Source organism: Budorcas taxicolor, chromosome X (genome assembly GCF_023091745.1).
Source record: "Budorcas taxicolor isolate Tak-1 chromosome X, Takin1.1, whole genome shotgun sequence".
Lineage (NCBI taxonomy): Eukaryota > Metazoa > Chordata > Mammalia > Artiodactyla > Bovidae > Budorcas > Budorcas taxicolor.
The window spans coordinates 77,469,921-77,542,009 of NC_068935.1; the positions used below are offsets into that span (position 1 = coordinate 77,469,921).

The window sequence follows — 72,089 nt, forward strand, 5'->3', positions numbered from 1 at the left end:
CCAGGGGGTGTAGGCTAAGCTCCCTGGAATGAGGTAGGAGAGAAGATGGAATCATAAAAAGGGAGAAGATGGAGAACTTCTGGATGGGAGCTTGTGCCCCAAGGGAAGGATGGAGTCCTGAAACAGGAAGGGTTCCCATGCACTGGGAAGCTCCCTCACAGCTGGGCCCAAAGGGGAGCTGTGGAATCTTGCAAAACCAGGCAAAGCAGGGACTTTGAGGGTAGAAAACAGAGAAAGCTGCACTTCTCAGCCTGTAAAGAGCTCATGGACTGTGGCCCCGATGAAATGGCAGGCTTGGGGAACTGAGAGAAACCCACAGAAGCCCTGCAGTTGATTGGAGGGCCCGGGGTGCCAGGAGTGGCACAGCATACAAACCTCTCCAGCACACACAGCCCTTGTGGCACAGAGGGTGGGCCCAAGACAGCCGTGGCATACAAACCTCTGCAGTGCACACAAACCTTAGGGTGCAGAGGGCAAGCCCAGGGAGATGAAAGAAGAACACACCAGCCCTCCCTTCCCCTCCCCATCCCGACAACATACAGGGTAGGCTGGCAAGCTAATATAACAAGCACACAAGCCCTGTGACATAGACCCTGGGTCTGGTGATCTGAGACAAGTGCATACAAGCCCCATGATGCAGAGGGAGGGCACGGGGAGCTGAGACAAATGCACAGAAGCCCCGTGACTCAGAGGGAGGGCCTGGGGGCCAAGACAAGTGTAAACAGGCCCCATGACCCAGAGGGAGAGTTCAGAGGGCTGAGGGAAGCCCACACAAGTCCCTGTGATGCAGAGGGCATGGTCGGGGGAGCCAAGAAAAGGTCCACACAAGCCCCTGCCTAGCAAGCTTTGGCGTGCAGTGCAGGGCAGGACCGGTGAGCAGAAGCACTGGCAAAGATTCCAGGGACAAGTAGGGGACTGGCAGCAGTGAAGATATTCTAAAAGGACCACTTTGAAGTGGCTGTGGAAATAATGTGTCTGACACTGCCAAAGCCAGAAGGACTGCCCAAAGACATACTGAAACCATAGACACCCCCAAAGCTACTACTGGACACTGCATTGCCCTTCAGAGAGATGAGATCCAGTTCCATCAACCAGAATACAGGAACAAGCTCTCCCAACCAGGAAAACATCACAGGACACTAATCCAACCCCATCCATGGGGGCAGACTCCACAACCAAGAAGAACTACGACTTTGAAGACTTTTTTTCTTATAAATCACACTTTATTCCCCCTACATATTTCTACCTTCACATTAGCCTTTTGCAGTGCAGTGGAGTTCTCCTCTTTGTTTTCCCTGTTTAAAAAAAAAAATCATTTAAGATTTTTCTTTTTTTTCATCTTTTTTTGTGATTTTTTGATTTTGTTTTTTATATATTCGACTTATTTTCTTATATTTCTTTACCAGCTGTAGCTATTCCTGAATATATAAAAATCTTTTTCACATAGGTCTTTAGCTTTACTTTTCTATTTTTTATTTTATTTCTTTTTTTGGCCTCTTTCCACCCCTTCCTTTTCTCTTTTCTCTCCCTTCTTCTTCTCCCTTGTTTCCTTCACTCTTTCTTTTCCCATCAAGTAAGTTAAATTGTTGACCTCTCTTTGCTATATCCCCCAGCTGGCACTCTGCTCAGACTCAGTTTTCCAAACTGAGCATTAGTTAGTTCTGCTTTTAATTGGTTAATATCACTGTTGATTTCCCTTGTTCACCAAGTCAATTTCCCATACTCTTTTCTTTAGAATACTTTGGTTATAACTGTGTGTGTTTAAGTGTGTGTATATGTCCCATTATTTCAGTGATTACCTGCTTGATCTGCTTGACCACCTCCCACTAGAACAAAGGCACAAGTCACCCCTAACAAGCAGTTAACACAAACCACTCAACCAACCTCTCCATCCAAAAGCAAAAACCAAAAAGGAGAAATACAACCCTAAAGCCTGAGAAAAGGAGACCTGAAGTTGAGTAAGTTAGAAAAAAAGAAAAGACAGAGAAATACAACACAAATGAAAGGAAAAGGTAGAAACTCACAAGACCAAATAAACAAACAGGAAATAAGCAATATACCTAAAAGAGAATTCAGATTAATGATAGTAAAGGTGCTCCAAAGACTTGAAAATAAAATGGAGAAAATGAAGGAAACAATTGACAATGTTAATACAATCACCAAGGACATAGAAGAAACAAAGAATAAACAAACAAAGGTGAATAACACAATTACTGAAATTAAGGATACTCCAGAAGGAACTAACAGTAGAATAACTAAGGCAGAAAACTGGATGAGTGAGCTGGAAGATAGAATGGTATAAATAATCGGTGAAGAGCAGAAAAAAGGAAAAAGAATGAAAAGAATTGAGGATAGCTTCAGAGACCTTTGGGATAATATTAAATGTACCAACATTCGAGTCATAAGGGTCCCAGAGGAAGAAGAAAAAAAGAAATGAATGGAGAAAATTTTTGAAAAAATTGTGGTTGAAAACTTACCCAACATGGAAAAGGAAATAGTCAATCAAGCCGAAGAAGCACAGAGAGTCCCTTACAGGATAAACCCAAGGAGAAACATGTTGAGACACATATTAATCAAGCTAACAGAGATTAAGCACAAAGAAAGAATACCAAAAGCAGTAAGGAAAAAGCAACAAGTAAAATACAAGGGAAAACCCATATGATTATCAGTGGATCTTTCAGCAGAAACTCTGCAGGCCAGAAGGGAATGGCAGGATATATTTAAAATATAAAAAAAATATTATATATTTAGTATAAAAATATTTTAAAAAGAAGAATATCTGCAATTAAGATCACTATACCCAACAAAGATCTCATTCAAAATTGATGGAGAAATCAAAAGCTTTACAGACAAGCAAAAGTTAAGAGAATTTAGCACCACCAAACCAGCCTTACAACAAATATTAAAGGAACTTTACATAGTAAACACAACAGAAAGGAAAGACCTACAAAAACAAACCGAAAACAATTAAGAAAATGCCAATAGGAGCATATATATATCAATGTGTGTTGTGTTAGTCACTTAGTCATGTCTGACTCTTTGTGACCCCATGGACTGTAGCCCACCAGGCCTCTCCATCCTTGGGATTTTCCAGGCAAGAATACTGGAGTGGGTTGCCATGTAAATGGATTAAATGCACCAATCAAAAGATACAGACTGAATGAATGGATACAAAAACAAGTCCCATATCTTTGCTGCCTACAAGAGACCCACTTCAGACCTAGAGACACATACAAACTGCAAGTAAAAGGATGGGAAAAGATATGCCATGTGAATGGAAACCAAAAGAAAGCTGTAGTGGCAATCCTTATTTCATACAAAATAGATTTTAAAATAAAGAATATTGTAAGAGACAAATAAGGCCACTACATAATGATCAAAGGATCAATCCAAAAAGAAGACATAAAAATTGTAACTATTTATGCACCCAACAAAGGAGTACCTTAATACATAAAGCAAACACTAAATGGCATATGAGGGGAAATCAACAGTAAAACAATAGTAGTTGGGGACTTTAACAACCCACTTGCACCAATGGACAGAGAATCAAAACAGAGAATCAATAATGAAACACAAACTTTAAATGAAATACTAAACCAAATGGACCTAATTGATATCTTCAGGACTTTACATCCAAATGCAGAAGAATACACTTTCTTCTCAAGTGCACATGGAATATTCTCCAGGATAGACCACATCTTGGGCCACAAATAAAGCATCAGTAAATTTAAGAAAATTGAAATCATATCAAGTATCTTCTCTGAACCACGATGCTATGAGACTAAATATCAACTACAGGAAAAAAAAACTGCAACAAACACAATCTCATGGAGATTAAATAATGCATTACTAAATAATTAAGAGGTTACTGAAGAAATTGAAGGGAAATGAAAAGATTCCTAGAAACAAATGACAATGAAAGCATGACAACTCACACCTATGAGATGCAGCAAAAGCAGTTCTATGAGGGAAGTTTATAGCAATACAATCCTACCTCAAGAAACAAGAAAAGCATCAAACAGACAACCTAATTCTACATCTAAAGCAGCTGGAAAAGAACAAAAAAAAAAAGTTAGCAGAAGAAAAAAATCATAAAGATCAGAGCAGAAACAAATAAAAAGAAACAAAGGAAGCAATGGCAAAGATTAATAAAACTGAAAGCTGGTTCTTTGAGAAAATAAACAAAACTGACAAACCACTAGCCAGACTCATCAAGAAAAAAAGGGGGGGGGGAGAAAAATCAAATCAACAAAATTAGAAATGAAAAAGGAGAATTTACAACAGACAACACAAAAATACAAAGGATTATAAGATAATATTATGAGCAACTATATGTTAATAAAAGGGACAACCTGCAGGAAATGGACAGATTCTTAGAAAAGTTCAACTTCCCCAGACTTAACCAGGAAGAAATAAAAATTATGAGCAAGCCAGCTACAAACACTGAAATTGAAATTGTGATTTTAAAAAAATCTCCCAAAAAACAAAGGTCCAGGGCCAGATGGCTTCACAGGTGAATTCTATCAAACATTTATAGAAGAGTTAATGGCTATTTTTCTAAAATTCATCCAAAATATTGCAGAGGAAGAAGCACTTCCAAACTCATTCTAAAAGTCCGCAATCATCCTGATACCAGGCAAAGACAACACAAAAAAGAAAATTACAGACCAATATCCCTGATGAACACAGATAAAAAAATCCTCAACAAAATTTTAGCAAACAGAATTCAACAACACATTAAAAAGTTCATACACCATGATCAAGTTGGGTTTATTCCAGGGATGCTAGGATTCTTCTATATATGCAAATCAATCAATGTGATACACCGAATTAACAAACTGAAAGATAAAACCATATGATAATTTCAATAGATGCAGAAAAGGCCTTTGATAAAATTCAGCACCCATTTTTTATTAAAGTCCTTCAAAAATGGGCATAGAAGGAACCTACCTCAACATAAAAAAGGCCATATATGACAAGTACACAGCAGACATTATTCTCAATGGTGAAAAACTAAAAGCATTCCCTCTAAGGCCAGTAACAAGACAAATAACAAGACAAGTAACACTCTCATGACTATTATTCAGCATGGTTTTGGAAGTCCTAGCTATGGCAATTAGAGAAGAAAAAGAAATAAGAGTAATCAAGATCAGAAAAGAAGTAAAACCCTCACTCTTTGTACATGACATGATATTATACACAGAAAACCCAAAAGAAACTATCAGAAAATTACTAGAGCTAATCAGTGAATTCAGCAAAGTTGCAGGATACAAGGTCAATACACAGAAATCACTTGCATTCCTATATACTAACAATGAAAAATCAGAAAGAGAAATTAAGGAATCAATCCCATTCATCATTGCAACAAAAAGAATAAAATATCTAGGAATAAACCTACCTAAGGAGACAAAAGAACTGTACACAGAAAATTATAAGATACTGATGAAAGATATCAAAGATGACATAAACAAATGGAGAGATATTCCATGTTCCTGGGGAGGAAGAATCAATATCATGAAAATCACTATAATATGAAATGCAACCTGCAAATTCAATGTGATCTCTATCAAATTACCAATGGCACTTTTTACAGAACTAGACCAGAAAGTTTCACAATTCATATGGATGCACAAAAGACCCCAAATAGCCAAAGCTGTCTTGAAAAGAAGAATGGAGCTGGAGGAATCAATCTTCCTGACTTCAGATGATACTACAAAGCTACAGTCATCAAGACAGTATGGTACTGGCACAAAAACAGAAATATAGACCAATGAAACAAGATAGGGAGCCCAGAGATAAGTTCATGCAACCATGGTTACCTTACTTTTGACAAAGGAGGCAAGAATATATAATGGGACAAAGCAGCCTCTTCAATAAGTGATGCTGGGAAAACTGGACAGCTACATGCAAAAGAATGAAATTAGAACACTTCCTAACACCATACAAAAAGATATACTCAAGGGGGTGGTCCTAAGATGGTGGCAGAATAGGACGGGGAGACCACTTTCTCCCCAACAAATTCATCAAAAGATCATTTGAACACTGAGTAAATTCCACAAAACAACCTCTGAACGCTGGCAGAGGACACCAGGCTCCCAGAAAGGCAGCCCATTGTCTTCGAAAGGAGGTAGGACAAAATATAAAAGATAAAAAGAGAGACAAAAGAGTTAGGGGCAGAGACCCATCCTGAGGAGGGAGTCCTAAAAGAGGAGAAGTTTCCAAACACCAGGAAACCCTCTCACCGGCGGGTCTGTAGGAAGTTTTGGAATCTCAGAGGGCAACATAACTGGGAGGAAAAATAAATAAATAAATAAATAAAGCTCGCAGATTGCGTGCCTAATGGCAACTCCCAGCAGAGAAGTAGCCCAGACACTCACATCCACCACCAGCAAGTGGGGGGCTGAATAGGGAGGAGCGGGCTGTACTGTTTAGGATAAGGACCAGGCCTGAATGCCCTGAGGGCAATCTGAGGGAGCTAACATGAGACAGCAACCCAAACTGTGGGATAGCCAGAGAGAGAGAAAAAAAGAGAGAGAGAGAGAACTATCCTGCAAAAAGCTCTAACCTAAGGCACTGCTGGGCCCTCTCACAGAATAAAGGACTCAGCGAATACCAGAGGAGAGCTAGCCAGCTGCAGACTGGCTCATCCCCTCGCCAGAGGCAGGGAAACAGGTGGGCAGCAGCCAGAGCCGGGAAGGGGCAAACTTGGCCCCAGAGACGGCATCCTCTACCAAACTTCAAACAGGCTTCCAGTTCCTAACCAAGACTCCCTGGGATTCTGGACAGTTGACATCAGCCAGGAGGGTGGCAGCCAGAGATCAGCTCCCCAGAAGAGACACAGGGTACACCTGAGAGGGCGTGCCTGCTGCTACCCAGGAAATCAAGCGGCTGGGACCGGGGAGGTGATAAGACGCACCATACCTGGGGAGAGTGCACTCGCCAAGCACCTGGTCGCCTGAGCTGCTCAGACCTGGGAAGGACACAAAATGCAGGCCCAATCAAGTCTGCGTCTTTGTGGAGTACCCGAGAACCTGAACCTGAACGGCTTATACCTGGGAAGTGCACGCAATCCAGGGGCCGCTTTAGACAGTTGCACTGCAGAGCAATCTGAAGCCTGAGCAGTGTAGACTGGAAAATCACACACACTGTAAGCAGGCGCAAACCCAGTGTGGCCAAGACACTGCAAGCACTCCCCACACATGCCAGTGATATTTGTTTGCAGTGTTCCTCCCTCCACACAGCACGACTGAACAAGTAAGCCTAAATAAGTGACCACCTTCGCCCCCTTGTGTCAGGGCAGAAATTAGACACTGAAGAGAACTGCAAACAGAAGAAGCCAAAATAAACAGAGGAACTGCCTTGGAAGTGACAGGAGCAACAGATTAAAACCCTGTAGTTAACACTGACTACATTGGAAGGGGGCTATAGATCTTGAAAAGTATAAGCTGAAACAAGGAACTATTTGAAACTGAACTGACACCACACTGCCCACAACAACTCCAGAGAAACTTCTAGATATATTTTTACTATTATCATTAAAAAAAAATTTAAATCCTCTATTACTCCTTTAATTTTCATTTTTACAACCTACTATTACCTTGTTAAAAAAGACCCTATTTTAAACCAAACTTCATATATATTTTTTTATAACTTTTGTGATCTTGTTTTGATTTTTTAATATTGTATTTGTGAGTGTAACCTCTAATTTAGATTTTTAATCTTGGCGTTTTGGTATTTGTTATCAAATTTGTACCTTTAAAAATCCAATCTTCAGTACCCATTTTTACTTAGGAGTGTGATTACCAGCTTGATTGATCTCTCCCCCTTTTTACTCTTTTTTCCTCCCCCAGGTCACCTCTATCTCCTCCCTCCCCTTTATCTTCTCTACCCAACCCTGTGAAACTCTGTGTGTGTTCCGTGCTGTGGAGAACACTTAGGGAACAGATTACTGCCTAGATCTGTCTCTCTCCTTTTGATTCCCTTTTCTCCTCCTGGTCACCTCTATCTCCTTCCACCCTCTTCTCTTCGGAACCCCGTGAATCTCTCCGAGGGTTCCCGACCATAGAGAGCATACAGGGAAGTGATTACTGGCTAGACTGTTCTCTCCCTTTTTGATTTCCCCTCTTCTCCTCCTGGTCACCTCTATCTCCCTCCTCCCTCTTCTCTTCTCCATGTAATTCTGTGAACCTCTCTGGGTGTCCCTCAGTGTGGAGGATCTTTTCACCACTAACCTAGATGTTTTATCATCAGTGCTGTATGGATGGAGAACTCTTGAGGCTACTGTAAGAATAAGATTGCAAGCCAGAGGCAGGAGGCTTAAGTTCAAAACCTGAAAATACCTGCCTCCAGGGAACATTCATTGATAAGAGCACATTCAAAAACTTCCATACCTACACTGAAACCAAGCACCACCCAAGAGCCAAAAAGTTCCAAAGCAAGACATACCATGCAAATTCTCCAGCAAAGCAGGAACATAGCCCTGAGCTTCAATATACAGGCTGCCCAAAGACAAACCAAACCCATAGACATCTCAAAACTCACTGCTGGAACTTTATTGCATGCCTAAGAGAAGAAATCCAGCTCCATCCACCAGAAGACTAACACAAGCTTCCCTAACCAGGAAACCTTGACAAGCCACTCGTCCAACCCCACCCACAGGTAGGAACCTCCACAATAAAGAGGAACGACAAACTGCCAGAATCCAGAAAGTCCACCCCAAACACAGCAATATAAACAAGATGAAAAGGCAGAGAAGTACTCAGCAGGTAAAGGAACAGGATAAATGCCCACCAACCAAATAAAAGAGGGGGAGATAGGGAGTCTACCTGAAAAAGAATTCCAAGTAATGATAGTAAAAATTATCCAAAATCTTGAAAACAAAATGGAGTTACAGATAAATAGCCTGGAGACACAGAATGAGAAAATATAAGAAAGATTTAGCAAGGACCTAGAAGAAATAAAAAAGAGTCAATCAATAATGAATAATGCAAGAAATGAGATAAAAAACACTCTGGAGGGAAACAACAGTGGAATAACGGAGGCAGAAAATAGGATAAGTGAGGTAGAAGATAGAATGGTAGAAATAAATGAAGCAGAGAGGAAAAAAGAAAAAAGATTAAAAGAAATGAGGACTACCTCAGGGACCTCCGAGACAATGTTAAATGCTCCAACATTCAAATCATAGGAGTCCCAGAAGAAGAAAACAAAAAGAAAGGCCATGAGAAAATACATGATAATAGTTGAAAACTTCCCTAAAATGGGGAAGGAAATAATCACCCAAGTCCAAGAAATCCAGAGAGTCCCAAACAAGATAAACCCAAGGCAAAACCCTTCAAGACACATATTAATCAAATTAACAAAGGTTAAGCAAAAAGAACAAATATTAAAAGCAGCAAGGGGAAAACAACAAATAACACACAAGGGGATTCCCATAAGGATAACAGCTGATCTTTCAATAGAAACTCTTCAGGCCAGAAGGGAATGGCAGGACATACTTAACGTGATGAAAGAGAAAAACCTACAACCCAGATTACTGTATCCAGCAAGGATCTCATTCAAATATGAAGGAGAAATCAAAAGCTTTACAGACAAGCAAAAGCTGAGAGAATTCAGCACCACCAAACCAGCTCTCCAACAAATGCTAAAGGAACTTCTTTAGACAGGAAGCACAGAAAGGGTGTATAAACTCGAACTCAAAACAAAAAGTAAATGGCAATGGGATCATACTTATCAATAATAATCTTAAATGTAAATGGGTTGAATGCCCCAACCAAAAGACAAAGACTGGCTGAATGGATACAAAAACAAGACCCTAATATATGTTGTCTACAAGAGACTCACCTTGAAACAAGGGACATGTACAGACTGAAAGTGAACGACTGGAAAAAGATATTTCATGCAAATGGAGACCAAAAAAAAAGCAAGAGTAGCAATACTCATATCAGATAAAATAGACTTTAAAACAAAGGCTGTGAAAAGAGACAAAGAAGGACACTACATAATGATCAAAGGATCAACCCAAAAAGAAGATACAACAATTATAAATATATATGCACCCAACATAGGAGCACCGCAATATGTAAGGCAAATGCTAACAAGTACGAAAGGGGAAAATAACAATAACACAATAATAGTGGGAGACTTTAATACCCCACTCATACCTATGGATAGATCAACTAAACAGAAAATTAACAAGGAAACACAAACTTTAAATGACACAATGGACCACTTAGACCTAATTGATATCTATAGGACATTTCACCACAGAACAATGAATTTCACCTTTTTCTCAAGTGCACATGGAAACTTCTCCAGGATAGATCACATCCTGGGCCATAAATCTAGCCTTGGTAAATTTTTTTTTAAATGAAATCATCCCAGTCATCTTTTCTGACCACAATACAGTAAGATTAGATGTCAATTACAGGAAAAAAAAAACTATTAAAAATTCCAACATATGGAGGCTAAACAGCATGCTCTTGAATAACCAACAAAGCATAGAAAAAATTTTAAAAAGCAAAATATGCATAGAAATGAATGAAAATGAAAAGAGTGCAACCCCAAACCTGTGGGACACTGTAAAAGCAGGGCTAAGGGGAAAGTTCATAGCAATACAGGCTTACCTCAAGAAACAAGAAAAAAGTCAAATAAATAACCTAACTCTACACCTAAAGCAACTAGAAGAGGAAGAAATGGAGAAACCCAGAGTTAGTAGAAGGAAAGAAATCTTAAAAATAGGGCAGAAATAAATGCAAAAGAAACAAAAGAGATCATAGCAAAAATCAACAAAGCTAAAAGCTGGCTCTTTGAGAAGACAAAAAAAAATAGACAAACCATTAGCCAGACTCATCAAGAAACAAAGGGAGAAGAATCAAGTCAACAAAATTAGAAATGAAAATGGAGAAATCAAAACAGACAACACAGAAATACAAAGGATCATAAGAGAATACTATCAGAAACTGTATGTGAATGAAATGGACAATTTGGAAGAAATAGACAAATTCCTAGAAAAGTATATCTTTCCAAAACTGAACCAGGAAGAAATAGAAAATCTTAAGAGACCCATCACAAACACGGAAATTGAAAGTGTAATCAGAAATCTTCCAGCAAACGAAAGCCCAGGACCAGACGGCTTCACAGGTGAATTCTACCAAAAATTTAGAGAAGAGCGAACACCTATACTACTCAAACTCTTCCAGAAAATTACAGAAGATAAACTTTCAAACTCATTCTATGAAGCCACCATCACCCTAACACCAAAACCAGACAAAGATGCCACAAAAAAAGAAAACTAGAGGCCAATATCACTGATGTGTTACATAGGTGCAAAATTCCTTAACAAAATTCTTGCAAACAGAATCCAAGAACATATTAAAAAGATCATACATCCTGACCAAGTGGGCTTTATCCCAGGGATGCAAGGCTTCTTCAATATCTGCAAATCTATCAACTTAATACACCACATTAACAAATTGAAAGATAAAACCCATATGATTATCTCAATAGATGCAGAGAAAGCCTTTGACAAAATTCAACATCCATTTATGATAAAAACCCTCAAGAAAGCAGGAATAGAAGGAACATACCTCAACATATTTCTTTTCCATGGGGATGGTCTTGATCCCTCTCTCCTCTACAATGTCACGAACATCCATCCATAGTTCATCAGGCACTCTATCTATCAGACCTAGATTCTTAAATCTATTTCTCACTTCCATTGTATAATTATAAGGGATTTGATTTAGGTCATAGCTGAATGGTCTAGTGGTTTTCCCTACTTTCTTCAATTTAAGTCTGAATTTGGCAATCAAGAGTTCATGATCTGAGCCACAGTCAGCTCCTGGTCTTCTTTTTGCTGACTGTATAGAGCTTCTCCATCTTTGGCTGCAAAGAATATAATCAGTCTGATTTCGGTGTTGACCATCTGATGATGTCCATGTGTAGAGTCTTCTCTTGTGTTGTTGGAAGAGGCTGTTTGCTATGACCAGTGCATTCCCTTGGCAAAACTCTATTAGCCTTTGCCCTGTTTCATTCCGTATTCCAAGGTCAAATTTGCTTGGAGGCCTTACAAATAGCTGTGAAAAGAAGAGAAGTGAAAAGCAAAGGAGGAAAGGAAAGATATAAGCATCTGAATGCAGAGTTCCAAAGAATAGCAAGAAGAGATAAGAAAGCCTTCCTCAGTGATCAATGCAAAGAAATAGAGGAAAACAACAGAATGGGAAAGACTAGAGATCTCTTCAAGAAAAATAGAGATACCAAGGGAACATTTCATGCAAAGATGGGCTCAATAAAGGACAGAAATGGTATGGACCTAACAGAACCAGAAGCTATTAAGAAGAGGTGGCAAGAATACACAAAAGAACTGTACAAAAAAAGATCTTCATGACCAAGATAATCACGAAGGTGTGATCACTCACCTAAAGCCAGACATCCTGGAATGTGAAGTCACATGGGCCTTAAGAAGCATCACTATAAACAAAGCTAGTGGAGGTGATGGAATTCCAGTGGAGCTGTTTCAAATCCTGAAAGATGATGCTGTGAAAGTGCTGCACTCAATATGCCAGCAGATTTGGAAAATTCAGCAGTGGCCACAGGACTGGAAAAGGTCAGTTTTCATTCCAATCACAAAGTAGGGCAATGCCAAAGAATGCTCAAACTACAGCACAATTGTACTCATCTCACACGCTAGTAAAGTAATGCTCAAAATTCTCCAAGCCAGGCTTCAGCAATATGTGAACTGTGACCTTCCAGATGTTCAACCTGGTTTTAGGAAAGTCAGAGGAAACAGAGATCAAATTGCCAACATCTGCTGGATCATCAAAAACACAAGGGAGTTCCAGAGAAACATCTGTTTCTGCTTTATTGACTATGCCAAAGTCTTTGACTGTGTGGATCACAATAAACTGTGGAAAATTCTGAAACAGATAGGAACACCAGACCACCTGACCTGCCTCTTGAGAAACCTGTATGCAGGTCAGGAAGCAACAGTTAGAACTGGACATGGAACAACAGACTGGTTCCAAATAGGAAAAGGAGTACATCGAGGCTGTATATTGTCACCCTGCTTATTTAGCTTATATGCAGAGTACATCATGAGAATCGCTGGGCTGGAAGAAGCACAAACTGAAATCAAGTTTGCTGGGAGAAATATCAATAACCTCAGATATGCAGATGACACCACCCTTATGGCAGAAAGTGAAGAGGAACTAAAAAGCCTCTTGATGAAAGTGAAAGAGGAGAGCGAAAAAGTTGGGTTAAAGCTCAACATTCAGAAAACGAAGATCATGGCATCTGGTCCCATCACTTCATGGCAAATAGATGGGGAAACAGTGGAAACAGTGTCAGACTTTATTTTGGGGGGCTCCAAAATCACTGCAGATAGTGACTGCAGCCATGAAATTAAAAGACTCTTACTCCTTGGAAGGAAAGTTATGACCAACCTAGATAGCATATTCAAAAGCAGAGACATTACTTTGCCAACAAAGGTCCATTTAGTCAAGGCTATGGTCTTTCCAGTGGTCATGTATGGATGTGAGAGCTGGACTGTGAAGAAAGCTGAGCATCGAAAAATTGATGCTTTTGAACTGTGGTATTGGAGAAGACTCTTGAGAGTCCCTTGGACTGCAAGGAGATCCAACCAGTCCATTCTGAAGGAGATTAGCCCTGGGATTTCTTCACAAGGAATGATGCTAAAGCTGAAACTCCAGTACTTTGCCCACCTCATGCGAAGAGTTGACTCATTGGAAAAGACTCTGAGGCTGGGAGGGATTGGGGGCAGGAGGAGAAGGGGACGACAGAGGATGAGATGGCTGGATGGCATCACAGACTTGAAGGACATCAGTTTGAGTGAACTCCAGGAGTTGGTGATGGACAGGGAGGCCTGGCATGTTGCGATTCATGGGGTAGCAAAGAGTTGGACACGACTGAGTGACTGAACTGAACTGAACTGAATGCATATATATATATATATATATATATATATATATATAATGCATATATATATATATATATACATATATAATGCATATATATATAAGGCATAGGACTGGAAAAGGTCAGTTTTCATTCCAATCCCAAAGAAAGGCAATGCCAAAGAATGTTCAAACTACCACACAGTTGCACTCATCTCACATGTTAGCAAAGTACTACTCAAAATTCTCCTAGCCAGGCTTCAACAGTACATGAACCGTGAACTTCTAGAATTCAACCTGGTTTCAGAAAAGGCAGAGGAACCAGATATCAAATTTCCAACATCAGCTTGATTATCGAAAAAGCAAGAGAGTTCCAGAAAAACATCTATTTCTGCTTTATTGACTATGCCAAAGCCTTTGACTGTGTGAATCAAAACAAACTGGAAAATTCTTGACGAGATGGGAATACCAGACCACCTTACTTGCCTATTGAAAAATCTCTGTGCAGGTCAAGAAGCAACAGTTAAAACTGGTCATGGAACAACAGATCACCCTGCTTATTTAACTTAAATGCAGAGTATATCACGCAAAATGCCAGGCTGGATGAAGCACAAGCTGGAATCAAGATTGCTGGGAGAAATATCAATAACTTCAGATATACAGATGACACAACCCTCATGACAGAAAATGAAGAGAAACTATAGAGTTTCTTGGTGCAAGTGAAAGAGGAGAGTGGAAAAGTTGGCTTAAAACTCAACATTCGGAAAACTAAGATAATGGCATCCGTTCCCATCACTTCATGGCAAATAGATGGGGAAACAACAGAAACAGTGAGAGACTTTATTTACTCTCCAAAATCACTGCAGATGGTGACTGCAGCCATAAAGTTCAATGACACTTGCTCCTTGGAAGAAAAGCTATGAACAACCTAGACAGCGTATTAAAAAGCAGAGACATTACTTTTCTGACAATGGTCCATATAGTTAAAGCTCTGGTTTTTCTAGTAGTTATGTGTGGATGTGAGAGTTGGACCATAAAGAAAGCCAAGCACAGAATAATTGATGCTTTTGAACTGTGGTGTTGGAGAAAACTCTTGAGAATCCCTTGGTCTGCAAGGAAATTAAACCAGTCAATCCTAAAGGAAATCAGTCCTGAATATTCGTTGGAAGGACACGTGCTGAAGCTGAAACTCCAATTGTTTGGCCACCTGAAACGAAGTACTGACTCATTGGAAAAGACCCTGATGCTGGGAAAGATTGAAGGCAGGAGGAGAAGGGGACGACAGAGGATGAGATGGTTGGATGGCATCACCAATGTGATGGACATGAGTTTGAGAAAGCTCCATGAGTTAGTGATGGACAGGGAAGCCTGACGTGCTGCAGTCCATGGGGTCACAAAGAGTCAGACACGACTGAGCAACTGAACTGAATTGAATGCATATATATGGAATCTAGAAAGATGGTACCAAAGAATTTGTTTGCAGGGCATCAGTGGAGAAACAGACACATACAACAGACTTATGGATATGGGGAGAGGGGAGGAGAGGGTGAGATGAAAGGATAGAGTAACATGGAAACTTTTACCATATGTAAAATAGATAGCCAATGGGAATTTGTTATATGTCTCAGGAAACCAAAACAGGGGCTCTGTATCAACCTACGGGGTGGGATAAGAGGAAGATGCGAGGGAGGTTTAAGAGGGAGGGAAGATATGTATACCTATGGCTGATTCATGTTGAGGTTGAAAGAAAAGAAGAAAATTCTGTAAAGTAATTATGCTTCAATTAAAAAATAATTTTTTCAAGATACAAGGACACTACTAGAAAAAAGTGTCAATTGATATGATACATCACATTCACAGAATGAAAAAATAATATATAATCATCTCAATAGACAAAGCATTTAACAAAATTCAACATTCATTTATGATTTAAAAATTCATAAAAATTTAGCATAGGAGGAATGTGTCTCACCATAATAAAGGTTATTTATGAGAAGCCCATGCTAATACCATATACTTGGTGTTAAATGGTTGAAAGCTTTTTCTCTAAGATCAGGAACAAGACAAGAGTGTGCCCACTCTTACCACTCCTATTTGACATAGTACTGGAAATCTTAGCTAGAGCAATCAAGCAAGATAAACATAAAATGTATCAGAATTGGATAGAAAGAAGTAAAAGTGTCTTTATTGGAAGATGACATGATTTTATATATATATATATAAATGCTAAATATTCAACCAAATGAAAAGCACGATACAAAATCAACACACAAAAATTAGCAACATTTATTTACTCTAGAACATTATTTTTTTAAAAATAAAGAACTTGATCCCATTTATAATAGCATCAAAAAAACCCAAGGAATAAATCTAACTAAAGAGATGAAAGATCTCTAAAAACTACAAGAAATTGAAATAAAGTGAAGAAGATACAAATAAATGGAAAGGAATCCCTTGTTAATGAATTAGAAAAATCAATATTGTTAAAATGTCAATACTACAAAAAGCTATCCATATATTCAAGGCAATTTTCATTAAGATTCTGAAGGCATTTTTTAAGATGTAGGAAAAGCACTACTAAAATTTATATGGAACTGCAAAAGACCCTAAATAGCCAAAGAAATCCTTTAGAAATAAGAACAAAGCAAGAGTGTTTCCCTCAGAAGTTTCTCTGTTTTTGGAAGAGGTTGTTCAGTGATTTTATCCAGTGACAAGAGTGTGTCCCAGAATGACGAAGTGCCTTTTAAAAGATCACTGAAATTGGATGGTCTATTAAAAGCAAATGCATTTGATTCTTCAAAAATCACAAGGAAGAAAAGTGCTGCAGCCTATTCTCCAAAAGCTGCTGCTGCTGCTAAGTCGCGTCAGTCATGTCCGACTCTGTGCGACCCCATGGACTATAGCCTACCAGGCTCCTCCATCCATGGGATTCTCCAGGCAAAAGTACTGGAGGGGGTTGCCATTGCCTTCTCCGTCTCCAGCAGCTGGAACCTGCCAAATGAGCCCATTTGCTTCTTGCACAAGCTCTAAAGAGGAAGACAGTAAAAATAATCCATCAAATGGAACGAGGAAAAACTGGAATCATTTCAGTATAACCAATAAAATGAATCTACCACAGAAAACAATGACAAATTCATGGTGTTGCTACCTAAAAAGTTGAGAAATAACGGAAATAATGTAAAATCTAAGTAGTATACAGGTTTTGGAAAGCATTAAAGAGCTTGAAAACCTCATTGGTATCTCCCTTGCATAATGTGTCTAAAAAAATGCATAAAATAAAGGACTAATGACAAAAGTAACAAAACAAAAAACATTTGAAAAGAAAAATTCAGGACTTCACAACAAAGGTATTTAGGAGAAATACACTAACTATGAATGCCAACTTCTGTATCTGGCTAATCATGTTTAAAGAAACAGAAGAGATGCTTGTAAATAATTTTCCCAGTAAATATCAGATCATAGCATGGGCAGGTGCATGTCTATATAAATTTTCTTGCAGCTAATTTAAACTTTCTGTACACACTAATAGATAATCTCAATGTAAATAATATGTTTCTTCTTGACCCTTTAAAGTAAGCCAGCATATAGAAGAGGATCTTGACTTATATGCTGTATCTCATATGCTTCTGTATAGTTTGAGCATTTGTGAATAGACTTAATAAATCATGAATGAAAATGACAAAAAAAAAGAGAATAAAGCAAGAGTCATCACACTTCAAAACAGTATGTACTAACATAAAAGCAGACACATATACCAATCAAACACAATTGAGAGCCCAGAAATAAACTCAAGAATATATGGTCAACTAACATTTAACAAAGGAAGCAATGGAGAAAAGAAAGCTTTTTCAATCAATGGTGCTGGAATAATTGCATTTTCACATGCAAAAAATAAAATCGGACCCATAACTTATACCACTTACAAAAATTAACTCAAAATGGATTAAAGACTTAAATGTAAGAAATGAAATCATGAAACTCTTGGAAGAAAACAGCAATAAAGCTCCTTGATGTAGATTTAGTAATGATATTTGGACACCTAATCAGGGAAGCCCCACTTAACCCCAAGCAACATAATAAAAAATAAAGAAGTGGAAAGTACCTCCAAGATGACAGAAGAATAAGACATGGAGCTCACCTTCTTCCCAGAGATACTAAAAAATTACAGCTACATGTAGCATAACTCCCACAGAACATCTACTGAATGCTGGCAGAAGACCTCAGACTTCCAAAAAGGCAAGAATACTTCAACGTAACTGAGTAGGGCAAAAGAAAAAAGAAAAAATATATATACAAAGGAACTTGAGCCTCTGGGAGGGAGCTGTGAAGGAAGAAAAGTTTCTAATACTATGAAGTCCCCTCACTGGCAGAGACAGGAGGCAGTGAGCTTTGGAGCTTCAGAAGAGAGTGCAGTGTGCAGGGGGCAAAATGGAAAGTCCTGCACAGAGAGTCAGTGCCTATTGGCACTCTCTAGCCTGAGATATTTGTTTGCTTGCCCACCAGGGCAGGTAGGAACTGAGTGCTGAAGCTTGAGCTTTGGAGGTCAGACTCCAGGGAGAGGAGGGAGTTGGCTGAGTGAAGACAGCCTGAGGAGTCCAAAAAAAAAGCCTTGGCCCATCAAAGAGACAAGGGACCATTGTTAGGGGGTGTACAAGGAGAGAGGTTTGCCTGCTCACAGGCAGCAGGGCACTGCCTGCATGAGCTCCAGGTGCAGACTTCAGCCATGTCTACTATCTCAAACCCTAGAGGCAGACATGGACTGCTACTGCTGCTATCACTGCCACAAAGTTCCTGTGAGTAAGTGTAGGTCACTGCCCACACCTTTACAGAAGACTATGAAGCCTGCCACTGCCAAAGGTCCTATGATCCTGGACCAACTTACTCAGGAAAGTGCATGGCATACCCTGTGCTATTGCAAACTTCCTGCTGGTCTCTGCCACTGCAGGCATTACCCACATGTCCCAAATGTGGCTGTCATATCTCTCCCACTCTTTGGCTTGAGTAAGTATGCCCTAATCATCTGCTGCTTTCACCCCCTCTCACCTGGACAGGAAACAGACACCAAAGTGTGGTTACACACAGAGGTGGGGCCAAAACCAAAGCTGGGCTCCAGAAGTGGCACAACCAAAGAAGAGGAATGGAAACCTCTCCTGCAGCTGCAGGAGCTGTGGATTAAATCCCCTCAATCAGATTGGTAAACCTGCATCTGTGGAATATCTGAATAGATAATGAATGTTCTCACAATTGAAGCTGTTCTAGGTTTAACAACTGTGGACACTGGGGACAAATACACACGAGAACTGGGTCTGCTGTTCAGTTCTGAGCCAAAGTCTGAGCCTACTCCACAGTGCCCACAGCAGGTCCAAAGACAGTACTGAAGGACTGGAGGGGAAGGCAGGGATTGGCTCTGACTCACTTAGCAAGGAAGGACACTGACAGCTGAGGTTCTGGGAAATATAATTATTACTACTAATTTTTGTTTTGTTCTATTGTTTTTTTTATTATATCTTATTTTTTCCTAATTTTTTCTTCTCTTTTTTTTACTTTTAATATATTTTTTCTATTTTTACTTCACTTTTTTGTTATAATGCATTACTTCCTTATTTTTTTTCTTTTGCTCTCTTTTAATCTCTGTTTAACTATATTTTTACTCATAGTTTTGTGTTATTTCCTTATACTTTATTTCTTTTTTATAATTTTGTGAGCTTATTTTATTCATTTTTTGCCTTTTTAAATTAGCTTTATGCTTTTGATTTGTTTTGTTTTTGTTAGTTTAGTTTTTATTGTTGGTTTACATTGTGGGTTCATTTATTTCTTTGATTGCTCTCTTCTCTCTTGTTTTCTCTGTTTTTCTCTCTGTGTGTTTATTTGTCTGTTTTTGTCTGGTTTTGTCTTAGGGGTTTAATTTGTTCATTTCCTTTTTTTTTTTCCTCTTCTGCACCATGAAACTTGCAGGATGTTGTTTCTCTGGAAAGGGTGAGGTCTCAGTCTCTGAGGTAGGACAGCCAAGTCCAGGATACTGGACTGTCAGAGAGCTCCCAGCCTCAGGAAATACTAATCAGCAAGAGCTTCCCCAAAGGTCTCCATCTCAATACCAAGACATGGCTCCACTCAATGGCTAGCAAACTCCAGTGTTGCACACCTCATGGCAAACAACTAGCAAGACAGGAACACAGACCACTCATTAGCAGACAGGTTGCCCAAAGTCATAATAATCGCAAAGACACCCCAGAATATACCACCTGATGCAGCCCTGTCATCAGAGGGGCAAGATTCAGATTAGCCCACCAGAATACCAGGAAGCCTACCCAAGCCACTGGACCAAACTCAACCACTAGGGGCAGATACCAGAAGCAAGAAGAAGAATGACTCTGCAGCCCACAGAAAAGAGATTTCAAACATAGCAAATTAAACAAAATGCAAACACAGAGAACTATGTTGCAGATGAAGGAACAAGGTAAAAACCCACAAGAACAAATAAACAAAGAAGCAATAGACCTCTTCGATCTACCTGAAAAAAATTCAGAGTAGTGATAGCAAAGATGACCCAAAATATCAGAAATAGACTGGAAAAAATACAAGGAATGTTTAACAAGGACCTAACCTGATGTGAAGAGCCGACTCATTGGAAAAGAACCTGATACTTGGAAAGATTGAAGGCAAAAGGAGAAGGGGGTGGCAGAGGATGAGATGGTTAGATAGCATCACTGACTAAATGGGCATATGTTTGAACAAACTCCTGGAGATAGTGAAGGTCAAGGAAGGCTGATGTGCTGTAGTCCATGGGGTCACAAAGAATCAGACACAACCTAGGGACTAAACAACAACAAATTAGGACTAAAGAACAAACAGTGACAAACAAAACAATAACTAAAATTAAAAATACTCTAGAAGGAATCAATAGCCGAATAACTGAGGCAGAAGAATGGATAAGTGAGCTGAAATAAATACTGGAAATAACTGCTCCAGAGAGAATAAAGAAAAAAGAACAAAAAGAAATGGAGATTATAGTCCAAAATTTCCCTAACACAGAAAAGGAAATAATTATCCAAGTCCAGGAGGATTGGAGGGTACCATCCAGGATAAATGCAAGGAGAAACATGCTGAGACATATATTAATTGAAGTAACCAAAATTAAATACATAAAATGTTTGAAAGAAACAGTAAGGGAAAACTACCAAATAACATAAAGGGAATTCCCATAAGGTAATCAGCTAATTTTTCAGCAGAAACTGAGAGGGCTGGAAGGGAATGGCATGATTTATTTGAAGTGGTGAAAGGAAAAAACCTATAACCAAGAATAATCTTGATTCATGGCTCTCATTTAGATTTGACAGAGAAAACAGAAGTTTCACTGACAAGTAAAAGATAAGACAACTCAGCATCAGGAAACCAGCTTTACAAAAAATGCTAAAGGAACTTCTCTAGACAGGAAACACAAAAGAAAAAAAAATGACCTACAAAAACAAACCCAAAACAGTTAAGAAAATGGCAATAGGAGCATATATATCAGTAATTGCCTTAAATGTAAACAGTTTAAATGCTCCAACCTAAAGGCTGGCTGAATGGATACAAAAACAAGAACCATATACATGCTGTCTAAAAAAGACCCACTTCAAACCTTGGGGGTACATTCAGGCTTAAAGTGAGGGGATGGAAAAAGATACTCCAGGCAAATGGAAATTAAAAGAAAGCTGGAACACCAATAATCATTTGACAAGATAGACTTTAAAATAAATATTATTACAAGAAACAGGGAAGGACGCTACATAAACATCAAAGGATCAGCCTAAGAAGAAGATATCACAATTATAAACATATACACAACCAACACAGAAGTACATGTGGTCATGTATGGATGTGAGAGTTGGACTGTGACGAAGGCTGAGCACTGAAGAATTGATGCTTTTCAACTGTAGTGTTGGAGAAGACTCTTGAGAGTCCCTTGGACTGCAAACAGATCCAACCAGTCCATTCTGAAGGAGATCAACCCTGGGATTTCTTTGGAAGGAATGATGCTGAGGCTGAAGCTCCAGTACTTTGGCCATCTCATGCGAAGAGTTAACTCTTTGGAAAAGACTCTGATGCTGGGAGGGATTCAGGGCAAGAGGAGAAGGGGACGACAGAGGATGAGATGGCTGGATGGCATCACAGACTCGATGGACGTGAGTCTGAGTGAACTCCGGGAGATGGTGATGGACAGGGAGGCCTGGTGTGCTGCGATTCATGGGGTCGCAAAGAGTCGGACACGATTGAGTGACTGAACTGAACTGAACACCCATGAAAGAGGAAATCAACAGTAACATAATAGTAGTGGGGGATTTAGACACCCTCACTTACACGAATTGATAGGTCATCCAGACAGAAAATTAATAGGGAAACACAAGTCTTAAATTACACACTAGACCAGATGGACTTAATTGAAATTTATAGGACATCCCACACAAAACCCACTCTCTCTAGTGTCTCATATGGTAAAGAATCTTCCAGAAACGCAGGAGACCTGGGTTTAGTCACCTGGGTTGGGAAGATCCCCTGGAGAAGAAAATGGCAACCCACTCCAATATTCTTGCCTGGAGAATCCCATGAACAGAAGAGCCTGGCAAGCTACAGTCCATAGGGCCACAAAAATTCAGACATGACTGAATGACTAAGTTACTACCCTAAAATGGCAGAATACACGTTCTTCTTAAATGGAGGCAGAACATTCTACAGGACAGAGCACATCTTGGGGTACAAATCACGTGTTAGTAAATTTAAGAAAACTGAAATTGTATCAAGCATCTTTTCCAAACACAACACTATGACATTAGAACTCACTTATAGGGAAAAAAAAATTGTAAAAAACAAAACCCACACGGAGGCTTCAGTTCAGTCACTCGGTCTTGTCTCTTTGTGACCCCATGGATTGCAGCATGACAAGCTTCCCCATCCATCACCAACTCCTGGAGCTTAATCAAACTCATGTCCATCGAGTTGGTGATGCCATCCAACCATCTCATCCTCTGTCATCCCCTTCTCCTCCCGCCTTCAATCTTTCCCAGCATGAGGGTCTTAACCAGTGAGTCGGTTCTTTGCATAAGGTGGCCAAAATATTGGAGTTTCAGCTTCAGTACGAGTCCTTCCAATGAATATTTAGGACTGATTTCCTTTAGGATTGACTGGTTTGATCTTGCAGTCCAAGGGACTCTCAAGAGTCTTCTCTAAGACCACAGCTCAAAAGCATCAATTCTTCAGCACTCAGCTTTCTTTATAGTCCAACTCTCACATCCATACATGACTACTGGAAAAGCCATAGCTTTGACTAGATGGACTTTTGTCAGCAAAGTAATGTCTCTGCTTTTTAATATGCTATCTAGGTTGGTCATAGTTTTTCTCCCAAGGAGCAAGTGTCATTTAATTTCATAGCTACAGTCACCATCTGCAGTGATTTTGGAGCCCCCCAAAAAAGAAAGTCTCTCACTGTTTCCATTGTTTCCCCATCTATTTGTCATGAAGTGACGGGACCAGATGTCATGATCTTAGTTTTCTGAATGTTGAGTTTTAAGCCAACTTTTCCACTCTCCTCTTTCACTTTAATCAAGAGCCTCTTTAGTTCTTCTTCTCTTTCTGCCACGAGGGTGGTGTCATCTGAATATCTGAAGTTATTGATATTTCTCCCAGCAATCTTGATTCCAGCTTGTGCTTCATCCAGCCTGGCATTTCACATGATGTACTCTGCATATAAGTTAAATAAGCAGGGTGACAATATACAGCCTTGATGTACTCCTTTCCCAATTTGGAACCAGTCTGTTGTTCCATGTCCAGTTCTAATTGTTGCTTCCTGACCTGCATACAGATTTCTCAGGAGGCAGGTAAGGTGGTCTAGTATCCCCATCTCTTTCAGAATTTCCCACAGTTTATTGTGATCTACACAGTCAAAGGCTTTGGCATAGTCAATAAAGCAGAAATAGATATTTTTCTGGAACTCTCTTGCTTTTTTGATGATCCAGCAGATGTTGGCAAGGTGGTGCTGAATTCTCTCAGCTTTTGCTTGTCTGTAAAGCTTTTGATTTCTCCTTCATATTTGAATGAGATCCTTGCTGGATACAGTAATCTGGGTTGTAGGTTTTTCTCTTTCTTCACGTTAAGTATGTCCTGCCATTCCCTTCTGGCCTGAAGAGTTTCTATTGAAAGATCAGCTGTTATTCTTATGGGAATCCCCTTGTGTGTTATTTGTTGTTTTCCCCTTGCTGCTTTTAATATTTGTTCTTTTTGCTTAACCTTTGTTAATTTGATTATGTGTCTTGGGGTGTTTTGCCTTGGGTTTATCCTGTTTGGGACTCTCTGGATTTCTTGGACTTGGGTGATTATTTCCTTCCCCATTTTAGGGAAGTTTTCAACTATTATCTCAAGTATTTTCTCATGGTCTTTTTTTTTTTTATCTTCTTCTTCTGGGACTCCCATGATTCGAATGTTGGGTGTTTAACATTTTCCCAGAGTTCTCTGAGATTGTCCTCATTTCTTTTAATTCATTTTTCTTTTTTCCTCTCTGTTTCATTTATTTCTACCATTCTATCTTCTACCTCACTTATCCTATCTTCCACTTCCGTTATTCTACTGTCAGTTCCCTCCAGAGTGTTTTTTATCTCATATATTGCATTATTCACTATTGATTGACTCTTTTTTATTTCTTCTAGGTCCTTGTTAAACCTTTCTTGCATCATCTCAATCCTTGTCTCCAGGCTATTTATCCATAACTCCATTTTGTTTTCAAGATTTTGGATCATTTTCACTATCATCATTTGGAATTCTTTATCAGGTAGATTTCCTATCTCTTTCTCTTTTGTTTGGTTTGGTGGACATTTATCCTGTTCCTTTACCTGCTGGGTATTCCTCTGCCTTTCCATCTTGTTTATATGGCTGTGTATGGGGTGGCTTTTCTGTATTCTGACAGTTTGTGGTTCCTCTTTATTGTGGAGGTTCCTCACTGTGGGTGGGGTTGGAAGGGTGGCTTGTCAAGGTTTCCTGGTTAGGGAAGCTTGTATTGGTGTTCTGGTGGGTGGAGCTAGATTTCTTCTCTCTGGAGTGCAATGGAGTGTCCAGTAATGAACTTTGAGATGTCAGTGGGTTTCGTGTGACTTTGGGCAGCCTGTATATTGAAGTTCAGGGCTATGTTCTTGTGTTGCTGGAGAATTTGCATGGTATGTCTTTCTCTGGAACTTGTTGGCCCTTGGGTGGTGCTTGGTTTCAGTATAGGTATGGAGGCGTTTGATGAGCTCCTATTGATGAATGTTCCCTGGAGTCAGGAGTTCTCTGGTGTTCTCAGGATTTGGACTTAAGCCTCATGCCTCTGGTTTTCAGTCTTATTCTTACAGTAGCCTCAAGTCTTCTCCACCGATACAGCACCAATGATAAAACATCTAGGTTAATGATGAAAAGTTTCTCCACAGTGAGGGACACCCAGAGAGGTTCGCAGAGTTACATGGAGAAGAGAAGAGGAAGAGGGAGATAGAGGTGACCAGGAGGAAAAGAGGGGGAATCAAAAGAGGAGAGAGCATCCTAGCCAGTAATCACTTCCCTATGTGCTCGCCACAGTCTGGATCCCTCCGAGATGTTCACGGTGTTACACAGGGAAGAGAAGAGGGAGGAAGGAGAAAGAGGTGGCTAGGAGGATAAAAGAGGGAATCAAAAAGAGAGAGACAGATCCAGCCAGTAATCAGTTCCCTGAATGTTCTCCACAGCCTGGAACACACAAAGAGATTCAGAGTTGGGTAGAGAAGAGAAGGGGGAGGGAGGAGATAGAGGCGACCTGGTGGAGCAAAACAAGAGGCCAAAGGGGGAGAGAGCAGTCAAGCCAGTAATCTTTCTCCCAAGGAAAAATGGGTACTGGAGATTGGGTTCTTACAGGTACAAAATTTATAACAAATACCAAAAAGCAAAGATTAAAAATCTAGAGTAGATGTTGGATTCTCAAAAATACAATATTAAAGAAAGAAGCAAAGTCACAAAAATTATAAAATGTATATATATGAAGTTTGCTTTAAATAATAGGGTCTTTTTTTTGCAAAGTAATAGTAGGTTATAAAAATGAAAATTAAAGGCATAATAGAGGACTTAAAAATAAAAAAGATTTTTTAATTTAAAAAATGATATTAGTAAAAATATATCTAGGACTTTCTCTGGTGTTGTTGTGGACAGTGTGGGGTCCGTTCATTTTCAGATAGTTCCTTGATCTGGCTTATACTTCTCAAGATCTATAGGCCCCTTCCTATGTAGTCGGTGCTAACTACAGGGTTTTAATCTATTGCACCTGTCACTTCCAAGGCACTTCCCTCTGTTTTATCTTCTTCTGTTTGCTCTTCTCTTCAGTGTCTAATTTCCGCCCTGACACGTGGGGGTGGGGGGGATGGTGGTCACTTTTTTAGTCTTACTTGTTCAGTCGTGCTGTGGGGAGGGAGGAACACTGCAAACAAATAACGCTGGCATGTGCTCAGTGTCTCGGCCACACTGGGTTTGCCCCCGCTCACGGCATGTGTGCTTTCCCAGTCTACACTGCTTAGGCTCTAGGTTGCTTTGCCGGGAACTCTCTAAGGTGTGCCCTGAGTTGTATGCACTTCCCAGGTCTAAGCTGCTCAGGTTCAGGTTCTCGGGTACTCCACAGAGGTGCAGACTTGGTTGGGCCTGAGTTTTGTGTCCTTCCCAGATCCGAGCAGCTCAGGTGACCAGGTGCTTGGAGAGCTCGGTCGCCTCCAGGTGGGGGCTGCAACTTATCGCCTCCCCCGTCCCTGCCGTTCAGTTTTCTGGGTGTACAACTGGTGTGCCTTCTCAGGTGTGCTGTGTGTCTCTTCCGGGGAGCTGATCTCTGGCTGCAACCCTCCCGGCAGATGTCGACCGTCCAGAATCCCAAGAAGTCTTGGTTAGCAATGAAGTTTGCTTGCAGTTTGGTAGAGGATGCCTCTCTGGGGCCGCGATTGCCCCTTTCCAGCTCTGGCTGCCCTTGCCTGCCTGTCTCCGGCGGGGGTTGGGCTGGTCCGCAGCCAGCTAGCTCTGCTCAGTCCTTTGTTCTGTGAGCTGGCCTAGCAGTGTCTTGAAGTGAAGTGAAGTGAAGTGAAGTTGCTCAGTCATGTCCGACTCCTTGACCCCATGGACTGTAGTCTACCAGGCTCCTCAGTACATGGAACTCTCCAGGCAAGAATACTGTAGTGGGTTGCCATTTCCTTCTCCAGAGGAACTTCCTGAGCCAGAGATCGAACCCAGGTCTCCTGCATTGAATTCAGACGCTTTAGCATCTGAGCTACCAGAGAAGCCAGTGGTGTCTTAGGTTAGGGCTTTTCGCAGGATAGCTATCCCACAGTCTGGGTTACTATCTCAAGTTAGTTCCCTCAGATTGCCCTTGGGGCATTTGGGCCTGTCCTTACCCTAAGCAATGCAGCCCGCACCTCCCTGTCCAGCCTCTGCTTGCTAGTGGTGGATGTGAATGTCTGCACTGCTTCTCCACTGGGAGTTGCTGTTAGGCACATAATCTGTGGGTTTTAATTATTTATTTATTTTTCCTCCTGGTTATGTTGCCCTCTGAGGTTCCAAGGCTCGCCACAGACTCGCCAGTGAGAGTGTTTCCTGGTGTTTGGAAACTTCTCTCTTTTTTAAGACTCCCTTCCCAGGATGAATCTCCATCCCTACCTCTTTTGTCTCTCTTTTTATCTTTTATATTTTTCCTACCTCCTTTCTAAGACAATGGGCTGCCTTTCTGGGTGCCTGATGTCCTCTGCCAGCATTCAGATGTAGTTTTGTGGAATTTACTCAGAGTTCAAGTGTTCTTTCGATGAATTTGTGGGGGAGAAAGTGGTCTCCCCATCCTATTCCTCTGCCATCTTAGGACCGCCCTTCTGGATGGAAAAGTCTTGAGGCTACTATAAGAGAAGGACCAACACCCAGAGGCAGGAGGCTTAACTCCAGAACTTTAGAACATCAGAGAACTCCTGATTCCAGGGAATATTAGTAGACAAGAGCTCATTCAAAAGTCCCCACACTGAAATGAAACTCCACCCAAGAACCAAGAAATTCCAGTGAAAGACACACCGCACTAATTCTCCAGCAAAACAGGAACACAACACTGAACATTAAGAGACAGACTGCCCAAAGCCATGCCAAACGCATAGACACCCCAAAACCCACTACTGAATAATTAATTGCACTTCAGAAAAAAAACAGATCCAGCTTCACCTACCAGAACACAGACACTAGTTCCTCCAACCAGGAAACCTTGACAAGCCACTGGTCCAACCACACCCACAGGGAGCAGACTCCACAATTAAGAGGAACCATGAAATTCCAGCCTGAAGAAAGGGTACCCCAAACGCAGCAATCTAAACAAAATAGAAATACTCAGCAGGTGAAGGAACATGATTAAAACCCACCAAACCAAACAAAAGAGGAGGACATAGGGAGTCAACCTGAAAAAGAATTCAGAATAATGACATTAATGATCCAAAATCTTGAAAACAAAGTAGAATTACAGATATATAGACTAGGGACAAGGATTGAGAAGATGCAAGAAATGTTTAACAAGGACCTAGAAGAAATAAAGAAGAGTCAATCAATAATGAACAATGTGATGACTGAGATTAAAAGCACTCTGGAGGGAACCAACAGTAGAATAACTGAGGCAGAAGAGAGGATAAGTGAGATGGAAGACAGAATGGTGGAAATAAATGAAGTAGAAAAAGAAAGAAAAAACAATTAAAAGAAATGAGGACAACCTTAGAGAACTCTGGGACAATGCTAAATGCCCCAATATTCGAATCATAGGTTTCCCAGAAGATGAAAAGACAGGGCATGAGAAAATATTTGAGGAGATAATAGTTGAAAACTTCCCTAAAATGGAGAAGGAAATAGCCACCCAAGTCCAAGAAATCCACAGAGTCCCAAACAGGATAAACCCAAGGCAAAACACCCCAAGACACATATTAATAAAACTAACAAAAATTAAACACAAAGAGCAAATATTAAAAACTGCAAGGGAAAAGCAACAAATAACACACAAAATTATCCCCAGAAGGATAAAAGCTGATCTTTCAATGGAAACTCTTCAGGCCAGAAGGGAATGGCAGGACATACTTAAAGTGATGAAAGAGAAAAACCTACAGCCAAGGTTACTCTACCCAGCAAGGATCTCATTCAGATTCAATTAATCAAAAGCTTTATAGACAAGCAAATGCTGAAAGAATTCAGTACCACTAAACCAGCTCTCCAACAAATGCTAAAGGATCTTCTTTAGAGAGGAAAAACAGAAAAGGTTTATAAAAGCAAATCCAAAACAACAAAGTAAGTGGTAACAGAATCATATTTATTAATAATTATCTTAAATATAAATGTGCTAAGTGCTCCAACCAAAAGACAAACACTGGCCAAATGGATATAAAACCAAAACCCATATATATGCTGGCTACAAGAGACCCACCTCAAACCTAGGGACACATACAGACTGAAAGTGAGGGGCTGGAAAAGGTACTTCATGCAAATGGAGACCAAAAAAATGCAGGAGTAGCAATACTCACAACAGATTAAATAGACTTTGAAGTAAAGACCATGATAAGAGACAAAGAAGGACACTACATAATGATCAAAGGATTAATCCAAGAAGAAGATATAACAATTATAGGAACACCTCGATACATAAGACAAATGTTAACAAGTATGAACGGGGAAATAAACAGTAACACAATAATAGTGGGGTACTTTAATACCCCACTCACACCTATGGATAGATAACCAAACAAGGAAACACAAGCTTTGAATGATACAATGGACAAGTTAGACCTAACTGATATTTACAGGGCATTTCACCCAAAAACAATAGATTTCACCTTTTCCTCAAGTGCATGTGGAATGTTCTCCAGGATAGATCACGTACTGGGCCATAAATCTAGCCTTGGTAAATTTTTTAAAAATGGAAATCATTTCAAGCATCTTTTATGATCACAACGTGGTAAGATTAAATGTCAACTACAGGAAAAAAAAATGTAAAAAACACAGACATATGGAGGCTAAACAATGTGCTCCTGAATAGCCAACAGATCACTGCCGCTGCTGCTGCTGCTACTACTAAGTCACTTCAGTCGTGTCTGACTCTGTGCGACCCCATAGACGGCAGCCCACCAGGCTCCCCGATCCCTGGGATTCTCCAGGCAAGAACACTGGAGTGGGTTGCCATTTCCTTCTCCAATGCGTGAAAGTGAAAAGTGAAAGTCAAGTCGCTCAGTCGTGTCCGACTCTTCGCGACCCCATGGACTGCAGCCTACCAGGCTCCTCGGCCCATGGGACTTTCCAGGCAAGAGTACTGGATTTCTCCTCACAGGAAAAATCAAAAAGAAAATCAAAATATGCAGAGAAACAAATAAAAATGAAAACATGACAACCTCAAACCTATGGGATTCAGTAAAAGTAGTGATAAGAGCGAGGTTATCTTTCAACAAACAAAAGCCCAGGACAAGATGACATCACAGGTGTATTCTATCAAACATTTAGAGAAGAGCTATCACCTATCTTACTCAAACTCTTCCAGGAAATTTCAGAGGAAGGGAAACTCCCAAACTCATTCTCTGAGGCCACCATCACCATAATACCAAAACCAGACAAAGTTGCCACAAGAAAAGAAAACTACAGGCCAATTGGTGATGGACAGGGAGGCATGGCGTGCTGCGGTTCGTGGGGTTGCAAAGAGTCAGACATGACTGAGCGACTGAACTGAACTGAACTGAACTGAACAGGCCAGTACCACTGATGGACACAGATGTGAAAATCCTCAACAAAATTCTAGCTAACAGAATCCAACAACATATTAAAAATTTCATACATCATGACCAAGTGGGCTTTATCCCAAGGATGCAAGGATTCTTCAATATTTGCAAATCAATCAATATTAACAAATTGAAAGATTAAAAACCATATGATCATTTCAATGGATGCAGAGAAAGCCTTTGACAAAATTCAACACCCATTTATGATTAAAAAAAAAAACTCTCCAAAAAGCAGGCATAGAAGGAACATACCTCAATATAATAAAAGCCATATACAACAAACCCACAGGAAACATTATCCTCAATGGCAAAAAATTGAAAGAATTTCCTCTAAAATCAGGAACAAGATAAGGGTGCCCACTCTCACCACTATGATTCAACATAGTTTTGAAAGTCTTAGCCACAGCAATCAGAGAAGAAAAAGAAATAAAAGAAATTCAGATTGGTAAAAAAAGAAGTAAAACTCTTACTGTTTGCAATTGACATGATCCTCTACATAGAAAACCCTAAAGATACCACCAGAAAATTACTAGAGCTAATCAATGAATATAGTAAAGTTACAGGACATAAAATGAATAAACAGATATCCTTTTTATTCCTACACACTAATAAAGATGATACAGAAAGAGAAATTAAGAAAACAATCCTTACAATTCAGATTGTAAGGATTTTGTAGAATGTTTTCATACAAAATGTGAAATTATTTATTTCAGTTCTGTGAAAAATACTGTTGGTAGCTTCATAGGGATTGTGTTGAACCTATAGATGACTTGGGGTAGTATACTCATTTTCAATATATTGATTCTTTCAATCCACGAGCATGGTATATTTGTCCATCTATTTGTGTTATTTGATTCACAATTTGTATGGAATCCTAATAATCCTAACACTATTGCAACGAAAAGAATAAAATACTTAAGAACAAATTTAGCTAAAAAAAAAAGACCTATATATAGAAAACAATAAAATGCTGATGAAAGAAATCAAAGATGACACAAATAGATGAAGAATCTATAGTGTTTTTCACAGAACTAGAACAAATAATTTCACAATTTGTATGGAAACATAAAAAACCTCGAATAGCCAAAGCAACCCTGAGAAAGAAGAATGAAACTGGAGGAATCAACCTTCCTGACATCAGACTATACTACAAAGCTACAGTCATCAAGACAGTATGGTACTGACACAAAGACAGACATATAGATCAATGCAATGAAAATGAAAACTCAGAGATAAATCCATGCACCTAAAGATACCTTATCTTTGACAAAGGAGACAAAAATATACAATGAAGAAAAGACAATATCTTTAATAAGTGGTGCTTGGAAAACTGGTCACCTACATGTATAAGAATGAAACTAGAACACTTTGTAACACCATACACAAAAATAAATTCAAAATGGATTAAAGATCTAAATGTAAGACCAGAAACTAAAAAACTCTTAGAGGAAAGCATAGACAAAACACTCTCTGACATAAATCACAGCAGGATCCTCTATGACCCACCTCCCAGAGTAATGGAAATAAAAACAAAATAAACAAATGGGACCTAATTAAGCTTAAAAACTTTTACAAAATGAAGGAAACTATAAGCAAGGTGAAAAGGCAGCCTCTAGAATGAGAGAAAATAATAGCAAATGAAACAACTGATAAAGAATCTCCAAAATATACAAGCAGCTCATGCAGCTCAATACCAGAAAAATAAATGACCCAATTAAAAAGTGGGCCAAAGAACTAAACAGACATTTCTTCAAAGATATACAGATGACTAAGAGACACACGAAAAGATGCTCAACATCACTCATTGTCAGAGAAACGCAAATCAAAACCACAATGATGTACCATCTCACCCTGGTCAGAATGGCTGCCATCAAAGTCTACAAAAAATAAATGTTGGAGAGGGTGTGGAGAAAAGGGAACCCTCCTACACTGTTGGTGGGAATGCAAACTGGTACAGCCACTATGGAGAACAGTGTGCAAATTCCTTAACTGGAAATAGAAATATCATGCAACCCAGCAATCCCACCGCTGGACATACATACTGAGGATACCAGAATTGAAAGAGACACATGTACCTCAATGTTCATTCCATTAGTGTTTATAATAGCTAGAACATGGAAGCAACCTAGATGTCCATTGGCAGACAAATGGATAAGGAAATCATGGTACATATACACAATGAAATATTACTCATCTATAAAAAAGAATGCATTTGAGCCAGTTGTAATGAGGTTGACAAAACTGGAACCTATTATACAGAGTGAAATAAGTCAGAAAGAGAAACACCAATGCAGTATATTAATGCATATATATGGAGTTTAGAAAGATGGTAACAATAACCCTATATGCAAGACAGCAAAAGACACACAGATGCAAAGAACAGACTTGGACTATGTGGGAGAAAGCAAGGGTGGAATGATTTGAGAAAATAGCATTGAAACATGTATATTATCAAATGTAAAAGAGATGACTGTTGCAAGTTCAATGCATGAAGCAGGCACTCAAAGTCAGTGCTCTGGGACAACCCAGAGGGATTGTGGGGAGGCAGGTGGGAGGGGCGTTCAGGATGGGGGGATACATGTGTACCTGTGGATGATTCATGTCGATGTATGGCAAAAACCACCACAATACTGCAAAGTAATTAACCTTCTATTAAAATAAATTAATTAAAAAACAAAGAAGAACAATATTTCATAGGAACCTGGAATGTTTGGTTCATAAATCAAGGTAAATTGGACGTGGTCAAACAGGAGAGAGGATGGTACTGGCAGAAAAACAGAAATATAGATCAATAAAACAGGTTAGACAGCCCAAAGATAAACCCATGCACCTATGGTCACCTTTTCTTTGACAAAGGAGGCAAGAATAGACAATAGAGAAAAGATAGTCTCTTCAATAAGTGGTGTTGGGAAAACTGAACAGCTACATGTAAAGGAATGAAATTAGAACATTCTCTAACAACATACACAGAGAGAAAGTCAAAATGGATTAAAGACCTAAATGTAAAACCAAATTCTTATAATACAATAGTACTTATACTAAGCCTGAGAAGAAAACATAGGAAAAACATTTTCTGAGATAAATGTCAGAATATCTTTTTGGATCGACCTTTTAGAGTAATGAAATTAGAAATGAAAATAAATGGGACTTAATTGAACTTAAAAGTTTTTACATAGCAAAGGAAGCTGTAAACAATTAAAAATTCTGTTTTATAGAAGGTTTATCTGTACTTATATTATTAAAGATAAGCATATTATTAGCTCAAGTATGATCCAATGGTGATTCTATAAGTCAGTAGAAAGTATTTGCTGGGCAGGAATGGAGATACAGATGTAGAGAATGGACATGTGGACTCAGAGGTGAAGGGGACAGTGGGACGAATTGGGAGAGCAGCATTGACATATTTACCATGTGTAAAATAGATAGCTAGTGGGAAGCTGCTGTATAGCACAGGGAGCTCAACTTGGGGCTCTGTGATGACCTAGAGGGTTGGGATTGGGGTGTAGAGTGTAAGGGAGCTTCAAGAGGGAGAGTATATATGTATACTTACAGCTGTTTCACGTTTTGTACAGCAGAAACTAATACAACAGTGTAATGCGATTATTCTCTAATGTAAAAAGAACCTGAGGGCAAAAAATTAAACAAAATAAACAAATGGGACTATATCAAACTAGAAAGATTCTGTACAGCAAAAGAAGCAATCAACATAGTGCAAAGACATCTTACCAAATGGGGAAAATATGTGCAGGTCAAGTATCTTGTAAGAGGTTAATATACAAAGTACTCATACAACTCTACAGCAAAAAATTTCCAATTTAAAAATTGGCAGAAGACCTAAATAGACATTTTTCCAAACTAGTTACAAAAACAGCCAAAAAACATGAAAATATACTTAACATCACTTGTATTTAGTTCAGTTCAGTTCAGTCACTCAGTCGTCTCCGACTCTGCAACCTCATGAACTGCATCACGCCAGGCCTCCCTGTCCATCACCAATTCCCGGAGTTCACCCAAACCCATGTCCATTGAGTCACTGATGCCATCCAACCATCTCATCCTCTGTGATCCACTTCTCCTCCTGCCCTCGATCTTTCCCAGCATCAGGGTCTTTTCAAATGAGTCAGCTCTTTGCATCAGGTGGCCAAAGTATTGGAGTTTCATCTTCAACATCAGTCCTTCCAATGAACACCCAGGACTGATCTCCATTAGAATTGACTGGTTGGATCTCCTTGCAGTCCAAGGGATTCTCAAGAGTCTTCTCCAACACCACAGTTCAAAACCATCAATTCTTCAGCGCTCAGCTATCTTCACAGTCCAACTCTCACATCCATACATGACCACAGGAAAAACAATAGCCTTGACTAGACAGACCTTTGTTGGCAAAGTAATGTCTAAGCTTTTTAATATGCTGTCTAGGTTGGTCAGAACTTTTCTTCCAAGGACTAAGCGTCTTTTAATTTCATGGCTGCAGTCACCATCCGCAGCGATTTTGGAGCCCAGAAAAATAAAGTCAGCCACTGTTTCCACTGTTTCCCCATCTATTTCCCATGAAGTGATGGGACCAGATGCCATGATCTTAGTTTTCTGAATGTTGAGCTTTAAGCCAACTTTTTCACTCTCCTCTTTCACTTTCATCAAGAGGCTCTTTAGTTCTTCACTTTCTGGCATAAGGATGGTGTCATCTGCATATCTGAGGTTATTGATATTTCTCCCGGCAATCTTGATTCCAGCTTGTGCTTCTTCCAGCCCAGCGATTCTCATGATGTACTCTGCATATAAGTTAAATAAGCAGGGTGACAATATGTAGCCTTGACGTACTCCTTTTCCTATTTGGAACCAGTCTGTTGTTCCATGTCCAGTTCTAATTGTTGCTTCCTGACCTGCATACAGGTTTCTCAAGAGGCAGGTCAGGTGGTCTGGTATTCCCATCTCTCTCAGAATTTTCCAGTTTATTGTGATTCACAGAGTCAAAGGCTTTGGCATAGGCCATAAAGCAGAAATAGATGTTTTTCTGGAACTCTCTTGCTTTTTTGATGATCCAGTGGATGTTGGCAATTTGATCTCTGGTTCCTCTGCCTTTTCTAAAACCAGCTTGAACATCTGGAGGTTCACAGATCATGTATTGCTGAACCTGGCTTGGAGAATTTTGAGCATTGCTTTACTAGCATGTGAGATGAGTGCAATTGTGTGGTAGTTTGAGCATTCTTTGGCATTGCCTTTCTTTGGGATTGGAATGAAAACCGACCTTTTCCAGTCCTGTGGCCACTGCTGAGTTTTCCAAATTTGCTGGCATATTGAGTGCGGCACTTTCACACCATCATCTTCCAGGATTTGAAATAGCTCAACTGGAATTCCATCACCTCCACTAGCTTTGTTCATAGTGATGCTTCTTAAGGCCCACTTGATTTCACATTCCAGGATGTCTGGCTCTAGATTAGTGATCACATCATCATGCTTATCTGGGTCATGAAGATCTTTTTTGTACAGTTCTTTTGTGTATTCTTGCCACCTCTTCTTAATATCTTCTGCTTCTGTTAGGTCCCTACCATTTCCCTAGTCACTAGGGAAATGCAAATCAAAACTACAATGAGACATCATCTCACATCTGTTAGAATGGCCATCATCAGAAAGAGATAACAAATGCTGGCATAGATTCAGAGAAAAGAGAACCCTTAGCACTGTTGGTGTGATTGCAAATTGGTACAACCACTATGGAAAACAGTACTGAGGATACTTTTTAAAAAATTAAATATAGAGTTGCCATATGATCCTACAATTCCACTTCTAGGAATATATTCAGAAGAAACAAAAACACCAAAGATATCTGCACTCTCATGTTCAGAGCAACGTTATTTACAATACTGAAGACATGAAAGCAACCTAAGTGTCCACTGATGGATGAATGTATAAAGAAGTTTTGGGATTATAACAACAACAACAACAAAAAAATGAAAACAGCTTTTTGGCCAACCAAATACAGTGAGATATAATTCATCCATAAAAAAGGAAGAAATCTTAGCATCTGTGACCACATTTTTTGGACCTTGAAGCCATTTTGCTAAGAAAGAGAAAGAAAAACACTGTATGATCTTTCTGATATGTGGAATCTAAAATGAAATAAAACCAAATTCAAAGGAAAATAAATCAGATTATGGTTGCCAGAGGTATGGGAGGTGGTGATAGGGGAAATTGGAGGAAGTTGATCAAAAGATACAAACTTCCACTTATAGGATAAGTAAGTTCTAGTGATGTAATATATAACATGATGACTATAGCTAACACTGATGTATGATATACAGGAACATTGTTAAGAAAGTAAATCCTATCAGTTCTGATCACAAGGTGAATAAAACTATTTCCTCTTTTCTTCTTTTTTTTTCTTTTTATTGTATCTATATGTGAAGATGGATGTTAGCTGAACCTATTGTAGTAATCACTTTGCAATATATGTAAATCAAATTTTCAAGCTGTTTGCCTTAAACATATACAGTGACACATCAATTATTTCTCAATGAAACTGGAAAAATGTAGGCAAAACAATGTCCTTGCAAGGTAAACAGAAACAGAATTTCTTACCACCGGACAGTCCATAAAGGGAATAATGTTTTTCAGGCTGAAACGAAGTGACACCAGACAGCAATTCATATGCACATTAAAAAAACAAGAGCACAACTAAAGGCAATTATTTAATTATAAAATCTAGTATATAGAGCTAATCAATGAATATAGTAAAGTTGCAGGATATAAAATCAACACACAGAAATCACTTGCATTCCTATACACTAATAATGAGAAAATAGAAAGAGAAATTAAGGAAACAATTCCATTCACCATTGCAATGAAAAGAATAAAATACTTAGGAATTTATCTACCTAAAGAAACTAAAGACCTATATATAGAAAACTATAAAACACTGGTGAAAGAAATCAAAGAGGACACTAATAAATGGAGAAATATACCATGTTCATGGATCGGAAGACTCAATATAGTGAAAATGAGTATACTACCCAAAGCAATCTATAGATTCAATGCAATCCCTAGCAAGCTACCAACGGTATTTTTCACAGAACACAAATAATTTCAGAATTTGTATGGAAATACAAAAAACCTCGAATAGCCAAAGCAGTCTTAAGAAAGAAGAACAGAACTGGAGGAATCAACCTGCCTGACTTCAGGCTCTACTACAAAGCCACAGTCATCAAGACAGTATGGTACTGGCACAAAGACAGAAATATAGATCAATGGAGCAAAATAGAAAGCCCAGAAATAAATCCACGCACCTATGGACATCTTATCTTTGACAAAGGAGGCAAGAATATACAATGGATTAAAGACAATCTCTTTAACAAGTGGTGCTGCGAAAACTGTCAACCACTTGTAAAAGAATAAAACTAGAACACTTTCTAACACCATACACAAAAATAAACTCAGAATGGATTAAAGATCTAAATGTAAGACCAGAAACTATAAAACTCCTAGAGAACATAGGCAAAACACTCTCCGACATAAATCACAGCAGGATCCTCTATGACCCACCTCCTAGAATATTGGAAATAAAAGCAAAACTAAACAAATGGGATCTAATTAAACTTAAAAGCTTCTACACAACAAAGAAAACTATAAGGAAGGTGAAAAGACAGCCTTCAGAATGGGAGAAAATAATAGCAAATGAAGCAACTGACAAACAACTAATCCCAAAAATATACAAGCACCTCCTGCAGCTCAATTCCAGAAAAATAAATGACCAAATCAAGCTTGGGGCTGATGCACTGAGATGACCCAGAGGGGTGGTACGGTGAGGGAGGAGGGAGGGGGGTTCAGGATGGGGAACACATGTATACTTGTGGTGGATTCATGTTGATGTATGGCAAAACCAATACAATATTGTAAAGTAATTAACCTCTAATTAAAATAAATTTATATTTAAAAAATAAAATCTAGTATAAATGCATATTTTATCTCCTTTCTTAATTGATTTAAAAAGAAAAATTTTATAATACAGTGTGCATGCAATTGTATTGTAGGTTCTACAGCATAGAAATGTAATATATTTGATAGTCAGTTCAGTCTCTCAGTTCAGCACACCAGGCTTCCCTGTCCATCACTAACTCCAGGAGCTTAATCAAACTCCTGTCCATCGAGTCAGTGGTACCACGCAACCATCTCATCCTCTGCCGTCCCCTTCTCCTCCCGCCTTCAATCTTTCCCATCTTTTCCAATGAGTCAGTTCTTTGCATCAGGTGGCCAAAGTATTGGAGCTTCAGCTTCAGCATCAGTCCTTCCAATGAATATTCAGGACTGATTTCCTTTAGGATTGACCGGTTGGATCTCCTTGCAGTCCAAGGGACTCAAGAATCTTCTCCAACACCACAGTTCGAAAGCATTAATTCTTGGGCACTCAGCTTTCTTTATAATCCAACTCTCACATCCATACATGACTACTGGAAAAAACAGCTTTGACTAGACAGACCTTTGTCAGCAAAGTAATGTCCCTGCTTTTTAATATGTTGTCTAGGTTGGTCATAGCTTTTCTTCCAAGGAGCAAGTGTCTTTTAATTGCATGGCTGCAGTCACCATCTGCAGTGATTTTGGAGCCCAGAAAAATAAAGTCAGCCACTGTTTCCATTGTTTCCCCATCTATTTCCCATGAGGTGATGGGACCGGATGCCATGATCTTAGTTTTCTGAATGTTGAGCTTTAAGCCAACTCTTTCACTCTCTTCTTTCACTTTTGTCAAGAAGCTCTTTAGTTCTTCACTTCCTGCCATGAGGGTGGTGTCATCTGAATTCTCCTGGTAATCTTGATTTCAGCTTGTGCTTCATCTAGCCCAGCATTTCACATGATGTACTCTGCGTGTAAATTAAGTAAGTGGGGTGACAATATACAGCCTTGACGTACTCCTTTCCCAATTTGAAATCAGTCTGTTGTCCCATGTCCAGTTCTAACTGCTGCTTAACAATTAGTTCTAACTGTTGTTGTCCAACTGTTGCTGGACAATATTTGACAGAAGCAGCACAAAGAAGGTAGTATAGCTATATAGCTGAACATATAGATGGACTGGAAAAGACAGAAGATGGTAACTTAAATCCACAGACAGAAACAAAGGGAATGCAAAATGGAAAAAAAAAAAGTCAATATAATAATCTCAGTAAATTTGTACTTGATTCCCTTTCTTCTCTCAGCTTCTTCAAAAGACATAAAATTATATAAGCTAATAATTTTTGTTATTTGATCACTAAATCATGTCCAACTCTTTGCAACCCCATACAATGCAGCATGCCAGGTTTCCTTGTCCTTCACTATCTCCTGGAGTTTGCCCAAACTCATGTCCAGTGACTCAGTGATGCCATCCAACCATATCATTCTTGCTGCTCTCTTCTCCTTCTGCCCCTAGTCTTTCCCAGCATCAGGGTCTTTTCCAATTAGTGGACTCTTCACATCAGGGGGTCAAAGTATTCCTGCTTCAGCATAAGTCCTTCCAATGAATATTCAGGACTGATTTCCTTTAGGATTAACTGATTGGATCTCCTCGTTGTCCAAGTGGCTTTTAAGAGTCTTCTCCAGAACCACAGTTCAAATGCATCCATTCTTCACCATTCAGCCTTCTTTATGGCCTAGCTCTCACATCCGCTCATGACTACTGGAAAAATCAAAGCTTTGACTAGATGGACCTTTGTGGGCAAAATGATGTCTCTACTCTTAATATGCTGTCCAGGTTTGTCACAGTTTTCCTCCCAAAGAACAAGTGCCGTGATTTTGGAGCCCAAGAAAATAAAATCTGTCACTGTTTCCATTTTTTTCCCCATCTATTTGCCATGAAGCGAGGGTCTGGATGCCATGATCCTAGTTTCTTGAATGTTCAGCTTTAAGCCAGCTTTCTCATTCTCATCTTTCACTTTCATCAAGAGGCTCTTTCTTTAGCTCCTCTTCGCTACCTGCCATTAGGATGATATCATCTGTATATCTGAGGTTGTTGATATTTCTCCCAGCAATCTTGATTCCAGTTTGTGATTCATCCATCACAGCATTTCACATGATGTACTCTGCATAGATGATAAACGAGCAAGGTGACAATATACAGCCTTGATGTACTTCTTTCCCAGTTTTGAACCAACCCATTGTTCCATGTCTTGTTCTAACTGTTGCCTCTTGGCTTGCATACAGGTTTCTCGGGAGATAGGTAAGTTGGTCTGCTATTCCCATCTCTTTAAGAATTTTCCACAGTTTGTTGTGATTCACAGAGTCAAAGGGTTTAGCATAGTCAGCGAAGCAGAAGTAGATTTTTTTCTGGAATTCTCTTGCTTTTCTATGATCCAACAGGTGTTGGCAATTTGATCTCTGGTTCCTCTGCCTTTTCTAACTCTAGCTTGTGCATCTGCAAGTTCTTGGTTCATGTATTGTTGAAGCCTAGCTTGAAGGATTTTGAACATTACCTTGCTATCTTGGGAAATGAGTGCAATTGTATGGTAGTTTGAACATTCCTTGGCATTGCCCTTCTTTGAGATTGGAGTGAAATCTGACCTTTTCCAGTCCTTTGGCTACTGCTGAGTTATCCAAATTTGCTGGCATATTGAGTGCAACACTTTAACAGCATCATTTTTTCAGGATTTGAAATAGCCCAGATGGAATTTCATCACTTTCATTACGTTTGCTTGTAGTACTGCTTTCTAAGGCCCACTTGATTTCCCACTCCAAGATGTCTAGCTCTAGGTTAGTGACCACACCATCACGGTTATTCGAGTAATTAACAGTTTTTTGTAAAGTTCTTTTGTGTTTTCTTGTCACCTCTTCTTCATCTCTTCTGCTTCCGTTAGGTCCTGCTGTTTCTTTCATTGTACCCATCTGTGCAAGAAATGTTCCCTTGGCATTTTAATTTTCTTGAGATTTCTAGTCTTTCTCATTCTATTGTTTTCTTATATTTCCTTGTATTTTTCACTTCTAAAGACTTTCTTATCTCTCCTTGCTATTCTTTGGAACTCTGCATTCAGCAAGTATATCTTTTCCTTTCTCCCTTGCCTTTTGTTTCTCTTCTTTTCTCAACTATTTGTAAGGCCTCCTCAGACAACCACTTTGTCTTCTTGCATTTGTTTTTCTAGGGATGGCTTTGGTCACTGTCTCCTGTACAATGTTATGAACCTCTGTCTGTAGTTCTTCAGGCACTCTATCAGATCTAGTCTCTTGAATCTATTTGTCACTTCCACTCTATAATCATAAGGGATTTGATTTAGGTCATACCTGAATGGCCTAGTGGTTTTCCCTACTTCAATTTGAGTCTGAATTTTGCAATAAGGATCTGATGATCTGAGCCACAGTCAGCTCCTCGTCTTGTTTTTCCTGACTGTGTAGAGCTTCTCTCTCTTCAGCTGCAAAGAATATGATCAATCTGATTTCGGTATTGACCATCTGGTGATGTCCATATGTAGAGTCTTTTCTTGCATTGTTGGAAGAGGGTATTTGCTATCAGTGTGTTCTCTTGCCAAAACTCTGTTAACCTTTGCCCTGCTTCATTTTGTACTCCAAGGCCAAACTTGCCTGTTACTCCAGGTATCTCTTGACTTCCTGCTTTTGCATTCCAATCCCCTATGATGAAAAGGACATCTCTTTTTTTTTGGTGTTAACTCCAGAAGTTCTTGTAGGTCTTCATAGAACCACTCAACTTCAGCTTTTTCATCATTAATGGTGGGAGCATAGACTTGGATTACTGTGATATTGAATGGTTTGCCTTGGAAATGAACTGAGATTATCCTTCTTCTTCATCCTTCATCCTTCTTCTAAGGTATTCTTGCCCACAGTAGTAGATATAATGGTCACTTGACAATAATTAGAATGATGTAATCTTGGATTTTTAACATAAAATGAATGTAATATATATAGTAATAATAGCACCAAGAAAGAAAAAGTATTTAAAACTATGTCTCATATGAATTGTTAGTATAAATCTGAAGAAGTTTCTGAGAAATTAAGATATATATATTTTAAGCCCCAGAGTAAACAATGCAAAAGTTCCTAACAGCTAAAGCAAAAAAATCATCAAGCATATTAAAATGTTACACTAGAAAATATTCACATAATACCAAAGACAGCAGTAAAGTATGTATAAAAGGCCAAAACATGTTATGAAATACATTGAAAATAAAAAATAAAATGGCAGATGTGAATCCAACTCTATCAATAATAATCTTAAACCTGAATGGATCAAATAATCCAATCAAAGGCAGAAACTCTCAGACTGGACTAAAAATCAAGATGCAAGTATATGTTGTCTACCTGAGTGACACTTTAGAGTCAAAGATATAAAAGGGTTTAAAGAAAGCTTAAAAGGTGTAAAGTGGCTATACCAATATTGTACAAAGTAGACTTTTTTAAAAGTTGTTAAACAGTAATGCTAAGATAATGATGTTAGTTGTGTTAGTCACTCAGTCGTGTTTGACCCTTTTGCAACTCTGTAGACTCTAGCCCTCCAGGCTTCTCTGTCCATGGAATTCTCCAGGCAAGAACACTGGAGTGGGTAGCCATTCTCTCTCCAGGGAATCTTCCCAACCTGAGAATAGAATCTGGGTCTCCTGCATTGCAGGCAAATTCTTTACTGTCTGAGCCACCAGGGAGGCACAGGGCAAATAATGATAGTGTTTGATAAAATGATTATGTTTCAACCCCTCAGGGAAAAATAAAAATTATAAACATATATGTAAAAATAGAGCCCTAAAATAAATGAAGCAAAAAGTAAAAGAAATAGAGAAATACATAATTTAAAATAATGGTAGGAGACTTCAATGAGTCATTTTCAATAATGTATAGAACTACCAGAGAGAGATCAATATTAAAATAGAAAACTAGAATGTTATAAACCAACTAGATCTAACAGACACCTGGAGAACACTCTGCTAAACAATAGCAACATAACTGTCCATCAACAGTTGAATGGACAAAGAAAGATGTGGTATATATGTTTTATATATACACACACACAACAGAATAGTACTCAGCCATAAAAAGAATAAATTTATGCTATTTGTAACAACATGGGTATATTTGGAGTGCATTATGATAAGTGAAATAAGTCAGACAGAGAAAAACAAATATTGTATGCTATCACTTATATGTGGAATATAAAACTAAAACAAATGTAAATATAGCAAAACAGAAATAGACTCACAGATATAGAGAAAAAGCTAGTGGTTACCAGTGGGAGAGAGAAGAAGAAGGCCAAGATAGGGGTAGAGGATTAAGAGGTGAAAACTAGTATGTGCAAAATAAATAAGCTAAAAGTATATGCTGTATAAATACAAGACAGATAATATAACCAATATCTTAAAATAACTATAAATGGAATATAACCTTTAAAAATTGTGAACTATGTTGTACACCTGAAACTTACATAATGCAGTACAACTATACCTCAATAAAAGAAAAAATTTATATGAAAACCTTAAAAAAGTAATGAATTAGTAGTGCTTGCTACAGCATAGGTGGATCTTGAAAATATGCAAAGTTTTAAAAGCCAGTAACAAAAGGCTACGTATTATATGAGTTCCATCTCATCCATATGATCACTGGCAAACTGTAGAGATCAAAAATATAATAGTGGTAGAGCAGGACTGAGTGGATAGGGGAGAAATGAAGAGTAACTGCTAATGGATATGTTTCATTTATTGGGTGATGAAAATGTTATAAAATTGATTGTGGAGATAATTGTGCAACTCTGTGAAAATACTAAAAAACATTTAATTGTATACTTTAAATAGATGAACTTATGGTATTATAAAAGCTTTTATAAAAAGGTAATGTAAGCAGAGATTGTTTTCATCTGGAAAATTGTGAGTACTTTTAATACATCTTTGGGTCCTCAGTGTCCTCCTCATTCCTGATCATTCAATTATGTTCATGACTTCAATGACTTGTAGTACAAGACCATTGCAATACTTCTGTGTTTTAAGTAATTGAACAGAATAGAATTATAAAGCTCTCTAGTAAATAGCAAGTCCAAACTGGGAATCAGTATGGAAGACTTCCTAGAGGAGAAGAAATATTCAGAATGATAAGTAGGAATTATCTAGGCAAAATGTAGCTGCAAATAGGCAGTTTGGAGGAGAAAGAGCTTAGGGCTGTGCAAGAACTGTAGGTGACTTGGCAACAATGGCATATGGAACTGTGGATCTGGAATGGACTATGGGATTGGGAATGAGGTTGGAAAGGTAATCAAGTGTTCAATAAGGAAAAGTCCTGGATTCCAGGCCATAAATTGCCACCTCCATGTTGTTGTTTAGTCACTAAGTGATATCTGACTCTTGTGATTTCATGGACTGTGGCCCTCAAGGCTCCTCTGTCAATGGGATTTCCCAGGCAAGAATACTGGAGTGGGTTGCCATTTCCTTCCCCAGGGGATTTTCCCCACCCAGGGACTGAACCTATGTTTCCTGAATTGGCAGTTGTGTTCTTTACCACTGAGCCACCTGGAAAGCCCCTGTCTTCTCCATACTGAAGGTAAAAGAATTTCACTGAAAAGTTTAAGCATAGGTATTTCATTAAAATATACAGAGTTCTAGATGCTTTTTTCTAGCTGCAGTGCACAGGATAAATTAGGAGTGATCAAGACTATGAAAAGAGTTCAGTTAGAACATATCACAATATTCTGAGTGAGAGATTATAGAGGCCTGAACTAGAAACAAGGGAAGTGGGGATGGAGAGGAGGGACATTCCTGAGATATTATGGAGATAAAACCAACAGAATTTTTGTGCTTAATTAGACGTGAGGATTGATAGAAAATAACACCTACTTCTGCAAGAATTTAGAAGCATAATACATGTAATTATTCAGCATGTAGGTGCTGAAAAAATCTTAGTTTGTATTTTTTTTTTAAATAATCTATTTTAATTGGAGGACAATTACTTTACAATCTTGTGATGGTTTTGCCATACATCAAATGTATCACCCTAAGAAATACCTAAGAAATAGGTATACTCAGTTTATTGTTTTAATTCTGTTTATACCATAATATTTTATACATTCAGTACTTTTATATATTCTGCACATAATTTATTAATTTTTTAAAATTAATTATTTTAGAGGATAATTACTTTACAATATTGTGATGTTTTTTCCATACATCAACATCAATTGGCCACAGGTATACATGTGTTCCTCTCATCCTGAAACCCCCTCCGACATCCCCCCTCACACTATCCCTCTGGGTTGTCCCAGACCACTGGATTTGGGTACTCTGCTTCATGCATCCAACTTGCAGTTCAGTTCACTTCAGTTTCTCAGTCGTGTCCAACTCTTTGCAACCCCATGGACTGCAGCACCCCAGGCTTCCCTATCCATTGAACTTGCACTGGTCATCTATTTTGCATATGGTAATGTACATGTTTCAATGCCATTTTCTCAAATCATCCCACCCTTGCCTTCTCCCACTGAGCCTAAAAATCTGTAATTTACATCTGTGTCTCCTTTGCAGCCCTGCATTTAGGATCATCAATACCATCTTTCTAAATTCCATAGATACACATTAATATACAGTATTTGTCTTTCTTTTTCTGATTTACTTCACTCTATAATAAGCTCCACATTGTGTCAGACCTCTCCACCATGCCCGCCCGGCTTGAGTGGCCCCACAGGGCATGGCTTAGTTTCATTGAGTTAGACAAGGCTGTGGTCCTAGTGTGATTAGATTGACTAGTTTTCTGTAAGTATGGTTTCAGTGTGTCTGCCCTCTTGCAACACCTACCGTCTTACTTGGGTTTCTCTTACCTTGGACATGGGGTATCTCTTCACGGCTGCTCCAGCAAAGCACAGCCGCTGCTCCTTACCTTCGACGAGGGGTATCTCCTCACCACCGCCCCTCCCGACCTTGAATGTGGAATAACACAATGTGGTCCACTGGAGAAGGGAATGGCAAACCACTTCAGTATTCTTGCCTTGAGAACCCCATGAACAGTATGAAAAGGCAAAATGATAGGATACTGAAAGAGGAACTCCCCAGGTCAGTAGGTGCCCAATATGCTACTGGGGATCAGTGGAGAAATAACTCCAGAAAAAATGAAGGGATGGAGCCAAAGCAAAAACAATACCCAGTTGTGGATGTGACTGGTGATAGAAGCAAGGTCCGATGCTGTAAAGAGCAATATTGCATAGGAGCCTGGAATGTCAAGTCCATGAATCAAGGCAAATTGGAAGTGGTCAAACAGGAGACGGTAAGAGTGAACATTGACATTCTAGGAATCAGCGAACTAAAATGGACTGGAATGGGTGAATTTAACTCAGATGACCATTATATCTACTACTGCGGGCAGGAATCCCTCAGAAGAAATGGAGTATCCATCATGGTCAACAAAAGAGTCCAAAATGCAGTACTTGGATGCAGCCTCAAAAACGACAGAATGATCTATGTTAGTTTCCAAGGCAAACCATTCAATATCACAGTAATCCAGTCTATGCCCCAACCAGTAACGCTGAAGAAGCTGAAGTTGAACGATTCTATGAAGACCTACAAGACCTTTTAGAACTAATACACCAAAAAGATGTCCTTTTCATCATAGGGGACTGGAATGCAAAAGTAGGAACTCAAGAAACACCTGGAGTGACAGGCAAATTTGGCCTTGGAATACAGAATGAAGCAGGGCCAAGACTAATAGAGTTTTGCCAAGAAAATGCACTGGTCATAGCAAACATCCTCTTCCAAAAACACAAGAGAAGATTCTACACATGGACACCATCAGATAGTCAAGGTCAACACTGAAATCAGATTGATTATGTTCTTTGCAGTCAAAGATGGAGAAGTTCTATACAGTCAACAAAAACAAGATCAGGAGCTGACTGTGGCTCAGATTATGAACTTCCTATTGCCAAATTCAGATTTAAATTGAAGAAAGTGGAGAAAACCACTAGACCATTCAGGTATGACCTAAATCAAATCCCTTATGATTATACAGTGGAAATGAGAAATAGATTTAAGGGCCTAGATCTGATAGATAGAGGGCCTGATGAACTATGGACTGAGGTTCATGACATTGTACAGGAGACAGGGATCAAGACCATCCCCATGGAAAGGAAATGCAAAAAAGCAAAATCGCTGTCTGAGGAGGCCTTACAAATAGCTGTGAAAAGAAGAGAAGTGAAAAGCAAAGGAGAAAAAGAAAGATACAAGCATCTGAATGCGGGGTTCCAAAGAATAGCAAGGAGAGACAAGAAAGCCTTCCTCAGTGATCAATGCAAAGAAATAGAGGAAAACAACAGAATGGGAAAGACTAGAGATCTCTTCAAGAAAATTAGAGACACCAAGGGAACATTACATGCAAAGATGGGCTCAATAAAGGACAGAAATGGTCTGGACCTAACAGAAGCAGAAGATACTAAGAAGAGGTGGCAAGAATACACAGAAGAACTGTACAAAAAAGTATTCATGACCCAGATAATCACGATGGTGTGATCACTCACCTAGAGCCAGACATCTTGGAATGTGAAGTCAAGTGGGCCTTAGAAAGCATCACTACAAACAAAGCTAGTGGAGGTGATGGAATTCCAGTTGAGCTATTTCAGATCCTGAAAGATGATGCTGTGAAAGTGCTGCACTCAATATGCCAGCAAATTTGGAAAACTCAGCAGTGGCCACAGGACTGGAAAAGGTCAGTTTTCATTCCAATTCCAAAGAATGCTCAAACTACTGCACAATTGCACTCATCTCACACGCTAGTAAAGTAATGCTCAAAATTCTCCAAGCCAGGCTTCAGCAATACGTGAACAGTGAACTTCCAGATGTTCAAGCAGGTTTTAGAAAAGGCAGAGGAACCAAAGATCAAACTGCCAACATCTGCTGGATCATTGAAAAAGCAAGAGAGTTCCAGAAAAAACATCTATTTCTGCTTTATTGACTATGCCAAAGCCTTTGACTGTGTGGATCACAATAAACTGTGGAAAATTCTGAAAGAGATGGGAATACCAGACCACCTGACCTGCCTCTTGAGAAACCTATATGCAGGTCAGGAAGCAACAGTTAGAACTGGACATGGAACAACAGACTGGTTCCAAATAGGAAAAGGAGTACATCGAGGCTGTATATTGTCACCCTGCTGATTTAACTTATATGCAGAGTACATCATGAGAAACGCTGGGCTGGAAGAAACACAATCTGGAATCAAGATTGGCGGGAGAAATATCAATAACCTCAGATATGCAGATGACACCACCCTTATGGCAGAAATTCAAGAGGAACTAAAAAGCCTCTTGATGAAAGTGAAAGAGGGGAGTGAAAAAGTTGGCTTAAAGCTCAACATTCAGAAAACGAAGATCATGGCATCTGGTCCCATCACTTCATGGGAAATAGATGGGGAAAGAGTGGAAACAGTGTCAGACTTTACTTTGGGGGACTCCAAAATCACTGCAGATGGTGACTGCAGCCATGAAATTAAAAGACGCTTACTCCTTGGAAGAAAACTTATGACCAATCTAGATAGCATATTGAAAAGCAGAGACATTACTTTGCCAACTAGTCAAGGCTATGGTTTTTCCGGTGGTCATTTATGGATGTGAGAGTTGGACTGTGAAGAAAGCTGAGCACCAAAGAATTGATGCTTTTGAACTGTGGTGTTGGAGAAGACTCTTGAGAGTCCCTTGGACTGCAAGGAGATCCAACCAGTCCATTCTGAAGGAGATCAACCCTGGGATTTCTCTGGAGGGAATGATGCTGAAGCTGAAACTCCAATACTTTGGCCATCTCATGTGAAGAGTTGACTCATTGGAAAAGACTCATGCTGGGAGGGATTGGGGGCAGGAGGAGAAGGGGACGACCGAGGATGAGATGGCTGGATGGCATCAGTGACTTGATGGACGGGAGTCTGAGTGAACTCTGGGAGTTGGTGATGGACAGGGAGGCCTGGTGTGCTGCGATTCATGGGGTCGCAAAGAGTCAGACACGACTGAGCGACTGAACTGAACTGAACTGAACTGATAATAGGCTCCAGGTTCATCCACCTCATTAGAACTGACTCAGATGCTTTCGTTTTTATAGCTGAGTAATATTCCATTGTGTATATATACCACAACTTCCTTATTAATTCATCTTTGATGATGGACACCTAGGTTGCTCCCATGTCTTAGCTATTGTAAACAGTGCTGCAATGAAGACTGGGGTACATGTGTCTCTTTCAATTCTGGTTTCCTTGGGGAGCATACCCAGCAGTGATATTGCTGGATCTTATGGCACTTCTATTCCCAGTTTTTTAAGAAATTTCCATACTGTTCTCCATAGTGACTGTATCAGTTTGCATTCCCACCAACAGTGTAAGAGGGTTCCCTTTTCTCCATACCTTCTCCAGCATTTGTTTGTAGTCTTTTTGATGATGGCCATTCTGACCAGTGTGAGATGATACCTCATTGTAATTTTGATTTGCATTTTTCTAATAATGTATACTCTGTACTATTTTATATACTCTGTACAAGGATAATATTTTTTGTAATAATATAACATTTTTTTCCATTTAAACTGAAATCATTCTTATATATCTTAAAAGAATCCTCACTGTATTCATAGTTGGATTCTTGCAGTGATAGTCATCAAGTGGCTTTTCCCACATATTACTATGCTACCACCCTGGCAATGGTTTTTCCTTGTAGTTGTTTAGCTGGCTGTCTCTCTTCTCTCTCCTTTCTTCTCTCCTCTATCCCCTGCCACCTCATTACTTTCAGCTTATTTTCTCAGTGGTGATGAGACAGATTTTACACTGATTAGATCAAAGCAGAAGCTAGATTCCTCCTTGTGCTCAACATGAACTACAAATAGATATCTACACCAGTGCACTGGGGAAGGCGGTGGTATTTCTGAACCCCCTTATATAATAGGATATACAAATATAATCAATTTTAAAATATCATTTCTGTGAATAAATAACAGCAATCCATGCCCTACAAGCATAAATCCTAAAAGCAATGGTTTCTTCGTCCTGCAGTCTTTGTCAAATTTTCAAAGCTATCTTGACTTGGAGACTCTTTGATAGAATTAAATAGCATAAATAAGTTTATTTCTTCTCCCAGGCAGGGACTTTTTTTCCTAGCTTTTATAAAGCTTGTAAAAACAATGTCTAAATTCTAAATTATTCATTAAATATGATTCTGTTTCTTCCTTTAAAATCAACAGTTCTGAACTTTGTCTAAATTTTTAAGTGTTAGTTCACAGCCTGGACTAGACAAAGGACTAGTAAATGCCTTTTAATAGGGAGGAAAAGCAATTCAACTGAAAAATTATTCAGCATAGTGTTGGATTTAATGGGGAAAACATAGGAATTACTTCAATATTCAAAATGAGGACACTCTTAAAAATATTCCAGTTCTGTACATGGAACTTTCTCCATGATAGATCACAAGCTAGGCCACAAAACAAGTCTCAAAAATCATCTGGGAAATGCAAAAACATAATGAGATATCACCTCACAGCTATCAGAATGTCTACCATCAGAAAGACAAAAAATAACAAGTGTTGGCAAGGATATGGATAAGAGAACCTTCATGCACCATTGGTGGGAATCTAAATTGGTGCAACTACAATGGTTCTTCAAAAAGGCTCAGATGGTAAAGCATCTGCCTACAGTGCGGGAGACCCAGGTTCGATCCCTGGGTTGGGAAGATCCCCTGGAGAAGGAAATGGCACCCCACTCCAGTGTTCTTGCTTGCAGAATCCCAGGGATGGGGGAGCCTGGTGGGCTGGTGTCTGTGGGGTCACACAGAGTCGGACACGACTGAAGCGACTTAGCAGCAGCAGCAGCAACACAGTGCGGGAGACTTGGGTTCGATCCCTGGGTTGGGAAGATCCCCTGGAGAAGGAAATGGCACCCCACTCCAGTATTCTTGCCTGGAAAATTCCATGGAGGGAGGAGCCTGGTAGGCTACAGTCCATGGGGTTGCAAAGAGTCGGACACGACTGAGCAACTTCACTTTTACTTTCACCATATAATCCAGCAATTCTACTCATGATCATTTATCCAAAGAAAGCAATTCAAAAGGTATGTGTGCCCCAACCTTACCTACAATACATTTATAATAGGCAAGATGTGGTAGCAACCTATGTGTCCATCACAGATGACTGGCTAAAGATGTGATACAGACACACACATATTTATATATATAATGGAGTATTATTTGACCATAAAAATGAAATTTTGCCATTTTTCAACAATATAATGGACCTTGAGGGTTTTGTGCTCAGTGAAATAAGTCAGAGAAAGATAAATACTATATGCTTTCATTTATATGTAGAATCTAAAATATAACACAAATGAATAAATATAACAACACAGAAACAACTTCATAGATATAGATGACAAATTAGTGGTTACCAAAGGAGACAGAGGTGGGGGATAGGCACAAGGTGAAGGAAATCGAGACATGCAAACTACTAGGTACAAAATAAAAAAGTTACAAAGATGTAATGTACAACCTAGCATGTATAGTCACTATTTATAATTTTTATGATGCATAATTTATATTGATAAAAATATCAAGTTACTATGTATTATGCACTATGGTGTACACCCACAACTAATATAATATTGCAAGTCATTTATATTTCCAAGAAAAGTCCAGTCTTGTAAAATGGTGAGGTTTAGAATAAAACTGAAGAGGCTTAGATGCCTTAAGTATCTTCATAATATATTGAAAGGCAAATTATGGGATAAAATATGTCCATAATTGTTAAAACTGCTTATAGATGGATCATGAAAAATTGGAAATATGTAGGAAATAAATGTATGAGGTGGTTCTTATGTATATTTTGATGTGCTTTATCTCATTTTTAAATGCACTTTTAAATGAAGTAACAAAAATGTACAAATCATTTTCATTTCACAAAACTTAAAAAAAAAATACTTTGGCCAATTTAAGAAGTTGAGCAGGGGTATGTGCACTCTCCTACACTACCAGTTGATACAGGCTTTAAGAGCGAAATGTGGGCAAAAGACCAAAAAAAACCCTTGACATGTCTATATTATTCAAACCACAATTCAAATAGTAAGGAATAGAAAATAATAAAATATTTCAAGACATTCAGGTACAAAGGTGCTCATCATAGAACTGATCTTACAAGTAAAATTTCAGAATTATTTTAAACTTAGCGGAAGCTTGGTTGTAGAAATTATAGCTCATCTCTATGAATGCATATTATATAACAAGAGAACAAAAGGAGAACATTTATTTAGAAATATGGTCCCAGAGAATTATTACAGTAAAAATAACTTTCAATGAAAAAACGCATATTTTATTTAAAATATAAAGTTATGTAGATGTCTATTTGTGGTGCTGGAGAAGACTCTTGAGAGTCCCTTGGACTACAAGGAGATTAAACAAGTCATCCTAAAGGAAATCAAACCTGAATATCCATTGGAAGGACTGATGCTGAAGCTGAAGTTCTAATACTCTGGCCACCTGATTCGAAGAGATGACTCATTGGGAAAGACCCTGATGCTGGGAAAGACTGAAGGAAAAAGCAGAAGGGGACAGCAGAGGATGAGGTGGTTAGATAGCATCATCGACTCAATTGACATGAATTTGAGCAACTCTGAGAGATGATGGAGAACAGAGGAGACAGTGGTGCTACAGTCCATGAGGTCACAAAGAGTTGGACACAACTTAGTGACTGAACAACAACAACATACAGATATTTATGTATTTAAAATGTATTTTGTCAAGCAGTGGTATTAGGAGTGACTTTTGCTATATAAACAAAAATGCTTTCTACTATACTCGTGTACATACAGTATAAAATATGCTTAAAATAAAAACAAAAAAGCTCCTGTTTCCCTGATAAAATATTGAGAAAATACAGAAATGATTGCAATACCAACTGCAGAAAATAATATAAGTAATCTAGGTCCCTTACAATATTTGGTGCATCTTACAAATATAAAATACTATCTTTACAGATGATCATTTACTAATGCACTTCCCCACCAAACTGTCTGAATAGTTTGATACTTAAATTTTTCTCTCTGCAATATTTGTTTAGGAAATGATCTGGAAAGTGAGCAAGATGTGTGTACTATAATTCACTTGATAGCTTTGTATGAGGAAAAATGAGCAACAACCTAGAAGTGCAACAATGAGGAAACAGTTAAAACATGTATAAACACGAACGCAGAGATAGACATGGAAACTTGTACGCTTCATAATTTTTTTCCTTCAATGAAGCTGAATAATTTTTCTGACCAAAGGAGAAAGGGCAGTAAACTATTATATATGTACCTACTTATTATTAATTCAATAAAATATTAACAACCAGAAATAATATTTTAAAATTATCTTTAATGAAATGAAGTTAAAGAGTATTGTGTGTATAAACATACACACACATATTTAGGTGTCAAAAAGCAAGTATAAAAACAATATGTACATTATGATATACATACATGACAAATGAATCAGAAAACTACTAGAGATACAGCCTAATATGTTTCTTGTACTTCACAGCAGCTATTAGATAGATGCAGAAGAAAATGATTCAGGGAGGTTATTAGGACTGATTACTTGTGAAATTAATTTTCTTCTGTTGACTTGTCTGCTGTGTGATTTTTTTTTCCCTACAATGAAGCTGGATTATTTTTCTGAGAATGAAGAAAAGAGCAGAAAGTGGGCTCAGGGAAAGGAGGTGATAAACAGTATTTAAATTCAGCATAACAACCATCAAGTGGGCCAAGACACAGGCACATGCATGCGCGCGCGCACACACACACACACACACACACACACCAATTACAGTGACCAGGAGACTATGCAAGGGAAATGGGCACACTATTTTTACTAGTTGAGGTGGCTGGCATGAACGTAAATTGGTACAATGCTTATGAAGGGGCCATTGGGCAACACAAAGGAACAGTCTTTAAAATGTCCACATGTGGATCCTGCAAGTCCACAATTAAGAACATCCTGTACGCTAGCAAAGATTTGGCTTGACAAGGAAGATTTCACTCATCAGAGTATACACAGTGCTGGGTTTAAACACAGGGAAAGAACTAGGCACCACCTGAATGTCCAACAATGCGGCAATGATTACAGAAATGTTAGGGTCCATAGATACACTCTGCAGGCACAGAAGATGACCTTTCTCAAGCCTGTTGAATATCATGGAAAGTTCAATGGGTTGACATTTGTTTGGTTTTAGTTTTTGAAAAAGCAGGTTAAGAAACACCACATACATGAACCATTCTATAACACTGTGTTAAAAGGGAAGGTGGGGTGGAGGAGAAGGGTGAGAGAGAGAGAAGGAGAGAAGAGAGCCTGAAAAACAGCACACCAAAATGGTAAAAGTGGTTGTCTCCGGGTAGTAGGGTCATGGGGAGCAATTACTCTCTTGTTTTCCCTCATCTGATTTCCTTCTTCCTGATGTTTCTATCATGACATTGCATCACCTGTGCAATAAACAAAGAGAGAAAGTGCTTTTTAAACCAAACCACAAGGAGAAGAGGCAGCCTTTAACTATCAAGTGGCACAGATTAGCAAGATTATTCACAACACCCAACGTGGGTGTGGCGGGAGGGGAGGAAAGGGAAGGGGGAAGTCGACAGAGAGAGAGAGACAGAGAGAGAGAGTGAGGGACAAACAGGAAGGCACAGGTGGAGGGAAGGAAGGAGGAAGGAAGGGGTGAGAGAGAGACCTGCACTCCCAATACAATACACTGCTGGTGGGTTGGGGGAAAAAGGGTGGGGGGTTTGTAAACCGGGTGGGAGCCAAGGTTTGGCTCTGCTGGCTGGCTCGCTCCTGGGATGTTTTCATCGCAAGGTGGCCTCCTCATCGGTGTCTTCCTCAAAATCCTTGACGTCAGCACTGGTGGACTGCCTGGCCCAGGCTCCCCTTTCGGCCTCTCGTTCTTTATGCGACTTGAATCTCCCAACGAAAATTTTGCGGTAGTTCAGGAACATGCCATTCATCGCATCTATGGCCCGCTCGGCGGACTCCTGCTTCTGGAAGTGCACGAACCCATAGCCCTTGGGCCCCTTTTCGTCGCAGGCCACTTTGCAGGACAGGATGTTACCGAACGCGGAGAAGATGTTGTACAGAGCCTTGTTGTCGATGGTCTTGCCCAGGTTCTTGATGAAGACGTTGCCCACTCCGCTCTTGCGGAGCGAGGGGTCCCGCTGGGACCACATGATGCGCACCGGCCTGCCCTTGATGACATCAAAGTTCAGGGTCTCCAGGGCCCGCTTGGCGTCCACCGGTTGCTGGTAGTTGACATACGCATAGCCCAACGATCGGCGGGTGATCTTGTCCCTGCAAATGCGGATGGAGAGGATGGGCCCGGCCGGGCTGAACTTCTCGTACAGCATTGCCTCCGTCACCTCAGGGTGCAGGTCGCCCACGTACAGCGAGGCCATAGGAAAGTCCGGGTTCCCCTCGGAGCCCCCGCCGGTTTCCGCATCTGCATCCGCGGCGGCAGCAGCCGCCGCCGCCGCTGCCGCTACGGCTGCCTCCACCTCCGCAGCGGCATCCGCATCCGCCTCCCCCAAGGCGGGCGCCGCAACCTCTGCTGCGGCGGCGGCGGCGGCTTCGGCCTCGCTGGCCTCCACCACCGCCACGGCCGCCGCCGCCAGTGCAGCCTCCGCCTCCTCCTCCGCCAGGGCTGCCACCGCCTCCCCCAGGGTGGCCTCCGCCACTGCCTCCTCTACTGAGGCCTCGGCCTCCACCTCTGCTTCCGCCTCCGCCACGGAGGCCTCTGCCACCGCCTCTGCCACGGTCGCCGCCGCAGCCTCCGCCGCCGCTGCAGCCGCCACCGCCGCCGCCACTGTCGCCGCTGTCGCCACGGTCGCCGGTGCCGCCGGGCCGCTGCCGCGACCTCCCTTCCCGCGAGCCTGCGCGGGGGAGTGAGAGGCTGGAGAGGGCTGGAGGGCAGGTGGGCGCCAGAACCCGGGCCGGGGGCGCGAGCTGGGGCGGAGGACCCCGGGCCAGCCGATCCAGCGAGTCCCAGTCACCTGGGATGGCTAGCGCTGCCAGGAGCGCGCCGGTGCGAGTCACCGCAGCCTGCAGCCCGCAGCCCGCTGCTGCCGCCGCCGCTCGGTCGTGGGTTAGCGTGCGGGGCGCCGGCGGGCGGCGTGTGGTGGGGGGCGGGGGGTGTTGGCGTCTGTGGTCCGGGCAGCTGGGAAGGCTTCTGTCTCTTTGGTTCCCCCTGTGGCTGCTGCGGGGCTTCGGGGCAGCGGGCGGTGGGAGGGGGCGGGAGCTTGGTGTTGGCGGGAAGAAGTGTGGGTTCTCAGCCTCTCGATCGACTGGATGTGTAAGAAGAGGAAGATGGGGAAAGGGTTCCATGTGGACCAAGGGAATCTGACATAGATTTAGGGAGTTTTGTTTTATCCTTCCTCTCCCCATAGAACATTTAAATGATTAAATCAAGCACCTTGCAAGAGAAGGTGGGCGGCATTGAGAAAACATTTGCCTGGCCTAAACAAAGCGAAGCAAAAATGGTTTTCTCGAGTTAAGGGGTTGGGTCTTCCCCACCTCAACGCACACACACTGCTAAACATTACCGCCACCAAGGCAACAACTCCTACTCTGAATTGGAGCTGGGGCTAATGGGACACTCTCCCCTTCCAGCCCTGCAGCCCGCTGACCCATTTTTTTTTTTTTCAGAGATTCTTCCCCCTTTTCCAGCTCTTTCCTTCCTCTACAACACTTGCGGAAGAAATAAAAGAACACAAGAACACGTACTCATTTATTCATAATGCCATGCCACAAATATTTATGGAGCCTAGGGATACACAGGAGTCTGAAGCCAGAGGAGATGGACCGGTTTTGAGATTGACCTTGGGAGCAGACAGTGTGGGCTGGAAACCCTGTCCCTGCTCCAGATTATGGGAGAACTAAGGGCCTGGGGGTTCCTCAGCCCCCAACTCCTCCCACCCACTCAGCCTCAATTCATGCAGCCTGGAAGCAGAGGAGAAATCAAGAGCACTCTGTTCTTAGTGCCATCCTCCATGATAAGTGAGGAAAGTCAAATCAAGAGCCGGGAACAGGACCTGGTCCAGAGCCACGCATTTGTTCCTTCTTGTCTCTGCCCTCGACTTGCTGACATTCCCAGTGTGAACCACAAAGGGCACATCCATGTTCAAAACAAAACCGGAAATCTCTCTAGGATGAGGTGTCCTTTCCAGTTCACCAGTTAATATTTAGGGGAGCCTTACCCACCACTTGGCACTGGGGGCTTAGAGACAGGCAGTGTGATACTTGAGTAGTGAATGTTGATGTGTTGGAGGTGTGGGGCAAAATGAGGAAAGGTGAGTAGTGTGTATTGGAGCAGAGAGGCCACACAAGGCCAAATGCTGAGAGGATAGGCAAGCAAGCAACCATTAGAGTAGAGTGCAACAGAGGCTAGAGTCCTACTTCTTCCAGTAGGAGGACCCACCCAATAATCTTTTCTGGTGGGAATCAAGCAAAACTGCACAGAAGACTAAACCTCCAAGGTGACCTCTGAAAGATGAGTAGCAGTCCAGCATGTTGAGGCAGAATGGAAGGCATTCCATTCCCACAGACAGAGGGATTAGTCTGTGTCCAAGGCCCTGTAGCATGCTAGCACATGCATAGTCACTTCTCGTCATGCCTAATCATCTGATGTGGACAGAGCTCATGATCTCCAAGAGTATATGGTAGAAGATGGGGTTGGAAGGTGTGGGGGCCCTGAAAAGAAAGCTAAGATGCTTGAACTCTATACCCAAGCTCATGGGGCCCACTCAACACATTCACAGAGGGACTTGGTATGATCAGATCTTTAATACAAACTAAATATCAACACAGAAAGTAGCTAAGAGTAGATGTTAAAAGCTCTCATTAAAAGGGGAAAACAAAGTGTAACTGAGGTGATGGATGTTTAGTAAACTTCTTGTGGTAATCATTTTAGTGATATGTACATGTTTCAAGTCATTTTGTTGTACATTTTGCACTCATAGTGTTATATGTCAATTATATCTCAATAAAACTTGGAGGGGAACCCATCAATATACATATAAATGTACGCACACATGAACACACTCACAGTCAGCACTGAGACAGAGCTGATAGAATTTTAAAAAAGACAGATGTGACCAGTTCCAAGAACAACTCTTCCCTCCTTTCCCCCTTCCCCTCCATAAATAGGGGTTTCACAGTTACCATGAGCCAGGCGTTGAACTGTGGACTTCGGGGTCAAATATGAAAACTGATCAAACCATAGAGCCTTTCCTCAGCATGTCTCACTCCACTAAAGCTTGGGCTGCCCATACAAATAAGAGAAATGCCAGCAGAGGGCTAGATGCGCTATGTGATTGGACTGTGGTGGCCATGGAGTTTCATCTGCCCAGCACATATTCTCTCCTCTCCCTCACTCCAGTCCATCCACCTTCCATGGGTATATAAAGCTGTTTTCTGTGGTGGCAGCATAGCCTTGACCTGAACAACCCTGCACCTTCAGAACTGACTGGGTCACCATGGGATGTGAAGCAGTGAGAACTTTCTCATCGCTGCCTGGAAAGCATCCCAAGAAGACTGAGCAGACATGTACCTCGCCAGCGTGCAAAGTCTAGCCCTCTACCCCTAGACAGGGCTAGTGCCAGCAAAGGGCAGGGACATAGACTTAGGAAGAGCCTGCTGTGCAGCTGGTGCCTTGACCAAGGTGGTCACTGTCACCACTCTTAGGAGCCACCTCCGGAGAATCTTAGATTGCTTGTAGGCAGGAAGCAGATGAGCTGTGCCTAGCCATTCCAGGTGGCCGCCAAGAGGGACCCAAGGAGGCAGAGGCCAAGGAGGAAGCCACGATTGCTGGTGGGTAGGGGGTCAGGAGATGACAAGAACTTCTCAGCCCATTGTTTGGAGGCAGAAGGGACAAGGGGGACCAATTCAAGGACCAGAACTCAACAAGTTCTCCTTCTCTGGCTTTGACTTCCAGCCCAAAGTGCCAACAGAGATCGAAACAACAGGAGAAAGAGGTGAAGTAAAGTCATGCTTGGTCACTGAATCCACAAACTTGTCAGAAGACAATTGCTAGGCCCTTGACCCTCCAGCAGCAGGAACTGGGCTACTCCAGTGACAAGGAGAGCAGCTGGGGAATACTCTCCAAATCCTTTCTCACAGAGGTTTCTATGACATCCCCTTCTCCTTCTTTTCAGTTCCTGGTCACATCTGCAATCAAAAGTGTTCTGACTACTGGCTGCTGTAACTGAGGCAAAAGTGAAGGGCCCTGTGGAGTATCGGTAGAGGGAGGGAGAGGTCCCTTCAGTAAGTATTTATGGAGGGCTACCCTCTACCAGCAATTCTTCTAGACAGAGAGCCCCTGCATCCAAGGAACTTATTTTCTAGTGGGAAATATAAACAAGGCAGAAATATAAAAGCACTTAAAGGTTGCTACAAATGCCCTCAGGGAAATAAATGAAATGATTTGGTACATATCACCTAGAGCCCAAGAGAAGTGGCAGAGGTCAGGGATGGCCTTTCTGAGGACAGTGATATGTGGTCAGTTCTGCTGGGAAGCAGGGGGAAAGCCTGCCCAGCAGGGAGAACTGCAATTCCTCTGGCCTTGTAGCAGAAAAGAGGGGCACTGGAGGGGCAGAAAGGATGCCAGTGTGGCTGGAGCCCATTGAGGGAGGGGATGGGGGGTAGTTAGAGGACACTGCAGTGGTGGGAAGGAGCCATGATGGAGTTTCGTTTTCACTCAAAGAGCCCTGGGGAAACTGGCAAGAACTGAATCAAGGGAGTGCCATGATCTAATTCAGTAATTTCTCTCTGACTGCTCTCTGTGGAAAATACCATAAGTGGGCAGGGCACAAAGCAAAGCAGGGAGACTGATTTGAACCCTCCTGCAGTAGCCCACTTGGGAGATGGCAGTGGCTTGGCCCAGAAAGGCAACATGAATTTAGAGAATAGTGCATGGGTTCTCATGATACTTTGGAAGGAGAACAGACATCACTTGCTGGTGGATTGAAGGCAGTTGGTGAACAAACTTAAGACATGAACGATTACTATGAGAGTATTTTCTTGCAAGTCTTGGTAATGAAGGTGTTATGTATAGTCGCAGAGAATACAGGGAGTGGATGTGATAGGTTTGGAGAAGGAAGAAAGGCAGTAGGGCATGTGTGTCAAGAGTTCCTATTTGCACTTGTTAAGTGTCTGAGGTTTGGAGAAGTACACTCTCCATGTAGGCTGCAAAAGCAGAAGAATCAAGACAACAGGACACAGATAGTGTTTAAAGCCACAAGACTGGGAAGAATCACCTCGAGAGGGTACTGTTAGGAGAGGAATGTGCATGGCTATTCACTGAGACACGCCAATATGTGGAAGTTGGGTTGAGGATGACAAGCCCGCAGAATAGACTGACAAGGACTGGACAGTAAATGGGCTGGGCCTAAACCTGATTTCTCTCCAAGGCCGTGCATGATCCAGCCTCAATGTCCTCAGTCAGGTCCTGCTTTCAGTGTTCCAGGCTGCATATGCATGGGAGTTGGTTTAAAGCGGGACAATAAGAACTTTGGTTGCTAAGGTTTAGACTGTTCTTCCTGTTCACTGCAAGTTGGGGCAAACTAGGATACAGAGCAAGCACTCATCAAATGGGGAATGACTGAAAACATTGCAGTATAGCCATTCTATGGATTCTTATGCAATCATTAACAAGCACGAGTTATGTCTATAGGATCTGATTTAGGGGCACCTTCAAAATACGGAAGAAAGCAAACTGCAGAGAGGGGACAGTATATGGTCCCATTTATGTGTTGGGGGTTGGGGCACGGGAGGGAAGATAAGAGGTAGTGATCTCACACTTATTTGCATGCTCATTTGAATCTCCACCTGGATATCTCATAGGCATTTCATCCTTCAGTTCAGTTTACTTCAGTTCAGTTCAGTCGCTCAGTCGTGTCCGACTCTTTGTGACTCAATGAATCGCAGCACGCCAGGCTTCCCTGTCCATCACCAACTCCTGGAGTTCACTCAAACTGATGGCCATTGAGTCAGTGATGCCATCCAGCCATCTCATCCTCTGTCGTCCCCTTCTCCTCCTGCCCCTAATCCCTCTCAGCATCAGAGACTTTTCCAATGAGTCAGCTCTTTGCATGATGTGGCCAAAGTATTGGAGTTTCAGCTTTAGCATCAGTCCTTCCAAAGAACACCCAGGTCTGATCTCCTTTATAATGGACTGGTTGGATCTCCTTGCAGTCCAAGGGACTCTCAAGAGTCTTCACCGACACCACAGTTCAAAAGCACCAATTCTTCAGTGCTCAGCTTTCTTCACAGTCCAACTCTCACATCCATACATGAACACTGGAAAAACCATAGCCTTGACTAGACGGACAAAGTAATGTCTCTGCTTTGAATATGCTATCTAGGTTAGTCATAACTTTCCTTCCAAGGAGTAAGCATCTTTTAATTTCATAGCTGCAATCACCATCTGCAGTGATTTTGCAGCCCCAAAAAATAAAGTCTGACACTGTTTCCACTGTTTCCCCATCTATTTCCCATGAAGTGATGGGACCAGATGCCATGATCTTAGTTTTCTGAATGTTGAGCTTTAAGCCAACTTTTTCACTCTCCTTTTTCATTTTCATCAAGAGGCTTTTTAGTTCTTCTTCACTTTCTGCCACAAGGGTAGTTTCATTTGCATATCTGAGGTTATTGATATTTCTCCCAGCAATCTTGATTCCAGCTTGTACTTCTTCCAGCACAGCATTTCACATGAAGTACTCTGCATATAAATGAAATAAGCAGGGTGACAATATGCAGCCTTGCCATACTCCTTTTTCCTATTTGGAACCAGTCTGTTGTTCCATGTCCAGTTCTAACTGTTGGCCTGCATATAGGTTTCTCAAGAGGGAGCCTTAAATGGCAAAAATGGAACACCTGAGTTTCTTTTATCTCCTGTCCCCAACTCTCCCTAACTTGGCTTCTCCCACAGAAGCCTTCCCCTTCTTGATGGATAACACCACCATCCACTCAGGTATTGAAGTGAAATAAAAATGGAGAACACCCTTATTTCTTTTCTCTCCCACATCCACATCTTCATCTGGTCATTATCCTATCCTTCAGCCATTCCTATCACCTCTACCACCAAAATACCCCTTGAACCTCTCCAACTTCGCTGGGAGTCCACCATTGTGCCTCTCATGGGGTCCTGCCAAGCCTCCTAACTGGTCCCCCACTTCCACCAAACTTCCTTCTCCATCCAGTAGCCAGACTGATCTTTCTGAAAAAGAAATGGTGCTTTTTGCCTCTCCCACTCAAAACCCCAGGGCTGCGCAGCGCTGCGGCGCTGGAGCAGCAAGGAGATACCTGACGTCCCAGGTTAGTGGCGGTGCCCTTGAGGAGATACCCTACTTCCACGGTAAGGAGCAGTGGCTGCCCTTTGCTGGAGCAGCTGTGAAGAGATACTCCATGTCCAAGGTAAGAGAAACCCCAGTAAGACAGTAGGCGTGGAGAGAGGACATCAGAAGGCAGACAGACTGAAACCACAATCACAGAAAATTAACCAATCTAATCACATGGACCACAGCCTTGTCTAACTCAGTGAAACTAAGCCATGCCATGTAGGGCCACCCAAAATGGATGGGTCATGGTGGAGAGTTCTAACAAAAAGTGGTTCACTAGAGAAGGGAATGGCAAACCACTTCATTGTTCTTGCCTTGAGAACCCCATGAACAGTATGAAAAGGCAAAAAGATAGAACACTGAAAGATGAACTCCCCAGGTTGGTAGGTGCCCAATATGCTACTGGAGATCAGTGGAGAAACAACTCCAGAAAGAATGCAGAGATGGAGCTAAAGCAAAAGCAACACCCAGTTGTGGATGGGACTGGTGATAGAAGCAAGATCCAATGCTGTAAAGAGCAATATTGCATAGGAACCTGGAATGTTAGGTCCATGAATCAAGGCAAACTGGAAGTGGTCAAAGAGGAGATGGCAAGAGGGAATGTCAGCATTTTAGGAATCAGCGAATTAAAATGGACTGGAATGGGTGAATTTAACTCAGATGACCATTATATCTACTACTGTGGGCAAGAATCCCTTAGAAGAAATGGAGTAGCCATCATAGTCAACAAAGGAGTCCAAAATGCAGTACTTGGATGCAATCTCAAAAACGACAGAATGATCTCTGTTTGTTTCCAAGGCAAGCCATTCAATATCATGGTAATCCAAGTCTATCCCCTGGCCAGTAATGCTGAAGAAGCTGAAGTTGAAGGGGCCTATGAAGACCTACAAGACCTTTTAGAACTAACACCCAAAAAGGATGTCCTTTTCATTATAGGGGACTGGAATGCAAAAGTAGGAAGTCAACAAACACCTGGAGTGACAGGCAAATTTGGCCTTGAAGTACAGAATGAAGCAGGGCAAAGGCTAATAGAATTTTGCCAAGAGAATGCACTGGTCATGGCAAACACCCTCTTCCAACAACACAAGAGAACATTCTACACATGGACATCACCAGATGGCAAACACCGAAATCAAATTGATTCTATTCTTTGCAGCCAAAGATGGAGAAGCTCTATACAGTCAGCCAAAACAAGATCAGGAGCTGACTGTGGCACAGGTCATGAGCTCCTTATTGCCAAATTCAGACTTAAATTGAAGAAAGTAGGGAAAACCACTTGACCATTTAGGTATGACCTAAATCAAATCCTTTACAATTATACAGTGAAAGAGAGAAATAGATTTAAAGGACTAGATCTGATAGACAGAGTGCCTGATGGACTATGGACAGAGGTTCGTGACATCGTGCAGGAGACAGGGATCAAGACCATCCCCAAGAAAAAGAAATGCAAAAAAGCAAAATGGCTGTTTGGGGAGGCCTTACATAGCTGTGAAGAGAAGAGAAGTGAAAAGCAAAGGAGAAAAGGAAAGATATAAGCATCAGAATGCAGAGTTCCTAAGAATAGCAAGGAGAGATAAGAAAGCCTTCCTTAGTGATCAGTGCAAAGAAATAGAGGAAATAATAGATTAGGGAAACACTAGAGATATTTTCAAGAAAATTAGAGATACCAAGGGAACATTTCATGCAAAGATGGGCTCAATAAAGGACAGAAATGGTATGGACCTAACAGAAGCAGAAGATATTAAGAAGAGGTGGCAAGAATCCAGAGTTCAGTTCAGTTCAGGCGCTCAGTCGTGTCCGACTCTTTGCGACCACATGAACCACAGCACACCAGGCCTCCCTGGTGTTTACCCAAACTCATGTCCATTGAGTTGGTGATGCCATCCAACCTTCTCATCCTCTGTCGTCCCCTTCTCCTCCCGCCTTCAATCTTTCCCAACATCAGGGTCTTTTCCAATGAGTCAGCTCTTCGCAGCAGGTGGCCAAAATATTGGAGTTTCAGCTTCAACATCAGTCCTTCCAATGAACACTGATTTCCTTTAGTATGGACGGGTTGGATCTCTTTGCAGTCCAAGGGACTCTCAAGAGTCTTCTCCAACACCACAGTTCAAAAGCATCAATTTTTCGGCTCTCAACTTTCTTTATACTCTAACTCTCACATCCATACATGACTACTGGAAAAACCATACCCTGAACTAAACAGACCTTTGTTGGCAAAGTAATGTCTCTGCTTTTTAATATGCTGTCTGAGTTGGTCATAACTTTCCTTCCAAGGAGTAAGCGTCTTTTAATTTCATGGCTGCAGTCACCATCTGCAGTGATTTTGGAGCCCCCCAAAATAAAGTCAGCCACTGTTTCCACAGTTTCCCCATCTATTTGCCATGAAGTGATGGGACCAGATGCCATGATCTTCGTTTTCTGAATGTTGAGCTTTAAGCCAACTTTTTCACTCTCCTTTCACTTTGATCAAGAGGCTGTTTAGTTCTTCTTCGCTTTCTGCACACTGAAAAACTGTACAAAGAAATTCTTCATGACCCAGATAATCATGATGGTATGATCAGTCACCTGGAGCCAGACATCCTCGAATGTGAATTCAAGTGGGCCTTAGGAAGCATCACTACGAACAAAGCTAGTGGAGGTGATGGAATTCCAGTTGAGCTATAACAAATGCTAAAAGATGATGCTGTGAAACTGCTGCATTCGATTTGCCAGCAAATTTGAAAAACTCAGCAGTGGCCACAGGAATGGAAAAGGTCAGTTTTCATTCCAATCCCGAAGAAAGGCAATGCCAAAGAATGCTCAAACTACTGCACAATTGCACTCATCTCACACGCTAGTAAGGTAATGCTCAAAATGCTCCAAGCCAAACTTCAGCAATATGTGAACCGTGAACTTTCAGATGTACAAGCTGGTTTTAGAAAAGGCAGAGGAACCAGAAATGAAATTGCCAACATCCGCTGGATGATCGAAAAAGCAAGAGAGTTCCAGAAAAACATCTATTTCTGCTTTATTGACTATGCCAAAGCCTTTGACTGTGTGGGTCACAGTAAACTGTGGAAAATTCTGAAAGAGATGAGAATACCAGACCCTCTGACCTGCCTGTTGAGAAATCTGTATGCAGGTCAGGAAGCAACAGTTAGAACTGGACATGGAGAAACAGACTGTTTTCCAAATAGGAAAAGGAATACATTAAGGCTGTATATTGTCGCCATGCTTATTTAACTTCTATGCAGACTACATCATGAGAAACGCTGGGCTGGAAGAAGCACAAGCTGGATCAAGATTGCCGGGAGAAATATCAATAACCTCAGATAAGCAGATGACATCACCCTTATGTCAGAAAGTGAAGAAGAACTAAAGGGTCTCTTGATGAAAGTGAAAGAGGAGAGTGAAAAAGTTGGCTTAGAGCTCAACTAAGATCATGGCATCTGGTCCCATCACTTCATGGCAAATAGTAGGGGAATCAGGGGAAACAGTGGCTGACTTTATTTTTCTGGGCTTCAACATCAGTGCAGATGGTGACTGCAGCCATGAAATTAGAAGATGCTTACTCCTTGGAAGAAAAGTTCTGACCGACCTTGACAGCATATTAAAAAGCAGAGACATTATTTTGTCAACAGAGTTCCATCTATCAAGGCTATGGCTTTTACAGCAGTCATGTATGGATGTCAGAGTTGGACTATAAAGAAAGCTGAGTGCTGAAGAATTGATGCTTTTAACTGTGGTGTTGGAGAAGACTCTTGAGAGTCTTGGACTGCAAGGAGATACAACCTGTCCATCCTAAAGGTGATCAGTCCTGAGTGTTCATTGGAAGGACTGATGTTGATGCTGAAACTCCAATACTTTGGCCACCTGATGGGAAGAGCTGACTCATTGGAAAAGACCCTGGTGCTGGGAAAGTTGACTGCAGGAGGAGAAGTTGACGACTGATGATGAGATGGTTGGATGGCATCACCGACTCAATGGACATGAGTTTGAGTAGACTCTGGAAGTTGGTGATGGACAGGGAGGCCCGGCATGCTGTGCTCCATGGGATTGCAAAGAGTCAGACACGACTGAGTGACTGAACTGAACTGAACAAAACCCCAGAAGTGTTTCCTGTGTCACTGGGACTAAAATGCAAACTCCTCAACATGACTCAAACATAATGAGCTGCATGACCTGGCCCTTGCCAACCTCCCCATTCTCACTCACCTTTCTCTATCCTGGTCATTGTGGGCCTTCTTAGAATACTGACTACTCCACTATTCTAAGCCCTCATCCTTCACGAGGGCTTCCACCTACCCCAAGCTGTCTTTCTCCAGCCTTTTAAAATTTCTAACAGGTTTTCAAACAAATACCAAAGATAAGACATTAGTCCTATTTTTTTCTTTTGGATGTTTAGATTTTAAGGGTAATCAAAATACAAAATATGGCTTTGGAGCCCCCCTTCCCCCACCAAACCCCATTCTCCTTGCCACCCCTCATAGGGCACATACCTACGTCACTTCTGGGTGTGAATGAAGGCAGGAGATAGGCAAATCCTCAGTATCTCCTCTAATTTCTTTTTCTCTCTCTGTCTCTTTCCCCTTACTCCTTTCATGAGGTTGAGAATTTCTCTGACCCTTTGCGATTTGTCTCTCAGAAACAGACAGGGTCCACAAAAGGGAACATGATTGGTGATATTTGGGCTCAGGATGGTCATGAGAAATGAAGAATCCTATACTCCTAGCAGTCCTTGTACGTTCCTGAATTCCTGGTCCTAAATTCTTCAAAGAACGTGGTCCTTGGAGTCAAATGGACTCTCTTGTAGACGGAGTTCCAGAGCAAAACACATAACCACTCTCAGCCTCAGTGTGTGCTTTCAGTTTGAATTTCAAAAACCCTAATTAAGGTTCTTAGGAATGTTTTTTAATAACAAGTTGTTTTGCCCAAGTCTACTTAGGAACCAACAACGAAGGGCTGACTGATGGTTTTTACATAGAATTTCAGATACTTTTCTCTCTGGGAACCAATTCTCCTTTCAGTGTATGCTTAAAACTTTCATGCCCTTCTTTGTCATGATCTTAGGCAGTTTGCAGGCATGATCCTATAAACAGTATACCTGTAGATACACTCCCAGTCCATGCCTTATGAGCTGTGCTTACCTTGGCCAACTTGCTTTCCCTTTTTTGTTTGTTTCTTTAGCTTTGGAGTCCTCATCTGTACAAAAGGATGGATATTTGTAAGGGAGAAAAGACGTGATAATGTTTGGAAAATGTTTTTCAGGGTGCTTGGCATGCATTCAATGCCCAGCACAAGGGACTCCTTATTAATGTCAGTTCCCTCTGTCCTGAGGAGATCCTTGTTCGGCTGGTTTTTGAAGGCCCAGTGTCTCTCCTTTCTGGTGCCCAAAGAAGCTTGGCACTTTCTCCCTAGCCAGGAACCTGATCCCCTGGGTTACATCCCAGGTTGTGGCTGGGCTTTACTCCAGGCAAGTGCCTGATTCTCTGGCCTGAACTCACCTAACTTACACTCTCATTCAGGTTTTCCTTCATTCCCTGAACTTAGGACCTTTTTATGATCCATGTATTTATTTTCCTTGAGGTCCAAGGACTTTGCAAGTCAACACATGAAAGAATGCCATTTTCTGTACTCAAGAAAACCACCCAGTAGATTTGATAATACTATCTCATAGAATGGGGTGTTGAGTCAGGAGCTAAATTTTCTTTCAACTGCTACTGAGCCCTTTGAACACCCTTTTGGGGACCATTTCATGGATAAATTACTATAAGGCAATATGTTCCTTCAGCTTCCTTCCTGTAGGGTGCTGAATGCATTTTGATGTCTTCAGGATGTGTCTCTTGAACCTTACTACCAACATTGTGCTAAGACACAGTCATGGGTTATTGGCATATGAATGACCGGTCTTCATTACCATGAGTTGCTGAGCAAGTTAAGTTTTCACTGTGCATAATATATGCAAGATAAAATCTTTCCTATGGTAAAGCCTTGATAAAGTCATGCCAATTAGCTTTGGAATCTCCTCCCAGACATGTCGTCTTTTAGAAACCATGCTTAAAAATAAAAATTGCTCTTACTGAGAGGAAGTCATGCACATGGGTAAATAAAGTAGTGATGATCAGAAAGTACAAAGGAGCTTGTGATAAAAAGCGAAGGTCTGCAACTCCATCACTTCCCACTCCCCAGTTGTGCTTCTCCCGGTAGCTCACTTTAACAGTCCCTGCTTGCACTGCTTTGGCAGTTGCTGTGTTATATGCACATAAAGTGCTCAGTCTGCGATTTCAATAATTCATCAGCTACAGACATCACCAAGTGACCACGTTCTTCTTACAGAAGAGAATTTAACTCATTCACAAGTGTCTTCAATCTGCCCTCGCTTTCTTTCTTTCGGATTTTATACTTTCTTTAGATTTTTAGTTCCTCGACTGGAGACTCTAGTAGCTTCAAATAATGTACCTAACCCTCAGTTTCTTCTCAGCCACTTTAGCTTTTCTTTTTCTTATTACCACATCTATCCTTCCCTTCCTTCAACCTCTCTTCCTCATTTCTACATCCCACTCTAGCCAGATTTATAATTATTTACATCAACTTTTGGAAACCTAAAAAAACATGTTCTGCTTTGAAAAGCAATACAAGTCTTTTACCTTTTAATGAATCTCTAATAATTTTGATCATAGGTCCACAGTTCTTCACTGAGTGTAGGCTAGACCACAGAAGGAGATTAATCCTGGTGCCAAGTCCAAATGCTCTTTTTGTCTTTATACCACTAATTTCTGAAAGTTCTGTCACATTTGAATTTGACTTGTGTTTGATCTATGCATCAAATTCTCTCTGTCTCTCTGTCTCTCTGTCTCTCTCTCTCTCTCTCTCTCTCTCTGTGTCTCTCTCTCTCTCTCTCACACACATACACACACACACACAGACACACACACACTGAAATGGTTGCTGGGCAATTGATCATTAAGCCATTTAATCTTGTGATAGTTTATAAAATGGCTGTTTTTATAACCTCTTTTACACCTAGGAAAAGTTTCGTAACAAGGACTTAAATATCAGGCAAGGTTTCATATAGCGTAAGTGGCAGAGCCTGGAATTGATTCAAAGAAAGGCAGTCTGATTCCAGGATTGGTCCTGGTGACCAATATGTTATTCTACAACATGTGTCTCTCTTTCAGTTTATCAGAATCTATAACTATTGCCAAATTAATCCATGCTGTTAAGACAGGTGCAACAGCTCACAAATGTATGAATAATGGTTTACAATCACCTACTTTCAAAACCTCCATCAATCCCAGACATCACAGGTTACAGAGAACAAAATTATCTCTTTGATTTATTTACACTTTTCTCAAGTTCATAGTGAAAGAGTGAAGTCGCTCAGTCATGTTCGACTCTTTGCGACCCCATGGACTGGAGCCTATCAGGCCCCTCTGTCTATGGGATTCTCCAGGCAAGAGTGCTGGAGTGGATTGCCATTTCCTTCTCCAGGGGATCTTCCCGACCCAGGAATCGAACCTGGGTCTCCCGCATTGCAGGCAGACGCTTTACCATCTGAGCCACCAGGGAAGCCCTCAAGTTCATACAAATCTATAAAAACAGACTGACATTTCCCTGAGTAGATATTCTTTTATTTTGTAAAAAAGGTTACAATTTTCTGTAACTTTCTACATTCAGAGAACAGGTTAACTCATGTAGATTAAATTAATTCTGTTTTATTAAAATCTGCTCTAGGGAACAAACTGGAATTTATGCAACAATGCCCTGATTGTTTCAGATGTTTTGTTTTTAATTTTTGCAGAAAAGTCATTCTTACCTTTGCTCTCCTTTCTGTAACATGTCTTTTTATTCTCAGCCTGCTTTTAAGTATTTCAGCTTATTTTTGTTTTCAAAATGAATTAAGTAATGGTGAGCCTTAGTGAGCCTTTTATTGTTTTCTGCTTGGAATTCATAGACCTTCTTGGAGCTGTGAGTTAATAGTTTTGCCTCATATTTGAAACATTTTCTACTATTAAATGCTCAGATATTTTTCTGTCCCTTCCTCACTTCCTCCTTTTTCTTCAGTGATGACAATCCCATGTAGGTTTGGTGACTTGATATTGTCCCACAGGTCAATGAGGCACTTTTGGTTTGTCTCATTTTTTAAAAGCTTTATTGAGGTATAACTCACATACAACAAAATGCATGTTTAAAGTGTACAACTTGATATGTTCTGACACATGACCCATGAAATCATCTCCACAGTTAAGAAACATTTCTTCATGCCCCTTGCAACCCCTACCCCCAGTTCTCCCTGACACTTCCCTCCCCATCACTAGGAACAAACACTATTAGATTGCTTTGCATTTTCTAGAATTGTACATGATTTATTATTGTCACACACATACGCATGCATGCACATGCATGATGATATGATCTTTTCTTGATCTGAATTCTTTCAGTCAGAGTAATTATTTTGAGATTCATCCATGCATCAGTAGTTCATTACAATTTATTGCAAACCAGTATTCCATTCTCTGATGTACAGTCATTTCTTTGTGCCTTCACCTACCATCAGACATTTGGGATGTTTCTAATTTTTAATTATTGCAAATAAAGCTGCCATGAACATTCATGTACAAGTTTTGTGTGGCTTGGGTAAATACCTAGGAGTGGAAAGGCTGAACAATATGGTAGGTGTGTATTCAATTTTACGATGAACTACAAAAATAGTTTTCCAGTGTAGTTGTGCATTTTACATTTCCATCAGTGGTATGTGATGGTTCCAGGTCCTTCAAATCCTAGCTCACACTGGCTATGGAGAGTCGTTTTAAGTTTTAGCTATTCTAATAGTTGCGTGGGCTTCCCTGATGGCTAAGACGGCAAAGAATCTGCCTGCAATGAGGGAGACCTAGGTTCAACCCCTGGGTTGGGACGATCCCCTGGAGGAAGGCATGACAACCCACTAAAGTATTCTTGCCTGGAGAATCCCCATGGACAGAAGAGCCTGGCGGGCTACAGTCCATGGGGTTGCAAAGAGTCCGACACAATTGAGTGACTGAGCACATTCTAACAGTTGCGTAGTGCTATCAAACTGTGGTTGTTAGTTGTATTTCTCTAATGACCAGGGATGTTGAACATGTCTTCATAT

The 72,089-nt window shown here is 40.7% G+C and overlaps 2 protein-coding genes and 1 pseudogene across 2 annotated transcripts; 1 reads left to right on the forward strand and 2 right to left on the reverse strand.

The window, feature by feature from the left end:
• Positions 1-6,986: 6,986 nt before the first annotated feature.
• On the forward strand, positions 6,987-17,265 carry LOC128069531 (centromere protein R-like; annotated as a pseudogene).
• A 38,098-nt stretch (positions 17,266-55,363) lies between these two features.
• On the reverse strand, positions 55,364-56,059 carry PABPC1L2B (poly(A) binding protein cytoplasmic 1 like 2B). The gene has a single exon (XM_052663709.1). It carries the CDS (start codon positions 56,042-56,044, stop codon positions 55,442-55,444), a length of 603 nt encoding a protein of 200 aa, XP_052519669.1. The 5' UTR covers positions 56,045-56,059; the 3' UTR covers positions 55,364-55,441.
• A 68-nt stretch (positions 56,060-56,127) lies between these two features.
• Positions 56,128-56,969, reverse strand: LOC128069532 (uncharacterized). The gene is made up of 3 exons (XM_052662692.1): positions 56,568-56,969; positions 56,192-56,518; positions 56,128-56,133 (listed from the first exon to the last, which is right to left on the reverse strand). Exons 1-3 carry the CDS (start codon positions 56,967-56,969, stop codon positions 56,128-56,130), a joined length of 735 nt encoding a protein of 244 aa, XP_052518652.1.
• Between the last annotated feature and the right edge of the window lie 15,120 nt (positions 56,970-72,089).

What these genes read in the sequence shown, in the direction of transcription:
- PABPC1L2B (XM_052663709.1), bottom strand. Translation starts at nt 56,044, where the DNA reads ATGGCCTCGCTGTACGTGGGCGACCTGCACCCTGAGGTGACGGAGGCA.
- LOC128069532 (XM_052662692.1), bottom strand. Translation starts at nt 56,969, where the DNA reads ATGGAACCCTTTCCCCATCTTCCTCTTCTTACACATCCAGTCGATCGA. An exon ending in CGCCCCCGGCCCGGGTTCTG is followed by an intron (nt 56,519 to 56,567) that starts GCGCCCACCTGC and finishes TCCCCCGCGCAG; the next exon opens with GCTCGCGGGAAGGGAGGTCG.